Source organism: Myxine glutinosa, chromosome 5 (assembly GCF_964187855.1).
Source record: "Myxine glutinosa chromosome 5, kmMyxGlut1.1, whole genome shotgun sequence".
Lineage (NCBI taxonomy): Eukaryota > Metazoa > Chordata > Myxini > Myxiniformes > Myxinidae > Myxine > Myxine glutinosa.
Window position 1 is genome coordinate 124,686,634 of NC_136265.1, and position 70,218 is coordinate 124,756,851.

Genomic DNA, 70,218 nt, shown 5'->3' on the forward strand with positions numbered 1-70,218 from the left:
ATATAATGACTCTTATACTTCTTGGCTATAAATATAACTACTATTATACCTATTGGATGTAAATATAACCACTATTATACTTCTTGGATTTAACTATAACTACTATTATACTTCTTGCATGAAAATATAACGACTCTTATACTTATTGGATGTAAATATAACTACTCTTATACTTATTGGCTATAAATATAACTACGATTATACTTATTGGATGTAAAATATCTACTATTATATTTATTGGATGTAAATATAACTACTCTTATCCTTATTGGCTATAAATATAACTACGATTATACTTATTGGATGTAAAATAACTACTATTATACTTATTGGAATTTATTTTTTTTGTTTTTGTATACAGAATCGAGGCTCGTGGAAGAGCTAACATTTATCACACAAACAAATCAAACAGACAAACAAAATATATAAAAAGAGGGAGCGGTAGACAAGATGGGGAGAGAAGGGGAAGCACACAAACACAACATTTGAGAGCAGGGACATCAGGAGATGTGTGGGAGGGAGAGGGCTTAGGGGGTGGGGGGGGTGGGAGAAGTATAAAACACAAGGACACCAAGGACTCCCAGGAAAGAAGTTGGCATTTCAAAAAAGTGGTTTTGGGGTGAAATTAGCGGGGTAGAAAAGATCAAGGTTTTGAATGGGGGAAGATAAGAGATGGTGGTGAACAGCCGTTTTAAAGACCTGGAGGGAGGAGTGGGATTGAAGAGAGTGAGGGAGTTTGTTCCAGAGGCGGGAGAAAAGAGGAATGAAGGAGTGAAGGTGAGCAGAGAGTCTTGATTTTGGCAGTTTAACCATAAGAGGGTTGCAGGCAGATCTTGTGCGACATGTAGGAATATTTGGGGGGCAGAGCCCAGAGAGAGCTGGGGGAGCAAGGCCGGAGAGGAGTCGGTAGAAGACGGCAAGACCACCAACCTGCCTGCGGTGAGTAAGTGAAAGGCCCTCGGAGATAGCGCCATCGCGGGAGATTCCAATGATTCTGAATGCTTTGGTTTCAACAGCGTGAAGACGAGCTAGGTGTGAGGCAGGAGCACCAGCCCAGAGGGGAGAGCAGTACTCCATTGAGCTGCGGATAAAAGCCTTGTATGTGGTGAGGAGCTCAGGTGTGCCAAGGAAAGACTTCACACGACGGAGGATGCCCCGTCCGTGACTGGCTTTGGAGGCCAGCTTGGAAATGTGGTTTTCCCAGGAAAGATCATGGCAGATAGTGAGACCCAAAAGCTTGAGTGACAGAACTTCTTGGAGAGGATTATTCAGAAAGTAGATGGGAGGGTTGTCCAGTCGGTCTTTTCGGAGAGACATCGTAAGAGTGTGAGATTTGTCAGGATTGAAAGACATGTTCCACTTGTTTGCCCAGTCTGTGATTTTGTCCAGGTCTGCAGAGAGTGAGGAGGCTGCCGACTGCCGATCTGAGGGAAGAGGAATGGAGCGGCAGAGAGTGGAGTCATCAGCAAAGAGATAGAGAGGATTTTGAAGAGAGTCAGAGAGATCATTGATGAAGACCAGAAAAAGCACAGGGCCCAGAACATTGCCTTGGGGAACTCCAGCCTGAACAGGAAGAGGAGATGAGAGAAACCCATTCAGTGCCACACATTGACTACGACTAGAGAGGAAGTCCGCCAGCCATGCGTGGAGATTTCCATGGATACCAAAGGAGGAGAGTTTGGTGAGCAGAGCAGGGTGCCAGACTGTATCGAAGGCATGTGATATGTCGAGGGAGACAGCTCTAATTTCCTGTTTGGCATTGAGGACCTCCATCCATTGTTGAGACAGCAGAAGCAGCATGTCCAGAGTAGAGTGACCTGGTCTGAAACCAAATTGATGATCAGAGATCAAGCCATTGGAGAAGAGGAAAGATTTCACATCCGAAGCAATGATGGATTCCATGACTTTGCTGATGATTGGTAGAAGGCTGATTGGTCTGTAGTTGCTAGGATCTGTTTTTGCACCTTTTTGTGCAAAGCGGTGATGTTGGCTGATTTCCAAGCAGATGGCAGTTGATCTTGAGCAAAAGAGAGGGTGAAGAGAACAGAGAGAGGGAGTGAAAGAGCAGAAGAACAGGATTTTAGGACCCGTGGGCTGATGCCGTCAGGTCCAGTTGCAGAATCAGAGTCGAGGGTTGACAGAAACTTTTCCACCTTGTCAGGAGGAAAGGACATGGAGTCCAGGATTTCCATACATTGAGAAATTTATCAATGAAAAGACCAAATAATAATAGAAGATGGAGGTTATTCAGGTACATTCTGAAGCCTGAACGCTGTACAGTGTACACCATGCATTGGTGCAATCATCCTTTTTTTTTGGAAATTATTGGACTTTATTGGCTCGTGATTGGTGGAAATTCCATTGAGCATGCCCAGTAAGTCCAGGCAGTCTGTGTTCTCTGTAGAAATGGACCACAAAAAGTGGAAATATCTTTCAGAAACTAGGGGAAATCACTGTCTCAAATCTACATCCAAATCCTACTCCGAGCACAAAGCTGTGAAAGCACCACATTTTGCCTTTTATAAGATGAATACGATGCATACGACAGAAGGAGGTACAATTTAAAAGGTTATATGCTCTGTGGATTCAATGATATTCGGAAAAATGCTGGGTATATCTAAAAGGGCACTCGCACAGAATTCCTCGGGAAAGGTTCCTGTGGCAGCCATCTTGGCATGCACTTGGGATGGACGTTCAAAAAGAGTCCGTGAGTTATTGCCCGAACCTTTTGTCTCGTGAGAAGGCCGAAAGCCTCATTTCTGTGATTTATTCAAAATATTGTCCCTAACGCCTCTGTACTCACCCTTCCTAGTCATACCCAACTGCTCCTGGATTGTGTGTCTTTTGCACCTGAGATGGAGAAATTTTCTGGCAATCCTCGACTTACTCTGCAACTGGACCAGATGGCATCAGCTCACGCGTCCTAAAAATCTGCTCTGCTGGCCGTGGACTGCCTTTCTCTGGCATTTTCACCATGTCATTTATCACAGGTCATTTTTCATCTGCTTGGAAATCAGCTAACATCACAGAATTCCATAAGAAAGGTGCAAAAAGGGATCCACTCTACTACAGACCAATTGGCTAACTTCCAATTATCAGCAAGGTCTTCATCACAGTTGACATAAAATCATTCCTTTTCTCCACCAACCTCATCTCAGATGACCAATTTTGTTTCAGACCAGGTCATGCTACTTTGAACATGCTACTTCTACTCTCTCAACAATGGATGGAGGCCATCAATGACAAACAGAACATCAGGGCCGTCTCTCTGGACATATCTCAAACTTTTGATACAATCTGGCAGTCTGCCTTACTCTCCAAACGGTCTGCCAATGCAATGCAAGGCCAACTACCCTCCCAGAATACTGACTTCCTCTGCTCTCGTATCCAACGTGTGGCTCTCAACAGAACCTGGTCTTCTCTTCCTGTCAAGGCTAGAGTTCGCCAAGACAGTGTTCTAGGCCCCATCTTATTCCTAATCTTCATCAATGATCTCACTGAATCTCTGGAAAATCCTCCTTATCTATTTGCTGATAGTTTCACTCTCTGCCATGACATCCCTCATCCTTCTGACAGGCAGCAGCCTCTTCCCTCTCCTCAGACCTTGACAAAATGACAATCTGGTCAAACACTTGGAATCTGTCTTTGAATCCTGAGAAATCCCAAACACTCTCTCTCTCTCTCTCTCTCTCTCTCTCTCTCTCTCTCTCTCTCACTCTCACTCTCACTCTCACTCTCACTCTCTCTCTCTCTCTCTCTGAACAGTATGGCAAATCCTCCCATCTACTTTCTCAGCAATCCTCTCGAAGAGATTTACTCACTCAAACTATTGGGTCTCACTCTCAGCCATGATCATTCTTGGGCAAGCTACATTTCAAAGTTGGCCTCTAGGGCCCGACACCGACTGGGCATCTTCCGTTGTGCAAAGTCTTTCATTGGCACACCTGAGCTTCTGTCCACCTACAAGGCCTTCATCCACCCCTTGATGAAGTACTGCTCTCCTGTCTGGGGCTGGCTCCCCTGCCCCATAGCTTGCTCAGTTTGATGCCATGGAAACCAAGGCTTTCAAGACCATTGGAATCTCTTGCGTTGAAGCTGAGTCAATGGGCCTATCACTTCGCCATCACAGACAGGGCAGTGGTCTCTGTCGTCTTGCACCTCATCTATGGTCTTCCACTCCCCGTCCCCCCAATGTATCTGCAGGACGCAGGCGGTCCACCAGCAACCCGCTCTTCATGAAACCGCCTAAATCCAGAACCATTGCTGCAGTAACAGTATTAGCAAAGGTTTGTGCTCAGGCAGACACAAGTTCTCTGTTTGGTATCACTCGATTTTTCCATACTGTGCAAGTCCATGGTCGGACCTGCAGTAGACAAGGCGGAGCATTTTGGAGACAAAGTACTCCCAACACAGAGTTAGAAAAAAAATGGACCAAAAAAAAAACTAGGCAGTTTATAGAACACTGTACCCTGCACGTGCATCTTTAAATTATAATTCAATTGTTTCATTTATTTTTTCATTCATTTTTTTTTCGTGCATAATATTATAATTCGTGCATTTGTAATGTCACATGTCTCTACAGCAGTTCAATTTTAATAAAATAATGAGTTTTAAAGTCGTTAGAAATAAACTTTTGCGCTGCTGGAGCAGTCTTATAAATCCACTTTTTCACCACCCTCTAAAAACTTGTCCAAGTACTGCAAAACTGGAGGTTATTGGAAGTATCAACAAAGCAGTGTCCATGTGTTTTATACCTCTCCCACCCCCCCCCCCCCCCAATGCCAACTCGATGAAAAGGGTTCTATGGTAGGAGACCCGAGAACATCAGTCCCTGCGTTTGTTAGGCCCACGCCTTCTCCCCCCAAGCCCTCTCCCTCCCACAGATCTCTCGATGTCCCTGCTTTCAAATGTTCTACTTGTGTGCTTTCCTCTCTCTCCCCATCTTGTCTCCCACCCCCTTTATCTTATGTTTTATGTGTCAGTTTGTCTTTTTGTGATTAATGTTAGCTCTTACACGAGCCTCGATCTTGTAGACCAAAAAAAAAAGGCCATTTGTGTTCTACAATGTTCAAGTATATAATTAAATTTAAATAAAGGTTTAAAGAGGTTTAAAGGTGTATAAATAAATTAATTTCCGGTTTTACTGCCGTTTTACCCAGTCTCTATTACACCATCTTATCGAACACGTTGCATTAGCTGCTTGTGCCTGTTGTTTGTGTCCGTTATAACGTCCTTAAAAACAGTAAGGTTCCTGTTTGGAATGATTTTCAATTTTGATTGACTGCCAGGCAGACAGAGTAAGAATATTATCTCCCTCCCCTCTGTGGATGTGTGCGATCGGGACAAGTTCAAAGACGGTACTGTTGAACGGCAGACGTGTCTTCCTATTGATGTTCGGATTCGTGTTCATTGGATTTAAATAAGTTGTTCCTTGATCATAAAATGTCGATCATAAACTTATAAGACAGACAGACGGACACGATTCCACGACCCAATTGCTTAACCCCGCTTTTCGCTTCACGTCCATGGTGTAACTAATAATACTCATACCTTGTGGGGAAATACAGCAAAGCGCATCACTTATGATCCAGCTCTCTCCAAACCTTTGCATACTCAGTTGACTCCAGTGCCATCTTGAATTTTGAAATAATACAGGCAGAGGGGAGTAATGAAGCTTTCAGGCATGCAAAATGATGTTGCACTCCATTATTTTCAATCTTCACCTTTATGGTTTTGTATATTGCAAATTTTGCAGAGGCCAAAATAAAATTTGCAAGGAGATCTCGTGATTTGCTTTCGTCCTTTATGGGGTTTCCAAAATATAAAGTGTTGGAGAAAAATGAAGCCAGAAATGTAATCGCAGAATTTTCACCAGCAAGAAAATTGGTTGACAACGATGGCATGGCATGTATATGTGAAAGATGGTTTCCATTTCGCGACAAAAACAACATATAGCAGTAAAGTTTTATGAAATGTTGAAAACAGAGCCCCAGAACTCAGTGCTCCATGAAGCAATCTCCAACTTAGGTCACCAACCATTTTGGTGTTGGGGAGAGATAAAAAAGACTCCCACTGTGAATGGGCAGGCAAGGGTGGCGGAAGAATCTCATGCCAGAGAATGTCTAGCCGATCTGCAAGTGTAATAAAATGAAGTGAATAGACAACTTGCTGATATATATCCTTCCCTGATAGTCCACAGAAGGATACCCCAGCTACACCAGGTACCTGCTCATATTGTGTGCAGGTGGTGGCTGGGAGAGATCGTCACCTGGTGGATTGATTTTAAAAGCCATGAAAGTATCGAGGCAATCCTGTACAGTTCCGCCATCATCAGTGGCATATAGAGGAAAAATGATGCTCAGGGCGAGATGTCAAATTGCCACCCCTCGTAACTCGTATGCTGAATTAAAAACAATGCCTAATGAAATAAAAAGAAAAAGACATAAAAGGTCATAGCCCCTGTGGTTTTAGTAATTTTGCTTTGGTCAGATTACAAAACAAAATCTTCTGCATATGAATCTCTCCTGTATTTTCTTTGTGCCAAGTTTGAACCAAATCGGTCCATTCATGTCGAGAAACAATTGGGTACACATCTAAGTAACAAAATGGACACCAGTCGGCCATCTTTGATCTGATCTCGAAATCAAAAAGACGTGCATATGTGTGCCGTCATTATTTGTATGTGTGCAAAGTTTGAATAAGATCGGTAAATGTATGTCTGATTAATTGTTGAGGACGTGTTCAATATCGGGTATTTTTACAACTAAATGGCTGCCAGTCTCCCAGTCGGCCATCTTTGATCAGGTCGCAAAATAAACCGATGTGCACGTGCACACCATCATGTGCTGTGCTTGTGCCAAGTTGTAACAAAATCGGACCATGCATGTTCAAGAAATGGTTGGGGATACGTGCAACTGACAAAATGGCCGCCAGTCAGCCATCTTGGATGTGATCTCGAAAGAAAATGACATGCATATGTAAGCTATCATGTACTGTCTTTGTGCCAAGTATGAGCAAAATCGGCCCATACATCGTCGAGATATGGTTGCGGACGGACCGATGGACAAGACCAAATCCATAAGCCCTCATTTCGGAATAAGTCCAACGGGAGCTAATAACTTTATTACAAATCAAATGAAGTACAGTACATTTACAAGTAACCAGTTAGACTTTTGTTTGCTGTACACCGCTCCTTTCCTATTCTATCTCCAGGTGCTGCATGACGTCATCGCCGGGTGTCGAAGGGGCCTGGCAATGACGAGCGCTGAAAGGAAATACTCGGCTTTCATTCCAGTTGTTTGTTTGTTTGTTTGTTTGTCCGGATGATTTATTTGATTTGGCATTGCCGCTGGAGAATATATTATTTATTTATTTGGCATGGGGTGGTGTACTTTGAAAGTGTCTGTAGTTCCTTGTTTGTTTGTCCAGATGATATCTCAGCCATCCTTTGAGCTAAGAAGCTGATATTTGGAAACGACAATGACCAAGTGATTTGGCTGTCAAGGGTATTTTTGATTTATTGATGAATCAATTAATCGATTGATTATTTAATTTTCTCGATTAATTAATTAATTTTCAAAAAGTTACAGATTTGGATAAAGCAGTGGTGGTTTAGGTATGTTATTAGGAAATTAATTATATTACGATTATTATTTATGTATTTTAATTGTGCAATGAATCAGCTAGATGGTATTGTCGCATCTGTAGCTAGTTAACACCAGCCTTGGATGGATGAACCGAACGAGCATCAACTCCGAGGTGACTTCCCGATTATGGCAGTTATTGCACGCGTCAGAGGAAAAAGACATGAAGCTTTTAACTATACAAAACACACGGGTTTATTTTGAAACCCAATCGAAACGTGGCAACAAAAATGCAACAATAATGATTGATAATAAAATGAGGGGCAGACGAAAGTAACGAAAATGAAGTTGGGGTAAAATTATATGGCGATGTACCACCATTCAGACTCAACCACACACACAGGGTAAAGTAACCAAAATAAAAGCTCCCTATCCGGCACTTAGCTGTCCCCAATGGGTCCTGTTGGTGAGGTCGGCAGTGGTGGTCGCTAGCGCCTGGGAACAAGGCGAGAGGCGAGCACGAAGACGGCCCTCCTCGTTTTCTCCACCGTTTAGGAAGAGCCAGTGCGGCCTCCAGCCCACCAAAGAGCCCTACAGTCGAAGCTCCTTCACAATCGCCGCACCAATCGCTCTCCTCAGGAACACCGAAAAATCCAGGCTTCTTGTTCGGCCAGAACCAATCGCAATCTTCGCCTCACCCAACCAATCCCGAAGCTTCTTGCTGTCGCTCGCACTCTCGCTCTCCGAACCAATCACGAAGCTGCTTCTTTGAGCTTGCCTCACGCTCCGCCCAGGTCATCTGGACGTGTCTCTTGGGGAGCGTGGTCCGCTGCGCCTGTTCCCCCCGCCCACCGTACCAAAGACGATCCCTGCCGTATTTGTCCAGGGAGCATGAACCACTTGGCGGGGTCCTTCCTTGCTTGGCCGGCAGTTGTTAAATTTCTAGGGTTGGCCACAGAGGGTTTCACGTACAGGGGAAATTAACCTTAAACCCTACTCCAATTAGCACAGCACCATCCCCCTTATGATGCACATCAAAACAACCTTAAGCTATATTCCCCCTACTTACGTACATTGAAATGCTCCTACATGTCACACGGTCCATGCTATTTCTATACAATTCTATCTTTCCTACTGTATTCTCTTATCTACCCTCATAAACAAAACAGTATTCATAGAACTCCGCATGGGGAATAGGTGTTGTTAACAATTATGTCATTCGACAGGGACAACGCTTATTCTGATCAGTTTGAAATTTATTGAGCATGACCTACGCAACAATATTATATTAGTGAATATAAATCTATGATGTAATCGTTCATATTGGATCAAAGATCAGCCATATTGGATCAAAGAAAAAAAAAACCTTCAAAAACAGAAGAGATGGCTTGCACCAAGTTGACTGTGCAGGGAAAGTTTTCTATGAATACCATCTAGTTTATTTATTTATTTGGCATATGGGTGGTGTACTTTGAATGTATCTGTACTTGTCTGCCTTTGTAAATGGTCATTGGCTTACTAAGCATGTTGTTGTTGTGATTGTGGGACCTACTTTAGTGCCCTGTAGCTCACCCAACGAGGGTCTTTTTGCACAGTTCGACCCCTCTCTTTGCTTGCGCTTTCATGCGCCATGGGAAAATGGTCCTCAAAAGTGTTGATAGATTATGGATGCAACAAAACAAATTTGCCATCCCCCAAAAGTGCCGATCCGGGCGGCCGCCCCATTCGCCCCTCCAACCCCTCGCTTCACCAGTGGTCATCATCACAAGGATTCTCCAAATAAGTCAAGCAATCAAGAGGCAATGAGTTCTTTACTTCGTTGAGAATCCTAGAAAAAATTCTGATCATCCTGAGGGCTATTCTTCCTGCAAGTGCCTCAGGTGAAAGAAAGCCTCTGTTGCCGTCATTCAACAGATCTCCCACTGTGGATGGATATATATATATATATATATATATATATATATATATATATATATATATATATATATATATATATATATATATATTGTTGCGGAGATGAGGACTGTATATTTTTTGATTGTGTGCTGTACTATTATTATTATTGTTTATTCTGCGCCCCCCTACCTCCGGAGCTGTGTAAAGGTGAAAGGGCATCCCATAATTAGTCCACGAGCATACACATCAGCCAAATAATAGAATACCCCTGTTGATAGTTATCTCTTATTCTGTGTTTTAGAGTAAGGCTGTGTCTCCCATTAATTGAAGTACTCCATTGCACCAGTGAAAGAGAATAGATCCCCTTTCCTTCCCATCCCCAAAATCTCCATTTCCTTTTACATCCCCTTCCGTCATTGCCGGGCCTCGATTGCCGAATTACCTCCCCTCCAAAAACCACCATTGACCATGTGCTCGAGTCGGGAAGAAAGGCGTGTCTCCACCTCGTCATAGAGGGGAAGAGGGGCGTGCCCGCCCGTCGTCATCAAGGGCGGAGCCCGAGGGTCGCGCGACCAACCAGGGCCGAGGTGAGCACCCCGATGGGCGTGTCCAAAAGGCCGGCGGCTTAATCGCTGGAGGCGTTATAAAGGCGCGCACGCAGGAAGCAAGTGAGTCGGTTGCCAGAGAGAGTTGGTCCCCAAGAGAGAGAGTCGTGAAGAGTCAGTCAGTGGAGTCGGTGGTCAGTTGGTTGCGGTGAGGAGTCGGTGGTGGCGGTCAGTGGTTGCGTTGGTTGTGGTGAGGAGTCGGTGGTGAGGTGTGAGTGAACCAAGAAAGAGTTGAGGGTTTGGACCAGACGCGTCAGACAAGTCCTGGGAACGCAGCGGAGGCCACAGCAGCCAAAACAGCAGCGTGGGGCCTGAACGGCGGCTGCTAAACGCGCCGGTTGTGCTGCGGGACCCCCTTGGACCTCCCTCTCCCTCCAGCCATCCACCTCCTGCCTTTCCACCTCCTGCCTTTCCATCCTTCTTGTGTACGTGAGTTGTTCTGTTTGTTCTGTCCTGGGTTAATTAAGTCTGAATAAGCTAGTATTTTCCCTGTGTCACCTGCGTCTTATGTGCTTGTAAATAAACGTGACTGCTTTCTTTTTGCTTGTGTGTAAATAGTCAATAAATTCAGTAGTATTTCCAAACCTTTCTTTGCCTTCGTTTTCCTCTTTGCATTCGTCGTTTTTGTCTTTTCCCTCATTGAGCAGCTGCGGTGCGATCCGGCCAACGTTTGGGTGGAATCGGGTGAGTCGGGGATCCTGTTAGGTCGCGGTAATACACCACCGCTCGGTCAATATAACATCTGTCCGCGACCCGTAACAATATATATATATATATATATATATATATATATATATTGTTACGGACACGACTTAGATGTTGCTTGACCGAGCGGAATGGCCGCCGTGTTCGCACAAGTTACCCGATTACACTCGAACGTTGGCCGAATCGCGCTATGCTAAATCAATGAAGGAAAAGGCCACAACGGCTGGGATTAAGGCAACGACACAAGGGGTACAGTTCTCAAGACCTCCGAAGGAGGATATAATATTGGTTATGCAGAACGGTTAGATTACACGACAAGAGGTAAAGCACAGCAAGATGGACACTTAGACACAGTCTTATCTTCGCCCCGACAGACCACAGACAAACGGGACAAGACTGACTCACACAGGGATTGATGGCAAGGAAGGGCAGGCAGTCGATAGCTCAAGGTGCACCTTGGCTCAGGGGCAGAATCGACCCGGTCCGGTCTAGAGATGCGGGGAGGTATCGTCGCGCTGGAGGTGGCGTCCTTTTCTCTCCAAGCTGAGGCACATCTGACGTCACCTCCGTCTTCCTGCGCATGTCCAGCGGGGAGTGACACACCCTCGGCTCGTTAGCTCCGCCCCAGATGGAATCGGTCCACCGCTTCTTATTGGGTGCGGGGGGTTACCGGGCTCCGCCCTTGATGAGGAGCTGACAGTGAGCCCCTGCGTGGTAAGCCCGTCGGAGCACATGTTCAATGGCGGCTAACCAAGCCGGAGTGAGGACGCACACTCCCCGTGCCGCCGCCACGCCGCCGCCGCTGTTGTTGTTGTTGGTGTTGTTGTTCCATGAGGAAGAGATGCGGGGAGGTATTGGGAGGTCCTAAACTTACTAATGGTGCCATACAATCACATTCTGGTGCAACGAAGAGTCAGAATTAATGGAAACGAGTCCTTAACTGACATAGACTAAGAATAACTAGCAAGATGTCCTATAGTTGTCTACGTGAGATGCGGTGAACCTGGGCACGACATTTAATGGGGGAAAAAGGGGAAGGTCGGGGCTACAGAGTGTTGTTTACAGACAATGGGACTAGGGAATGGGGGATTGGGGATAGTTGGGGAGTATTGGGGAAATAGGGGAATATTTACAAGCGGATATGGATGGAGGCCAAATCCCATATCCGCAACATTGCACCCTTCTCTACCTTGGGGCGTACCGACCCGATAAATTTTTACCTACGTTAGTGTGGCACTCAGATGTAGTTCCCTCTACTATTAACTCAACCCTGAGTGCGACAGTTTTACAGATGTTCACAAATGAGTAAATATGTCCCCCTGCGACGTTGCACCCTTCTCCTCACAGAAACACACCCACAGGATAACCGAATCGCGGAAAGAATCCTCAAACTAAACATACAGCCGGTAGGGAGCATCATTTATACAAGACTACACTGATATTTACACTACGATCCAGGACCTGTTTTTGGAGGAACACATGCAGATGTTATGCATAGAGAGAGAGCATGCATGCCAGCATCGATACACCAACCCACGAGTGCCCTGTGGCCCTATGGCCTTTAATAATGTGCAGAGCACCCCATCCAAGCACCAAAAGCACCACCCCATCATGTACAGTCAGCACCATCCGGTGCACCAATAAAGTGTTCAACGTCACCGGTGGTGTCGCAGCCGGCCGATGTTCTGCCGCTGGTCTTGCCTTCCTGAAGTGCACTTGGCCTTCTGGCTTCTTTCAAAAATAAAGAAAGGCGCCAACCGCGTCCATTTCTGTATTATGGCCGTCAGGGGGCCAACTAAAAGTGGTTCACCTGTCTGGCATAGGTGCCACGTTGACCCATAGGTCCATCAACGGGTGGTGCTTGCCCGCAAAAGAACTGCGGTCCATGGTGGGCGGCCACAAAAATTGCGGTCCATATGGTGTATCGATCCAGGCAGCAAGCAGCGAAAGTACAGGCCCACAACTGCGGAGCCAGCACCTCTCTCTCCTCTCTCTCTGCCCCAAAGCCAGATCCTCGGAGGTGGGAGACAAAAGAAGCAGACAAGTGAGTCAGGTGGTAAGGGCGCAAAAGTGCATGCAATATAAGGTAATGCACACTGGGGGCACATGGGAACCAGGTGAGACAGGTATGTTCCTACCGTACGCCCCCCCCCCCCCCCCACCAGGTAACCTACATTGCCCCTCCCTTACCCCTTACTGTATCCACAAAACATAACACTACCCATAAACATCTACTTTACAAATCAACAAACGTCCCTACTGTCTTCCCCGTTCCTCCCATAAACCAAATTCGTCTTCTCTCCCTCCTAACCAATCAAATTTGCCATTTCCAACTCTCATCACAATTTGCCATCTCCAACTCAACAGCAAAATTTGCCATCACCAATTCATCATCAGTCCCTCCTAAGGAGGGAGAGATGGAATCACCCCAATGTCTCATCCACGTCGTGATGCGTCTCACCAATCCACACAGCAATTCTCATTTCCTGCACACAGAACAAAGGAACACAGGTGTGGAGTCATCATCATCACAGGTAAGTGGCTGCGTATGGTGCGACAGGTTCATCAATCCTAACTATTTCCTAAATGACTTTAACAACTTTACATTACCTGGGGTCTTTCCCTGCCAAACCATTGGCCCACTTACACTATGGGTTCTAAAAACCAATTCCCATTGACCAATCTGTGGTGCCTCTCAATTTGGGGTCTCACTCCCCCGATTCAACACTCGGTGCTCTCGCACAATTTCTGGGCTGTGACGTGTAGCTCTCCCAGCAGGTCTACCCACCTGCACACCTCCACCACTGCAGTTGCCTCCGAGCTTACCTGCTCCTTACCCTAACCTATCTACCTGGGGAAGGCCCTCTGGCGCTCTCCCCACTCGGTGCCCTCTCTGGCACTGGGCTACCCGGGTCCGTCCTCCGGATCCTCGGGCCCCATCCACAACTCTACCGGCTCCCAGCGCCCACCTGCGGCCTCACCTGGCCGACATCCTCACAGTGGTGGAGTGCCCAAACCAACTACACACACTAACAGGCTACACGCCCAGCCATTTCCACAACACTAATGCACCCATCCACAATACCATTCTGCAACCGCACCACAAATGCCAATATCCAACCACAATTTACCTATACCCTCTACCTAACACTTACACTACCCGCCCCGGGTACTCGTGAAAGGGGTCCACTCTTCCCCCATCCACACCTTCGCACCATGCACACCACTCCGTACCACTTACTCCAACTCTCTCCACACCACTCATTCCAATACTCCATGTATTCCACACACCTGTACGTGCACACCTGTGCTCTCACACCTGGTGCCACCTGCACCCTTCTCTCCCCAAGCGCATTCGCGCTGATCCACAACACTCACTACTCCACACACCTGTCCAGTTCTCACACAGCATCATCTCATCTAACTACTCCCCTCTGAAACTTGCGCTTCCCAGTCGTCCCTTTAAACTATTGCGCTCCCTCGTCTTTATCATCCACTCTAATCTACCTGCGTCCCCACTACAGGTATCAGTCACTAACTAATCTTAACGTCACCTAATGTCAATCTTCTAGGGCCCTACACACCATATCCTAACCCACCCGGGCTAGTTTCCACTGCCATACACCCCATAAACTATAGCGCATTTGCCCCACATGGGAAGGGTGGCAGGGATGCCACCCTTACCCACCGGGCCCATCGCTCATCAATCCCCCAGTCCTCTGGCACTAATAAGCCCCCCTTATTCAGAGGTACTGGGTCCCGCCTCGGCATCTAAAGCCGAGGCAATCCACGGGGGCGCCTGCTCGCTGGTGTAAGGCCTTATCCGGTCGGCGTGGACGATCCGAGGGAGGGCTCTTGGCCCCATTTTGATTTTTACTACCACGTCACAGACTTGCGACAGGACAACCCCCGGGCCTTGCCAGGGAGAGGTGAGTTTCGGGCACCTACCCTTCCTCCTCCGGGGATTGAAGAACCAAATCTTCATCCCCGGAGTGTACTGACTCCCCTGGCTCTGGTGGTCGTACCTGCGCTTCATCTTTTCCCCCGCCAGATGGAGTTGGCGGCGGGCGAAGGCATGGACTAGCTCCATGCCTTCCTCTAGGTGACGTGCGTACCCCTCCCTCGGCGGGTTAACCACTGTGTCTGGCACGGGACCGCATAGCAAGTCGGCGGGAGCCCGTAACTCCCGCCCATACATAAGCAACGCTGGACTGCATGCGGTGGCCCCGTGCTGGCTGGTTCGGTAGGCCATGAGCAAATAAGGGAGATGTTCGTCCCAGTCATCCTGACGGGTGGCGGTGAACAGTGCCAGTTGTTGGATTAAAGTTCGGTTGAATCTTTCCACCATCCCGTCAGATTGAGGTCTTAAAGGCGTTGTTCTGGTTTTCCGAATTGACAGGAGACTGCACACATCTTTTAGCAATTTGCTCTCAAAATTTCGTCCCTGGTCGGTGTGCAACTCCTGTGGAATCCCATGCCGGCACACAAATCCTTCCACGAAGGCCTGCGCTACCACCCCTGCTTCTTGGTTGGGGAGGGCGTAGGCCTCCGGCCACTTGGTGAAGTAGTCCATCACAACGAGGATGTACTTATTACCTAGGCGGGTGCGGGGTAGTGGGCCTAGGATATCCATGGCCACCCGCTCTAGGGGGGCCCCCACCTGGTGTAATTGAAGGGGGGCCCTCATCCTCCGTGCTGGTCCCTTTTTGGCAGTACAGGCGTCGCATCTCCGACACCAGTCCTGTATGTCGCGCCCCATATTCACCCAATAAAACCTCCGGCGTACCTGCGATGTCGTCTTTGTCCTGCCCAAATGGCCGCCGGGGCGGGTACCATGCACCTGTTGCAATATATCGGTCTTAAATTTATTTGGGACTACCACCAGCCAGGAAGTTTTATCAGAGGGAACCTCCACCCACTTGCGATACAAGATGTTATCCTTCAATTCCAGGGTTTTCCACTGAGCCCAATACGCCTTGGTCTGTGCCCCGAGGGGGGTGACCTCTTCCCCATTAGGTCTTTGCCCCAATTTGACCCAATTGAACACTGGCCCCAGGACAGGATCCTCCTGCTGGGCCGTGCTCCATGCCAAAGTTCCGAATTCCTCATCTGCGGTTAGTGGCAAAATTGGCCCTCTCACCCGGGTTGCCCGGACAACGAGGGTCGGGTCCGAATCGCCCAATTGTTCCCTCTCCTCGTGTCTTGCACAAAATTTGCAGTTTTCCCCCAGACAAGGACGCCGAGAGAGTGCGTCCGCATTACCATGGGCCTTCCCGGCCCTATGGGCCACATCAAAATCGTACTGCTGCAACTTTTCCAACCACCTTGCAATTTGGCCCTCTGGTTCCTTGAACCGAAGGAGCCATTGCAAGGAGGAATGGTCAGTTCTAACCAAAAATTTCCGCCCGTACAAGTACGGGTGGAAATGGTTCATGGCAGCCAGCATAGCCAATAACTCTTTGCGAGTGACGCAATAATTTCGCTCGGGCCTACTTAAGGCCCGACTATAATAACCAATCACTCTCTCCACGCCCTCCTGTGTCTGAGACAAAACTGCGCCCAATCCTTCCTGGCTCGCATCCGTGTCCAGGGTAAATGCCCCGTTGCTAGTGGGGTAAGCTAGAAGGGGTGCGGATGTTAGACACCCCTTCAATTTTTGGAAGGCCTCATGGCACTCCCGTGTCCAATTAAATCGCGTCCCCTTCTCCGTAAGCCGGTGGAGGGGACGGGCCAACTCCGCAAATTTCGCCACAAAGCGCCGGTAGTAGGAGCAGAGTCCCAAAAATCCCTGCACCTCTTTGATGGTACGTGGTGCGGGCCACTCCTCTACCGCTTTAATTTTGTCTGGGTCCGTTTTTACCCCCTCGCAACCGATGACGTGGCCCAAATAGGCCACCTCCTTGGCAAACAAGGTGCACTTACTCGGGTTCAGCTTCAACCCTGCCTGTCTGAGGCACCCGAACACCTGGTCCAAATTAGCTACTGCCTGGGGGAACGTTTTGGCATGTACTAGGACGTCATCCAGGTACACCAGGCATGATTGCCATGGCATGCCGCCTAGTACATGCTCCATCAATCTTTCAAAGGTGGCGGGGGCGTTACACAAACCAAACGGCATCACAGTAAACTGATACAGTCCCTTACCTGTGGAAAATGCCGTTTTCTCCTTCCCTGCCCTATCCATCTCCACCTGCCAATACCCACTCTTGAGGTCCAAAGTTGAGAACCAATTTGAGCCCGCAACGGCATCGAGGGTGTCATCAATCCTTGGCAGGGGATACAAGTCCTTGAGTGTCACGTTGTTTAGCTGGCGATAGTCCACGCAGAACCGCGTGGTCCCATCCTTCTTTTTGACCAGCACAACAGGTGACATCCAAGGACTTCCCGAGGGCTCGATCACGCCTGCGTCGAGCATTTTTTCAACCTGCTCGTCAGCTTCCGCCCTCTTGCTCCAAGGGAGCCGTCGGGCGGCCTGACGAATAGGCCGGGCCTCACCGGTGTGGATCTGATGTTTCACCAGGCCCGTACGTCCAATATCCTCGGTGGACAGGGAGAAGAGGTCCAAATGGGACCCAACCAGTTTGTGTAAGGCCTCCCTCTGGGTACCTCCCAACTCTACGCTACTACGATTTACCATCTCGCAAATGGGATCGGGCCAATTCCTACTTCTTATTGAAGGCTCCCCCCGGGGCCGGCTCGGCTGGACGTTCTCGCCCCTCACTGTCGCGACTTCCTCAACTGGGGTGCAGCCAGCTACCCTCGTGCCCCTTACTATAGTGCGTGGTTCTGTACTTATATTTATTACTCGGACGGCCACTACCGGTCCGTCCGTTTTTACAAGGGTGCGGCCCACGATTAAACCCGGTATGGACTGCGCTGCCACCGGTTCGACCAGGCCGCAGGACTCCTGCCATGTTGGGCGAGCTGCCCACCGGGCCGGCACTATCGCCTCGGCCCTTGGGGGGATGGTCACGGCCTCGGACGCCTCCAGCTCCGCTCCCCTAACGGCAGCTCTTCTACTCCCACCTGCAGGATCCCCCGGCACAAGTCGATTTTACAACCGCTGGCAGTCAACAAATCCAACCCTATTAAACATGGGTCGCACACCTCCGCCACCCAAACATCTATCTCCCTCCTTACCGACCCTAACTTGAGGGTCACAGAACCACGCCCTATGATCGGGGCCGTTACCCCGGTAGCAAGTTGCAAACTATAATTTTGCAGGCGCTGGATCTTATCCCAGCCACCTGCGCTCGAATCAAGGACCACAGGGCTGATGATCGTGGCGCTAGCTCCTGTGTCCACTACGGCGTCTACCCCCACGCCGGCAATTTTGCATCTGATTGTCAGGCTACCGGTTCCAATTTGGCCACAATAAATGACCTGTCGCGTCAATGAGGGCTCTCCTCCATCCTCTTCTGCCGAACACCGCCCTACGTGCCCGACACCTTCTAGTTTCCCAGGGTCTGGCGGGGGGGGGGTGTCTGTGGTCGGCTAACCCGCTCCCCCCTGGGCGGAGTTGAGGACCTCAACCGCCGGGGATCATCCCGGCGCGTGGCTCGACAGTGCCGCGCCAGGTGACCCAGACGGTTGCAAGTATAGCACCTCACCTGATAAGGTGCTTGTCTCCGGAATTCCAAATTCCCCCCCCTGAAGGTCCGAATTGGATTACCCGCTCGTGGTCCACCGCGGGCCACCTCGGGGGCCGCCTGCCATGGTCCAGGTCCCGCCAGGCGCTGGTCCACCAGCCTCCGGACCATGCCCGCCAGGTCAGGACTCACGTCGGGGGCGGGCCCCCTAAGGGGTCCGCCCTCCATCGGAGGTCCCACCTGGCGGACCGCCATTGCGTGACGCTCGCTCCCCCGGGCCAGGGGCCTTGCTGCTTCCCAACGGGCCGCAGCGTCAGCCGCCTGGCTCAGAGTCTGCGGGCGCCACATGGCGAGCTGTTGCCGGAGCTCAATATCCGGGAGGGCCTGGATAAAATGGTCCAGCGCCAGGCTTTCCCGGGAATCCGCTGCCATGCTAGCATGTGCGATCCCCACTGCGTGGCGAATGTCGTGGGCAAGTTCCCCGATGGCTTCCTGGGGCTTGCGTTTTCGCAGCGCGAGCTGAGCTTTAACAAGCTCGCTCTGCTGTTCAATGCCGAATCGATTAATTAGGGCGTCGCGGAGGGCTGGCAGGGTGAGAGCACCCGCTGGTAATGCCGTCAGCACCTCCGCCGCCGCACCGCGCAATGCGGCCACTAGGTGTACTCCACCTTCGTCCTCACCCCAACCGTTGCCCTTACACACACAGTCAAACTGCGCCAGGTACGCGCGTAGATCACTCTTGCCGTCATACGGCGCGAGTGGGACCTTGTGGGACCACCTCGTATGTGAGTCGTTGCCCGCCTGCCGGACCCCGTGCGTCGCCCCTTGCGGGGTCAGCGCGGGGCCGAACCGGCCGGGCCCCCACAGTACATTACCCCCAAGGGGCTCTCGTGCCTCCCCTGTCCCTCTAACAACTACCCCTGTTGGTGTCGATGCATGGGTCACACTTCCGCAACCCGCTACCCATTCCATACCACCACAACCTTGCTCACCCACACCTCGCACCTCTCGTTCCATACCCTCCGGACCAGCCATACACCTCACTCTTGGCCTCTCACGAACATCCGGGTCTATCTCGACCCCCAAGCTTATTAAGTCACCTGGCGCATCATACGCACGACCATATTGGTCACCACTTACACCGGGTCCTCTTTCTCTTCGCTTCTCCTCCATCACCTGTGAATCCCTCATCCGGTTAATGAGCACATCATCACGATCCGAACACAGACTTTGGACCAATTCTTTTACTTCCTCCTTTATCTCTTTCTTATCCTCTCTCCGTCGCTTCTTAATTTCGCTCACCCCTTCTTCCACTTCTTCTAATTTCTGCTTCACCTCCTTCATCTCCTCGTGCGCCCCCTTAAGTTCTTCCTCTAACTCCACTTTATTTTTTTCTATGTGCTCCCGCACCTCCCGCTCTTTAACCTCCATCACCTCTACCACCTTGTCCATTTTCCTCGTCAGGTCCTCATGTACCGTCTGACACTCTTTTTTAATTACCCCTACGTCCTTTTTCATCTCCTTCTGTGTCGATTTTAAACCCTCTATTACCGCTGTGTTCTTCTTTACCTGGTCCCCCAACTCCTTTTGTCCCACTGTCAGTTGTTCTACTCCCAGCGTCAACTCCTCTATACCACCTTGCAATTTTACCATCCCCTTTCTCACCTCCTTCTCCATGCGCTCCTTACAGTGCCTCACCTCCTCGCGCACTCCTCCGACCTCCTCACTCACACCTCTTCTGATCTCCTCTCCCATCACTTGCATCTCCTGCCCAGATGCCACCCTCATCTGCTCCATTTCCTCCCTGTGAGCATCCAGTTTAGTTTCTACCCCCATTCTGACCCCCTCTATCTGCTGCCCCATTTGTTTAACTTCCCTTTCCGCTTGGTCCCTCATGTCCCTCAATTTGCCTTCCATACTGTTTTCTAACCCCTCTAACCCCTTTTTCATCCCTTCCATTTGATTCTCCTGAACGGCCATTCTGTTTTCTACCCCCATTAACCCCTCCTGTATTTCCCCTAATCTATTGTCTAATCCCTCTATTCTACTCCCTAACCCTCCGATCTGGGCCCCCATCCTTTGTTCTAACCGTTGGCTATTGGCCCCCATGTCCTCCCTCAATTTCTCGCTATTGGACCCCATGTCCTCCCTCAATTTCTCGCTATTGGACCCCATGTCCTCCCTCAATTTCTCGCTATTGGACCCCATTACCCCCATTTGGCCCTCCAATCGCTCACCCTGAGCATCCATCCGGTTCCCCATTACCCCCAATTGCTCACTCTGCAGTTTGAGGGACGCCTGCATTTGCACCATAAATTGCTCCATGAGGGCCTGCATTTGGGCCATCCCTCCCACTTGTGCAGCGGGTACGGCCGCCGTAGCTATGTGCGAGGCGCCACTTTGCGCGCCCGCAACCTCGTGCGCGAGGCCGCCATTTTGCGACCCTGCCACCCTCACTGCTTCGCTCTCCTCATGTCCCTCCATTTGGTCCTGGATCGACCCTGCCTCACTCTCCTCTACCGGAACCCAGCCGTCTTGATCTGCCATAGCGCGACTTTCAAAATTCGGGTTTTTATTTTTGTAAAACACAATCAAATTTCGCCGTTATAATTTCGAGCGTGTGAAACGCGCTCCGGGTCCAATCCCACTTCCCGACACCAATTGTTACGGACACGACTTAGATGTTGCTTGACCGAGCGGAATGGCCGCCGTGTTCGCACAAGTTACCCGATTACACTCGAACGTTGGCCGAATCGCGCTATGCTAAATCAATGAAGGAAAAGGACACAACGGCTGGGATTAAGGCAACGACACAAGGGGTACAGTTCTCAAGACCTCCGGAGGAGGCTATAATATTGGTTATGCAGAACGGTTAGATTACACGACAAGAGGTAAAGCACAGCAAGATGGACACTTAGACACAGTCTTATCTTAGCCCCGACAGACCACAGACAAACGGGACAAGACTGACTCACACAGGGATTGATGGCAAGGAAGGGCAGGCAGTCGATAGCTCAAGGTGCACCTTGGCTCAGGGGCAGAATCGACCCGGTCCGGTCTAGAGATGCGGGGAGGTATCGTCGCGCTGGAGGTGGCGTCCTTTTCTCTCCAAGCTGAGGCGCATCTGACGTCACCTCCGTCTTCCTGCGCATGTCCAGCGGGGAGTGACACACCCTCGGCTCGTTAGCTCCGCCCCAGATGGAATCGGTCCGCCGCTTCTTATTGGGTGCGGGGGGTTACCGGGCTCCGCCCTTGACGAGGAGCTGACAGTGAGCCCCTGCGTGGTAACCCCGTCGGAGCACATGTTCAATGGCGGCTAACCAAGCCGGAGTGAGGACGCACACTCCCCGCGCCGCCGCCGCGCCGCCGCCGCTGTTGTTGTTGTTGGTGTTGTTCCATGAGGAAGAGATGCGGGGAGGTATTGGGAGGTCCTAAACTTACTAATGGTGCCATACAATCACATTCTGGTGCAACGAAGAGTCAGAATTAATGGAAACGAGTCCTTAACTGACATAGACTAAGAATAACTAGCAAGATGTCCTATAGTTGTCTACGTGAGATGCGGTGAACCTGGGCACGACATTTAATGGGGGAAAAAGGGGAAGGTCGGGGCTACAGAGTGTTGTTTACAGACAATGGGACTAGGGAATGGGGGATTGGGGATAGTTGGGGAGTATTGGGGAAATAGGGGAATATTTACAAGCGGATATGGATGGAGGCCAAATCCCATATCTGCAACAATATATAATACATATATATATATATATATATATATATATATATATATATATATATATATATATATATATATATATGTGTGTGTGTGTGTGTGTGTGTGTGTGTGTGTGTGTGTGTGTGTGTATGTGTGTGTGGTGGTCCAGAAACCCTGGGCACGTTTTAAAGAACGAGACCTGCTACAAACTAAGTTTATTATTGTTTTTTGGTGCTAAAAAAAACATGATTACTCGTAAATGGATGTGACCGCTTCAACACGCACAGGCATCACGTCATACGCAACAGGGTGAGGTACATCACGTGATATGGATAGGGGTGAGCTTTGCTCAATGTGCTGCACGCGTTTGTCTTTGCATTAGTTCAGTTTATTGTGACTTAGATGCCCTAATATGATGGAGGATAACGTGAGACAGAAAATTTGCGCTGTTCACTTGTATTCTGTATCTGGAAATTCGGCTGAAGTTCACAGACAACTGTTCAAAGAATGATGTGCTGACGTAATTGACAGAAGAACCATCGGCAGAAAAAGCAAGCAGTTTGATGAAGCCGGCAGCATTCTTCCAAAACAGTCACCAGGTAGGCCTCGTACTGTTCGAACTGAGGAAAGCAGAGCGGTCATTCAACAACAACTCGACAGTAACACACCATTTTCAACTCATCGTTTATCAAACGTCACCAACATAAGCCAATCATCGATTCGAAGAATACTAAAAGACCTTAATGCGAAACCATACATACCCAGATTAATTCACCAACTATCTGAGGATGATTTGACAGGTACGTTGAGCCATGTGAGACATTGCTTGGGTTAATGGATATGGACAATGATTTGCAGAACAGGATCTTGTGGTCAGATGAAGCCAAGTTTACCCTATCTGGTTCTGTGAATCGTCATAACAGCATGATATGGGCAGTAGACAACCCACGATTTACTGTTGGGCACAACGTCCATTATCAAGCTAGTGTGTCCGTCTGGGCAGGCATTTCATCTGGAGGAATTGTTGGACCAATATGTTTCAAAGAAAGTGTGAATGCTGCAAATTACCTTCTAATGTTGGAGTAGCATGTATTTCCACTCAATGATGGCCAAATGTGATTCATGCATGATGGTGCGCCTGCTCATTATGCTGCTATTGTACGACAGGCCCTTGATTTGAACTTTACAGACAAATGGATTGGCCGTTGTGGTCCGGTTGAATGGCCGACGCGGTCTTGTGATTTAACAACACTCTATGATTTCTTCCTTTGGGGTTTCCTCAAACACAAAGTGCATGCGAGGAATCCTACGACTAGAGACTTGAAACAATTCATCCGTAATGAGACTGCTGCCTTAAGGGTGTAATACTGGTGAAAAATTGAGAAAACTACATAGGTACCTTTGAGAGGCCTTTACACAAAAACAAAGTCAAGTTAATATCTAATTTTCAGTTTTTCTTGAAAGATATAATCTTGGCTTTAACTCAGACCAGTTTCAACGCTTCTTTGTCATATTACATGCATATAATTTGCATACATTAGACCGTCAATAAAAAACAAGGAAAAACAAAGAACACATTTCTACTTCTATCTTCTATGTCACCTATCATTCTTTTCACACAAAACTTGGTACATGTATTATACATGTGTTACTCTACTACCTGATGAGAGGATTTTGTGAAATTATGTCAAATGTTCACTAATTAGCTAATTATGCCAATTACCAGATAAAACTTGGTTGTCCTTCAATAAATCCACAATGGCTACTCCTATAAACAAAAGCCTTCATCATTTTAAAGGAAGTGATATTCTGAATATCCTGTCCAAATTTCAGCCCAAAAGAATGATGCAAATTTAAAGTTATAACAAATTTCATGCAAAAATTATATTTCTTGTAAATTGCGTGTAAAGATAACAATAATTAGGGGTACTTCTATGACCTCTAATAGCATGGTTCTTGTTTATAAGACTATAAGGAAACTGTTCAGCTAAAAAAAAAATCAAAAAAAATCACCTGTTCACCAGTACTACACCCTTAATGACGAAAACATGCAGAACTGTGTGTCAGTGTTTCGTCATAGCTACAGCTGTGCATAGGCAATGAAGGAAAGCAGTTTGAACATTTTAACTGATCTGTTTCAAGTATATTAGACTGATGAGTGATGAGACTGTTTAACGAGTAATCATGTTTTGTTTTGCACCAAAGAACAATAATAAACTTAGTTGTTTGTTGCAGGTATCATTCTTCAAAATGTGCCCAGGGTTTCTGGACCACGCTGTATGTGTGTGTGTGTGTGTGTGTGTGTGTGTGTGTGTGTGTGTGTGTGTGTGTGTGTGTGTGTGTGTGTGTGTATGTATATATATATATATATATATGTGTGTGTCACGCTACCAGATTCTTGTACCAGATGCTCAAATTATGGATTTAGAGTTATACCTGCAGCATTAAAGTACCAACCCTGTACCTCCATAAAATAGCAGGGTTGGTCAAATTGGGCAATTACAAATGCATGAAAACAAAAATTTAAATATACATGTGTTCCCCAAAATGTCAGGTTTTTCAACTTTTCATGCCAGGAAATGTAGAAAATTTCACAAAAAATACCAACCAGTAATTTACAATCAGAATCAATTTCTAGGGTTCTAAAGGTTTTTTCAAGCATGATGTTGGACAAGTAAAGTAAATAAAAGTACCATAAGAGTTATTGGCCGAGTGCCAATTTTTTTTGGCACCTTGCCAATATTCTGTATTTTTCACTTTTTCCTCGCAAATAAGTTGTGACCAGCACTGATTTTAATTGGAATTTATGGGAAACAAACACGCTCATGTTTCTTCTACTACTGCTGTATTTATTATGTGCAGCATAATCTGCATTGAATCTTCAAGCATAATCTGCATTGAATCTTCAAGCATAATCTGCATTGCAACTGTGCACAAATACTGGAAATCCTCACCCCCCCCCCCCCCCCCCCCATCTGTACGCTAGCCCAAGCTGTCATGCCAAAATATCAAGGCAAAATGACGAGTAGGCCTACATGTATAGAATTTTCACACACATGTTTGGTGAAGCACCATTTACAAGAAGTATGTACACAAGGCTTGACTTATCCATGGACAATAAATGCATGTGGCATCATACTACTTACACTTGAAAACCCCACGGGATATTAAGTTGGCCGCCAGAAGTGTGATTCAAAGGTCAAGTCATTGTCTTGTGAGCCTAATTCACAAAGTACATACAAGTACAGCATTGTTCAGTAAACGATATTCTTTGTCTAGTATACGAATAAAATATCATGCACACTGGATGCACAGCACTGAGCAGCATGCACAAGTCTTATCAATTGCACAAACTATAATGACTGTCTCAATCATTTTCAGTCATGAGTCAACAAAATTAATCAGATTGTCATATAAGTAGTGGACAGGTCACAACACCCCTGTTGCTTCTGCGATGGCCAGCCGGCTTACAGTGAGAGCAGGTTGGCCTGGCACGCTTGCCACCAGCAGCAACAGAGTCACCAGATGGCCCTGGTTGTTGTGCAGCAGCAGCAGGCTTTGGCTCCGTTGGCAGGGGACAGACGAGGGCAGCGGTCTCCCGAGGGCAGTATGGCCGCACTTTTTCATAGAGGTACCACTGCCGATCAAGCGGGATCCCTTTGTTGATGGTCGACTCGGGCAGCTCACCCTCCAGGAACCTGGTGTCCGGCTGGCGCAGCATCTGGAAAGATACCTCATCTTGATCAGCCAGCTCCCGAAGATACACGACCCCAGGCTCCTGGGCGCTGAACCGGAAGTGGTGGTACCAGGTGATGTTGGGGATCGTGCAGAAGACTGGGGCAAAGAACTTGCCTGTTGCCGCGGAATCGCAGAAAATGACCGTCGAGTCCGAAGCAAAATTCAGGCTTCAACGGTCATAACAGGTAATGCCACTGTCATAGAACGAAAGATCGTATATTTTTCCGTCGGTGGGTGAAATATAAGACGAAACTGTGTCCAATAAAGGTATATTTCCGGCGGTTTATTGCTGATAAACGATCAATCCGGAAGAGAAAACGGTGAAACACGCGGTGCCGCCTTTCAACGGCGTTTATACGCAGTAGACGTTTAGCGCATCTGGTACAAGAATCTGGTAGCGTGACATGTATATATATATATATATATATATATTTTTTTTTTTTTTGTATACAAGATCGAGGCTCGTGAAAGAGCGAAAATTAATTTACCTTTAGACGTGAGTTTTTACCTCCACCACCTAAGGTGATGTTACGGATTTGTCACTTCTGCCTTTGTTGTTATTATGTACTTGTAGGATTTTTAGTTTCAGGTAATATTGTTTTAAAATTTCTGTGAAATGGATATGACTTTAGTAAAAGGGAAAAATAAATGTTTGTGAAGGAAAAAGGAAAACACGGCAAAAAACAGGAAGAGGGAGAGGAGGAGATCTGCAAGGAGAGGAGGAGTCAGCTGTGAGTTGCATCGAGGCTGGGAGTGGCCTTTTTTATATTGGCCGCAAATGAGTTGAGGCCTCCCGGGAAAGGGATTGCCCGCGACATCGTCACATATTGCGATTGCAATTAAATCTGCATCTCAGGTTTTATCACCAAGTGTGAGCTATTGTTGGAGGGAAAGCAAGAGCTTCCATTACAGGCTGATCCGCCATTTTCCCTCGAGGAGACCGTCCGCCTGGTGCTTCATGTTTGTCGATGGGATTTCCATGTCGACCTCATCGTGTTGATTGCCGTTGGTTTCCATATCGACTCGATTCCCATATCAACCTCTCCCCTTGTAACTCTTCATCCACAGCCGCACCAATACCTGCCTATTGATTTGCTGTCCTAAACCACAAACCACTTGGTCTAAGTCATGGGGGGGGGGGGAGGAAGAAGAAAAGAAAGGTCACAGACCGTAACACTTTGCACCTCTATATCTCCAAAACCGCTCCACAGAAAATATTCAGACATATCTCATTGTAAAATACTCTCCATGCAGAATAACGTATGTGAATGATGATGTCACAGGTGCCTCCAATATGACGTCATAATCCGACAAGTACAAACTTCATCATTAAATTTATTGAGGATCATCTCGATATGAATCGAGGCAGAATTTTTTTTATAATGACGTCGCAGGTCACATGATTCGGCCACCATATTGTTTTAAATGAAATGCCCAAAAAACCACAAAAAAAACCATTTTCTCCGTAAAGGTTGAACAGATTGAGCCCGAATTTTGCAGGCATTACCGCTTGCTCAAGACGAACAAAAGTGGCCTGGGTCATTTTTCCGCACGTCGCATCGTTTCGGAGTTATGACGTTTGAAGCATAAACCTTTAAAACCTAGCTCCTCCCTCATTTTTGATCGTATTGAATGGAAACTTCACAGTTATATTCGCCATGTCAGCATGCTAAAATTCCCTTTTGGAATTTGCGATAGCTCACATGGAATGGCAGCGATTCACATTGAATGGCAGCGATTCACATGGAATGGCAGCGATTCACATGGAATGGCAGCGATTCACATGGAATGGCAGTGATGAAGCCACCGATAAATATTTGAACGAAAATATTGAAAAAACCATATCTCTTGATACGCTTCATTCATCGACGTGAAACTTTTTGATAAAGTAGAAGTACTGAAGTGGAACAGTCATGAAGAAAAATAATCATTTAAGGGACTTTGGAGTGCTCAGTTGTTGAAGCGCCTTAAAAAAATATCATCCAACTCCAAACATTTGTCCTGGTGTTAAGAATAATTGAATGGGTCACAATGTCAAAGGGGTCGTTAAACTCGGTTTCCACACCTGGTAGTATACGCTGCGTACACTACGGAAATGGTCTCCGAAGGTCATTGTTATTCATACATGAACTTACATCGAGGTCCTAATATCCTTGTAATTCACGTATCGATGTACATCGAGGTCGGCCAATACATCTTCGTCCTGCACATGATTTATGTGCAAGTTCCTCCATGAGCCACTCACTCATAACACCGCCTCAGCACAGATGTCACGTCGCGATAACAGCTTTTGAATAAACAACCCTGGCAGGAAATAAAGGCAACCTGCACGCTTTGAAGGGGGTTTAATCGCAGAGTTTCTATTTTTCCATTGCAAACTTCAGCGTAAATTCCCTTCGTCCTCCCAAGGCGGTCTCCCCGGATGATGCAACCCACGAATGGACCGGGGGAGTGGGGGTGGCTTTGTAGATACAGTAGAACAAGGTATGATTTAACACGGAAAATTGGATGAAAACACAAACAGCAACACGTGGACAAAATACAACAAAGACACGATGACAATCCGGTCTGGAAAACTTTGTTTTGATTCAGTAGGAGGAGAAGCTCCCGGTCGAACCTACACGTGAACCGACCCCGAACCAGATCTGGAAATAGGTGTTTTTAGCCGCGTCGCAGACGCTGCTAATAGAGTGCCCTCTGCTGTTGTTGTTGTTCTTCTTGTTCTTGTTCTTGCAGAGAAGACAAAACCTCAAAGCTCCACCCATTCTGGGAACCATAGCTCCACCCATTCTGGGAACCATAGCTCCACCCATTGTGGGAGAGGCTTCATATAAACAAATATCCAACATTTTATTAACTCGCATAGCTTTGAGGCCTGTTTTGTAGGCCCGTGGTGTCTTCCTCTCTCACACAGTTTTATTTCAAATCAAATTCGATATATCATTTCATTTTTCACAGTCGCTAACATAGTTTTAGACTCGGTTGAAAAAAAACGGGAAGAAAATCCGATGAAAGTTGCCCTTTATAGAACGAAATGAATTCTCAAAGGCCTGTAACTTCAAGTCCATTGAGATTTTTTTTTTTTTTATCGCGGCATGGTCAGTCATACACCGCCCGAAATAACAGACGGGAAAATGCCGAGATATATATATTTTGTTTAAATCGCGGCATGGTCAGTCATACACCGCCCGAAATAACAGACGGGAAAATGCCGAGATATATTAAAAATTCGTCCATTTGATGACAATCGTCACGATGAAATATTTAATTTATACGTCGTCACAATAATGTGGAGAGAGGAGCATAGCTTCGTTCACGTGTCGCCACACACGGGAAATTGCCGAGATATTTTTTTTTTTAAATCGCGGCATGGTCAGTCATACACCGCCTGAAATAACAGACGGGAAAATGCCGAGATATATTAAAAATTCGTCCATTTGATGACAATCGTCACGATGAAATATTTAATTTATACGTCGTCACAATAATGTGGAGAGAGGAGCATAGCTTCGTTCACGTGTCGCCACACACGGGAAATTGCCGAGATATATTTTCACTTTGCACAAAAATAAGATCAAGTAATCGAATCAATAGGATTGTCCTGTGCCTATAACATCGACGTTATAGGCACAGCTGCATCTAGGCATTGTGTAACATCGACGCGGCTTTTGTTTTAATTAAAACTTTTTGTACTTGTTTTTACATATTTTGCAACAATTAATAATCATAAGAGGGGTTGGGGGTCTGCATCCCGCCATCCGAGCGGTCACAGCGCAATCTGCAGCCTTGGTCTCGGTGTCGCAATTCTGGATGGGAAGACAAGTGGAAACTCCTTGTGCACTTCCCGCGATGCAAGCACAACAGTATAAGATGGATGAATATCTTCCCACCCATTTTTCAACTCCACCCATTCTCCTTGAACCTCAATTCCCCACTTCCGTTTTCCAGTCTCCGACCCCTCGGTGTCGGTGCATCTCTCCGAAAGAACTTGTTAACACCGAAAATGGCGAGCACGATGGCTGAAAAGGGGGTGCTTGCAACTTCTTTTTTTAAGGAAAAATCCTCCGAGCAATTCCCCTTCCTCCCAAACCCCCACACCCCTCACGTACACAGGTAGCCATTCCTTCCCTCGGCCGAGCTATTTCCCTCGCCGACCACCGAGACCCCTGGAGACCCCGCGCGCGCGAAGCCTCGAGTGAAGCAAACCTTATGATGAGATGCTCACTCGGCCCGCTGTCCTTCATCTTTACGACATGTCCGACTGTGTCCGAAGTCTTTTCTTGTGATGTCCGAACCTTGCCGTGACCATTAACTTTCAAACACCGATTGCTTTGTTTGCAAAGGCGCGCGACCCTTTTGCGCGGCGATGCTCTTGTCCACGTTCGTTACCGTGGTTACGTTGGCTTTTCGGGCCGGGAATACTTTGTTCGAAGTGGATAATGAAGCCTCGGGCGCTGAATGTCATTGGGAAATGACGTCACGATGAAGCCACCGAGCGACAGACGCGGACGATCCGAGGTTATCAAGTATCATGGCGGGATGTCATCACAATCCGAATGCGCGGAGGAAGGCGTGTGGGTTGGAGTGGGTGGTTGGGGATGTGCTGGTGTGGTGGGAGTGACACGAGTCGGGAAAATATGCCATTGGCGTCGAAAGGAACCGGTTAACGAGATGGGTGAAAGAAAGTGCATCTGGCTGTATGAGAACAAGACGAGTCGATCTCGGTGGGCGTATGCTATTGGGGACTGTCCCGCAATGGCCGACGCGGTGGGGGTAGATCTGGGCAGTGAGGGCGAACTGACATTGTCACGTCTCACGCGACACGATTCAATTTACATTTCGCAAAAGCAAACATGTCAGGAAATGGCGTCTTGAACAACAAACAGTTTAAAGCCCCCACCCCAAACTCCTCAACCGGTGCATCCATCCCCCATGTATGCCGCACTCGTCCAGATCCTCGATCCTTCTCTCTGGAAATTCGACATCGATCGTTGTCCGTTCGTTGGAAAACTGCAGAGCTGCTTGAAGCGACATGTGGGTGATTTCCTCAAGGTCGGCCGCGATTGCGCGCCTTTTATAAGGCTCTGCCGGGCATAGCGCGCCTCGAATCGCAGATGCGTCCAAGCCAATTGGTACCGTGGAGCGGTGATGGCGGAGCTGTTGGGGCCGATGAACCGCCGGTGGGAATTAGGACTTCTGGAACCAATTTTTGCAACCAGCGACCAAAAAGCTCCATGTGGTGTCCATTTATCCCTTTTATATTATAAAAAGAAGCAATCTGGGGAAGGTCCTAACCTCGAATAAGCGTGCGCTGTCCTTGCGATTCTTGTGCCGTGGACGCCTCTACTTGTTCCACCATTGTGGCTTACACTAGATCTATCGTGCAGTGACCTCTACTTGGTGTATTGTGATGGTCGCCAATACATGTTGGATCGAGGCGAATTCCCCTTTGTGTATTGCAGTGGCTTCAACTTGGTGTATCACGTGGTGGCTTCAACATGTATATATTGTGGTGGCCTCAACTTATATATATTGTGGTGGCCTCAACTTGCATTTATATTGTGGTGGTTTCAACATGTATATATTATGGTGGCTTCAACTTGTATATATTGTGGTGGCTTCAACTTGGTGTATCACGTGGTGGCTTCAACATGATATATTGTGATGGCCTCAACTTGTATTTATATTGTGGTGGCTTCAACATGTATATATTATGGTGGCTTCAACTTGTATATATTGTGGTGGCCTCAACTTGTATTTATATTGTGGTGGCTTCAACATGTATATATTATGGTGGCTTAAACTTGTATATATTGTGGTGGCCTCAACTTGTATATATTGTGGTGGCTTCAACTTGGTGTATCACGTGGTGGCTTCAACATGTATATATTGTGGTGGCCTCAACTTGAATATATTGTGGTGGCTTCAACTTGGTGTATCGCGTGGTGGCATCAACTTGTATTTATATCGTGGTGGCTTCAACATGTATATATTGTGGTGGTCTCAACTTGTATATATTGTGGTGGCCTCAACTTGCATTTATATTGTGGTGGCTTCAACATGTATATATTGTGGTGACCTCAAGTTGTATATATTATGGTGGCTTCAACTTGGTGTATCACGTGGTGGCTTCAACATGATATATTGTGATGGCCTCAACTTGTATTTATATTGTGGTGGCTTCAACATGTATATATTATGGTGGCTTAAACTTGTATATATTGTGGTGGCCTCAACTTGTATATATTGTGGTAGCTTCAACTTGGTGTATCACGTGGTGGCTTCAACATGTATATATTGTGGTGGCCACAACTTGAATATATTGTGGTGGCTTCAACTTCGTGTATCACGTGGTGGCTTCAACTTGTATATATTGTGGTGGCCTCAACTTGTATTTATATTGTGGTGGCTTCAACACGTATATATTATGGTGGCTTCAACATATATATATTGTGGTGGCCACAACTTGTATATATTGTGGTGGCCTCAACTTGTATTTATATTGTAGTGGCCTCAACTTGTTTATATTGTGGTGGCTTCCACTTGAATATATCCTGGTAGCCTTAACTTGGTGTATCATGGTGTCCTCCACTCGGTGTATCATGCTGTCCTCCACTCGGTTTATCATGTGTCCTCCACTTGGTGTATCATGATGTCCTCCACTCGATGTATCATGGTTTCCTTTACTTGGTATGTCATGGTGGCCTCCACTCAGTGTATCATGGTGTCCCCCACTCGGTGTATCATGGTGTCCTCCACTCGGTGTATCATGGTGTCCTCCACTCGGTGTGTCATGCTGTCCTCCACTCGGTGTATCATGGTGTCCTCCACTTGGTGTATCATGGTGTCCTCCACTCGATGTCTCATGGTGTCCTCCACTCGGTGTGTCATGATGCCCTCCTCTCGGTGTGTCATGGTGTCCTCCACTCAGTTTATCATGGTGTCCTCCACTCGGTGTATCATGGTGTCCTCCACTCGGGGTGTCATGGTGGCCTCCACTCAGTGTACCATGGTGTCCTCCACTCGTTGTATCATGATTTTCCTACAATTAGTGTATCATGATGCCCTCCACTCGGTGTATCATGATGTCCTCCACTCAGTGTACCATGGTGTCCCCCACTCGGTGTGTCATGGTGTCCTCCACTCAGTTTATCATGGTGTCCTCCACTCAGTTTATCATGGTGTCCTCCACTCGGTGTGTCATGGTGTCCTCCACTCAGTTTATCATGGTGTCCTCCACTCGGTGTATCATGGTGTCCCCCACTTGGTGTGACATGGTGTCCTCCACTCGGGGTGTCATGATGTCCTCCACTGGGTGTATCATGGTGTCCTCCACTCGGTGTATCATGGTGTCCTCCACTCGGTGTATCATCGTGTCTTCCACTCGGTGTATCATCGTGTCCTCCACTCGGTGTATCATCGTGTCCTCCACTCGGTGTATCATGGTGTCCTCCACTCGGTGTATCATGATGTCCTCCACTCGATGTCTCATGGTGTCCTCCACTCGGTGTATCATGGTGTCCTCCACTCGGTGTATCATGATGTCCTCCACTCGATGTCTCATCGTGTCCTCCACTCGGTGTATCATGATGCACTCCACTCAGTGTGTCATGGTGTCCTCCACTCAGTTTATCATGATGCCCTCCAATCAGTTTATCATGGTGTCCTCCACTCGGTGTATCATGGTGTCCTCCACTCGGGGTGTCATGATGTCCTCCACTGGGTGTATCATGGTGTCCTCCACTCGGTGTATCATGGTGTCCTCCACTCGGTGTATCATCGTGTCCTCCACTCGGTGTATCATGGTGTCCTCCACTCGGTGTATCATGATGTCCTCCACTCGATGTCTCATGGTGTCCTCCACTCGGTGTATCATGATGTCCTCCACTCGATGTCTCATGGTGTCCTCCACTCGGTGTATCATGATGCACTCCACTCAGTGTGTCATGGTGTCCTCCACTCAGTTTATCATGATGCCCTCCAATCAGTTTATCATGGTGTCCTCCACTCGGTGTATCATGGTGTCCTCCACTCAGTGTATCATGGTGTCCTCCACTCGGTGTATCATGGTGTCCTCCACTCAGTGTACCATGGTGTCCCCCACTCGGTGTGTCATGGTGTCCTCCACTCAGTTTATCATGGTGTCCTCCACTCAGTTTATCATGGTGTCCTTCACTCGGTGTGCTATGGTGTCCTCCACTCAGTTTGTCATGGTGTCCTCCACTCGGTGTATCATGGTGTCCCCCACTTGGTGTGTCATGGTGTCCTGCACTCGGTGTATCATGGTGTCCTCCACTCAGTGTACCATGGTGTCCCCCACTCGGTGTGTCATGGTGTCCTCCACTTAGTTTATCATGGTGTCCTCCACTCAGTTTATCATGGTGTCCTCCACTCGGTGTGCCATGGTGTCCTCCACTCAGTTTATCATGGTGCCCTCCACTCGGTGTATCATGGTGTCCCCCACTCGGTGTGTCATCGTGTCCTCCATTCAGTGTGTCATGGTGTCCTCCACTCGGTGTATCATTGTGTCCTCCACTCGGTGTATCATGGTGTCCTCCACTCGGTGTATCATGATGTCCTCCACTCGATGTCTCATGGTGTCCCCACTCGGTGTATCATGATGCCCTCCACTCGGTGTATCATGGTGTCCTCCACTCAGTTTATCATGGTGTCCTCCACTCGGTGTATCATGGTGTGATCCACTCGAAGTATCATGATGTCCTCCACTCGACGTCTCATGGTTTCCTCTACTCGGTGTATCATGGTGGCCCCACTCGGTGTACCATGGTGTCCTCCACTCGTTGTATCATGATTTTCCTCCAATTAGTGTATCATGATGCCCTCCACTCGGTGTATCATGATGTCCTCCACTCAGTGTACCATGGTGTCCCCCACTCGGTGTGTCATGGTGTCCTCCACTCAGTTTATCATGGTGTCCTCCACTCAGTTTATCATGGTGTCCTCCACTCGGTGTGTTATGGTGTCCTCCACTCGGTGTGTTATGGTGTCCTCCACTCAGTTTATCATGGTGTCCTCCACTCGGTGTATCATGGTTTCCCCCACTCGTTGTGTCACGGTGTCCTCCACTCGGTATATCATGGTGTCCTCCACTCGGTGTATCATGGTGTCCCCCACTCGGTGTATCATGATGTCCTCCACTCAGTGTACCATGGTGTCCCCCACTCGGTGTGTCATCGTGTCCTCCATTCAGTGTGTCATGGTGTCCTCCACTCGTTGTGTCACGGTGTCCTCCACTCGGTATATCATGGTGTCCTCCACTCAGTTTATCATGGTGTCCTCCACGCAGTTTATCATGGTGTCCTCCACTCAGTGTGTTATGGTGTCCTCCACTCAGTTTATCATGGTGGCCTCCACTTGGTGTATCATGGTTTCCCCCACTCGGTGTATCATGGTTTCCCCCACGCGGTGTGTCATGGTGTCCTCCACTCGGTATATCATGGTGTCCTCCACTCAGTGTACCATGGTGTCCCCCACTCGGTGTGTCATGGTGTCCTCCACTCAGTTTATCATGGTGTCCTCCACTCAGTTTATCATGGTGTCCTCCACTCGCTGTGTCATGGTGTCCTTCACTCGGTGTGTCATGGTGTCCTCCACTCGCTGTGTCATGGTGTCCTCCACTCGGTGTGTCATGGTGTCCTCCATTTGGTGTATCAAGGTGTCCCCCACTCGGTGTATCATGGTGTCCTTCACTCGGTGTATCATGGTGTCCTCCACTCGGTGTATCATGGTGTCCTCCACTCGTTGTGTTATGGTGTCCTCCACTCAGTTTATCATGGTGTCCTCCACTCGCTGTGTCATGGTGTCCTCCACTCGGTGTGTCATGGTGTCCTCCACTCGGTGTGTCATGGTGTCCTCCACTTGGTGTGTCATGGTGTCCTCCACTCGGTGTATCATGGTGTCCTCCACTCGGTGTATCATGGTGTCCTCCACTCGGTGTATCATGGTGTCCTCCACTCGGTGTATCATGGTGTCCTCCACTCGGTGTGTCATGGTGTCCTCCACTCGGTGTGTCATGGTGTCCTCCACTCGGTGTATCATGGTATCCTTCGCTCGGTGTGTCATGATGTCCTCCACTCGGTGTATCATGGTGTCCCCCACTCAGTTTATCATTGTGTCCTCCACTCAGTTTATCATGGTGTCCTCCACTCGGTGTGTTATGGTGTCCTCCACTCAGTTTATCATGGTGTCCTCCACTCGGTGTATCATGGTGTCCTCCACTCGGTGTGTCATGGTGTCCTCCACTCGGTGTATCATGGTGTCGTCCACTCGGTGTATCATGATGTCCCCCACTCGGTGTATCACTATTGAATTGTCTATTCCTAAACACTGAATGCCTCCCTCCAGGAACCACAATTAATATATGTCCTGCAAATTGATTCAGGCTATATAATGTAAATACAAAATTTACATATTTCATTGTATATAGTATTATATTAATATAATATCTATACTCCACCATAATGCCCCAAAGGAACCCGATAACAATTTCACATTTTAATGTATATTCACAGTCGTACAGCAGAGAACGCAAGTTACAAAATGAAAGACACAAATGTCGCACACATCAAACCACCTCTCCCACGTCACACTGACATTACCATACATACACAGGGATGTGCGGTCGGCGGCTTAAAATGCCAATTTTTGAACCATTGTGTCCGCCCGATGTAAGAAATCCGGCGCCATGGTGCATTTCCCGGCCCGTGGTTCTTACTCCATGCACCGCATCACGTCGGATAATTCGGCGATCCATCGCCCGGTCCCGTCAATCCAATCGCTGGAGCCTGCGACCCAATTATAAGACTTGTTGAGATTTGCCTGCGATGGCGTACGGGTGATGATGATGCTACTCGTGCTTATGATATCATGGCCTCCAGCACGCTGACTCAATGATACAACACACCACGTCGCAGCTTATTGCATGCCAAAGTGACTGCGAAGGTTGCATTGCCGCAAATGCAATCACAAATAAGCAATTTGGCCCGAAACGGGTCCACCGTGGGAGATGAGCTCCCAATTTAACTCCCCTGCTCAAATTGGTCCCCAAAGCACCTAGAATGGTGAGCATCAATTATATCATCCTATGATATTAACATTGTTATTGTGTATCATTTCCGATAGATTACACAACCCGTGCAACGTTGTTCGACCATTCGATCACACCCTGGTCCACTCCCGTGACTTACTTGTACGACTTCGGCTGGTGACTTCGCCTGCACTGACTTGTTGCCTGAATTGACAGTTCGAGGTTTCAAACAAATAACTGACCAAATACAGCACTGGAGTATCAGGAGGAACGCAAAAGGACAACGATGGAGTCATCAGGAGGAACCTGGATAGGATTTGGGTTTCAACTGCGACTATTCTACCCTCAAACTCATCCATGCGCAGTCAGGTGAACCCGACAAAAACTATTTGTAAGATTCACCCCTTCATAGACAAAAACGAGAAGGAAAGAAAGGAGAGGGAGGACAAATAAACAAATAAATCATGCATAAAACACACACACACCTAAACAAAACCACACCTCAGCAAACTTAACTTCACCTACCCTACCGTATCCTAACCTAACCACAGAATGTACAAATCAATCCACAGGCCCTCTATTCATTATAAAATTCCCCTTCCTGTAAACACAAATGACCCACTTCCGGTTTAATTAATTAATTACAAAAATAAAGTAAACTAGAACAATGCGACTGTGTCACCAATATGCCTCTGCATAGTCCCACAACGGGTAGATGCCATCACTCTACATATGTATGGGTAAGGCATCACGTTTGTGAAGTTTCGTATTGATCGGATAAGATTCTTTTTCTGTCCAAGATGGCTGCCAAACCACGTGACCTATGACATCATCATTTTCAAACTATATGCAACAGTGCTGTTAGATGATATTTGTAAAATTTCGCATCGATAGGGTTAGCGGTGTCAGAGATATAATTATTAAATATTTTCCTTCAATCCAAAATGGCTGCCAAACCATGTGACCTTTAATGTCATAAATTTAATATTTCAATACAAATGGGTCATAGATCATGTGCATGCAATTTCTGATTTTTAGGATAAAGAATTCAATTAAAACATTTTTGGCTGGCATACCACTTCACCTATGATGTCATCATTATCATGTTTTTGCTCCCCATTGGGAGTACTTGACAATGTGCAAAGTTTCAAATTTTTCCATTCAGTGGTTTCTGAGAATTTTTTTAATTATTTGCTTTTAATCCAATATGGCTGCCATAACATGTGACCTATGACGTCACAACTATCATAAAAACATTCTGCATGGGTGTCTGTCTCAATCGGACATATGGTTGCTGAGAAAAACGAGGTTTAGCCCGTACGTTCGGACAGAAGGACGGACGGATGGACGGACGACCCGAAAACATAATGCCTCCGGCGACTTTGTCGGCTGAGGCATAAAAAGCTAAAGAAAGATGAAGAAGAGAAAGAAACACAGATGAAAGACAAAGACAAAACAAAACTAGACCAGCAATTACTCCACAAATCTCAAACGCTGCAACAGGTAAAAGCTACCGGTAGCCGGTCAGCGGGTAAGCATAGTCCACACAGAATCGGGAAATGGCACAAACATAATCAAATAATTGACCAAATACAGCACTGGGGTATCAGGAGGAACGCAAAAGGACAAAGATGGAGTCATCAGGAGGAACCTGGATAGGATTTGGGTTTCAACTGTTACTCTCCCCTCAAAGCCATCTAGGTGCACTCAGGTGAACCCTACAAAAACTATTTGCAAGATTCGCTGCTCCATAGACAAAAAAACGTGAAGAAAAGAAAGGAGAGGTGGAGGACAAATAAACAAATAAATCATGCATAACACACACCCACTCCCAAACCACTCTTAACCAGTAACCACACCTAAATTCAGAAAGTATTCACACCGCTAGATTTTTTACATTTTCTTATGTTCCAGCCTAAATTCAGAAAGTATTCACACCGCTAGATTTTTTACATTTTCTTATGTTCCAGCCTAAATTCAGAAAGTATTCACACCGCTAGATTTTTTACATTTTCTTATGCTCCAGCCTAAATTCAGAAAGTATTCACCCCGCTAGATTTTTTCCATTTTCTTATGCTCCAGCCTAAATTCAGAAAGTATTCACACCGCTAGATTTTTTACATTTTCTTATGTTCCAGCCTAAATTCAGAAAGTATTCACACCGCTAGATTTTTTACATTTTCTTATGTTCCAGCCTAAATTCAGAAAGTATTCACACCGCTAGATTTTTTACATTTTCTTATGCTCCAGCCTAAATTCAGAAAGTATTCACCCCGCTAGATTTTTTACATTTTCTTATGCTCCAGCCTAAATTCAGAAAGTATTCACCCCGCTAGATTTTTTACATTTTCTTATGCTCCAGCCTAAATTCAGAAAGTATTAACACCGCTAGATTTTATCACATTTTCTTATGTTCCAGCCTAAATTCAGAAAGTATTAACACCGCTAGATTTTATCACATTTTCTTATGCTCCAGCCTAAATTCAGAAAGTACTCACGCCGCTAGATTTTTTCAAATTTTCTTATGTTCCAGCCTAAATTCAGAAAGTATTCACACCGCTAGATTTTTTACATTTTCTTATGCTCCAGCCTAAATTCAGAAAGTATTAACACCGCTAGATTTTATCACATTTTCTTATGTTCCAGCCTAAATTCAGAAAGTATTCACACCGCTAGATTTTTTACATTTTCTTATGTTCCAGCCTAAATTCAGAAAGTATTCACACCGCTAGATTTTTTCACATTTTCTTATGTTCCAGCCTAAATTCAGAAAGTATTCACCCCGCTAGATTTTTTACATTTTCTTATGCTCCAGCCTAAATTCAGAAAGTATTCACCCCGCTAGATTTTTTACATTTTCTTATGCTCCAGCCTAAATTCAGAAAGTATTAACACCGCTAGATTTTATCACATTTTCTTATGTTCCAGCCTAAATTCAGAAAGTATTAACACCGCTACATTTAATCACATTTTCTTATGTTCCAGCCTAAATTCAGAAAGTATTCACACCGCTAGATTTTTTACATTTTCTTATGTTCCAGCCTAAATTCAGAAAGTATTCACACCGCTAGATTTTTTTACATTTTCTTATGTTCCAGCCTAAATTCAGAAAGTATTCACACCACAAGATTTTTTTACATTTTCTTATGTTCCAGCCTAAATTCAGAAAGTATTAACACCGCTAGATTTTATCACATTTTCTTATGTTCCAGCCTAAATTCAGAAAGTATTTACACCGCTAGATTTTATCACATTTTCTTATGTTCCAGCCTAAATTCAGAAAGTATTCACACCGCTAGATTTTTTACATTTTCTTATGTTCCAGCCTAAATTCAGAAAGTATTCACACCGCTAGATTTTTTACATTTTCTTATGCTCCAGCCTAAATTCAGAAAGTATTCACCCCGCTAGATTTTTTACATTTTCTTATGCTCCAGCCTAAATTCAGAAAGTATTCACACCGCTAGATTTTTTACATTTTCTTATGTTCCAGCCTAAATTCAGAAAGTATTCACACCGCTAGATTTTTTACATTTTCTTATGTTCCAGCCTAAATTCAGAAAGTATTCACACCGCTAGATTTTTTACATTTTCTTATGCTCCAGCCTAAATTCAGAAAGTATTCACCCCGCTAGATTTTTTACATTTTCTTATGCTCCAGCCTAAATTCAGAAAGTATTCACCCCGCTAGATTTTTTACATTTTCTTATGCTCCAGCCTAAATTCAGAAAGTATTAACACCGCTAGATTTTATCACATTTTCTTATGTTCCAGCCTAAATTCAGAAAGTATTAACACCGCTAGATTTTATCACATTTTCTTATGCTCCAGCCTAAATTCAGAAAGTATTCACGCCGCTAGATTTTTTCACATTTTCTTATGTTCCAGCCTAAATTCAGAAAGTATTCACCCCGCTAGATTTTTTACATTTTCTTATGCTCCAGCCTAAATTCAGAAAGTATTAACACCGCTAGATTTTATCACATTTTCTTATGTTCCAGCCTAAATTCAGAAAGTATTCACACCGCTAGATTTTTTACATTTTCTTATGTTCCAGCCTAAATTCAGAAAGTATTCACACCGCTAGATTTTTTCACATTTTCTTATGTTCCAGCCTAAATTCAGAAAGTATTCACCCCGCTAGATTTTCTACATTTTCTTATGCTCCAGCCTAAATTCAGAAAGTATTCACCCTGCTAGATTTTTTACATTTTCTTATGCTCCAGCCTAAATTCAGAAAGTATTAACACCGCTAGATTTTATCACATTTTCTTATGTTCCAGCCTAAATTCAGAAAGTATTAACACCGCTACATTTAATCACATTTTCTTATGTTCCAGCCTAAATTCAGAAAGTATTCACACCGCTAGATTTTTTACATTTTCTTATGTTCCAGCCTAAATTCAGAAAGTATTCACACCCCTAGATTTTTTTACATTTTCTTATGTTCCAGCCTAAATTCAGAAAGTATTCACAACGCGAGATTTTTTACATTTTCTTATGTTCCAGCCTAAATTCAGAAAGTATTAACACCGCTAGATTTTATCACATTTTCTTATGTTCCAGCCTAAATTCAGAAAGTATTCACACCGCTAGATTTTTAACATTTTCTTATGTTCCAGCCTAAATTCAGAAAGTATTCACACCGCTAGATTTTTTCACATTTTCTTATGTTCCAGCCTAAATTCAGAAAGTATTCACCCCGCTAGATTTTTTACATTTTCTTATGCCCCAGCCTAAATTCAGAAAGTATTCACCCCGCTAGATTTTTTACATTTTCTTATGCTCCAGCCTAAATTCAGAAAGTATTAACACCGCTAGATTTTATCACATTTTCTTATGTTCCAGCCTAAATTCAGAAAGTATTAACACCGCTACATTTAATCACATTTTCTTATGTTCCAGCCTAAATTCAGAAAGTATTCACACCGCTAGATTTTTTACATTTTCTTATGTTCCAGCCTAAATTCAGAAAGTATTCACACCCCTAGATTTTTTTACATTTTCTTATGTTCCAGCCTAAATTCAGAAAGTATTCACAACGCGAGATTTTTTACATTTTCTTATGTTCCAGCCTAAATTCAGAAAGTATTAACACCGCTAGATTTTATCACATTTTCTTATGTTCCAGCCTAAATTCAGAAAGTATTCACACTGCTAGATTTTTTACATTTTCTTATGTTCCAGCCTAAATTCAGAAAGTATTCACACCGCTAGATTTTTTCACATTTTCTTATGTTCCAGCCTAAATTCAGAAAGTATTCACCCCGCTAGATTTTTTACATTTTCTTATGCTCCAGCCTAAATTCAGAAAGTATTCACCCCGCTAGATTTTTTACATTTTCTTATGCTCCAGCCTAAATTCAGAAAGTATTAACACCGCTAGATTTTATCACATTTTCTTATGTTCCAGCCTAAATTCAGAAAGTATTAACACCGCTACATTTAATCACATTTTCTTATGTTCCAGCCTAAATTCAGAAAGTATTCACACCGCTAGATTTTTTACATTTTCTTATGTTCCAGCCTAAATTCAGAAAGTATTCACACCGCTAGATTTTTTTACATTTTCTTATGTTCCAGCTTAAATTCAGAAAGTATTCACACCACAAGATTTTTTTACATTTTCTTATGTTCCAGCCTAAATTCAGAAAGTATTAACACCGCTAGATTTTATCACATTTTCTTATGTTCCAGCCTAAATTCAGAAAGTATTTACACCGCTAGATTTTATCACATTTTCTTATGTTCCAGCCTAAATTCAGAAAGTATTCACACCGCTAGATTTTTTACATTTTCTTATGTTCCAGCCTAAATTCAGAAAGTATTCACACCGCTAGATTTTTTACATTTTCTTATGCTCCAGCCTAAATTCAGAAAGTATTCACCCCGCTAGATTTTTTACATTTTCTTATGCTCCAGCCTAAATTCAGAAAGTATTCACACCGCTAGATTTTTTACATTTTCTTATGTTCCAGCCTAAATTCAGAAAGTATTCACACCGCTAGATTTTTTACATTTTCTTATGTTCCAGCCTAAATTCAGAAAGTATTCACACCGCTAGATTTTTTACATTTTCTTATGCTCCAGCCTAAATTCAGAAAGTATTCACCCCGCTAGATTTTTTCCATTTTCTTATGCTCCAGCCTAAATTCAGAAAGTATTCACCCCGCTAGATTTTTTACATTTTCTTATGCTCCAGCCTAAATTCAGAAAGTATTAACACCGCTAGATTTTATCACATTTTCTTATGTTCCAGCCTAAATTCAGAAAGTATTAGCACCGCTAGATTTTATCACATTTTCTTATGCTCCAGCCTAAATTCAGAAAGTATTCACGCCGCTAGATTTTTTCACATTTTCTTATGTTCCAGCCTAAATTCAGAAAGTATTCACCCCGCTAGATTTTTTACATTTTCTTATGCTCCAGCCTAAATTCAGAAAGTATTAACACCGCTAGATTTTATCACATTTTCTTATGTTCCAGCCTAAATTCAGAAAGTATTCACACCGCTAGATTTTTTACATTTTCTTATGTTCTAGCCTAAATTCAGAAAGTATTCACACCGCTAGATTTTTTCACATTTTCTTATGTTCCAGCCTAAATTCAGAAAGTATTCACCCCGCTAGATTTTTTACATTTTCTTATGCTCCAGCCTAAGTTCAGAAAGTATTCACCCCGCTAGATTTTTTACATTTTCTTATGTTCCAGCCTAAATTCAGAAAGTATTAACACCGCTAGATTTTATCACATTTTCTTATGTTCCAGCCTAAATTCAGAAAGTATTAACACCGCTACATTTAATCACATTTTCTTATGTTCCAGCCTAAATTCAGAAAGTATTCACACCGCTAGATTTTTTACATTTTCTTATGTTCCAGCCTAAATTCAGAAAGTATTCACACCCCTAGATTTTTTTACATTTTCTTATGTTCCAGCCTAAATTCAGAAAGTATTCACAACGCGAGATTTTTTACATTTTCTTATGTTCCAGCCTAAATTCAGAAAGTATTAACACCGCTAGATTTTATCACATTTTCTTATGTTCCAGCCTAAATTCAGAAAGTATTCACACTGCTAGATTTTTTACATTTTCTTATGTTCCAGCCTAAATTCAGAAAGTATTCACACCGCTAGATTTTTTCACATTTTCTTATGTTCCAGCCTAAATTCAGAAAGTATTCACCCCGCTAGATTTTTTACATTTTCTTATGCTCCAGCCTAAATTCAGAAAGTATTCACCCCGCTAGATTTTTTACATTTTCTTATGCTCCAGCCTAAATTCAGAAAGTATTAACACCGCTAGATTTTATCACATTTTCTTATGTTCCAGCCTAAATTCAGAAAGTATTAACACCGCTACATTTAATCACATTTTCTTATGTTCCAGCCTAAATTCAGAAAGTATTCACACCGCTAGATTTTTTACATTTTCTTATGTTCCAGCCTAAATTCAGAAAGTATTCACACCGCTAGATTTTTTTACATTTTCTTATGTTCCAGCTTAAATTCAGAAAGTATTCACACCACAAGATTTTTTTACATTTTCTTATGTTCCAGCCTAAATTCAGAAAGTATTAACACCGCTAGATTTTATCACATTTTCTTATGTTCCAGCCTAAATTCAGAAAGTATTTACACCGCTAGATTTTATCACATTTTCTTATGTTCCAGCCTAAATTCAGAAAGTATTCACACCGCTAGATTTTTTACATTTTCTTATGTTCCAGCCTAAATTCAGAAAGTATTCACACCGCTAGATTTTTTACATTTTCTTATGCTCCAGCCTAAATTCAGAAAGTATTCACCCCGCTAGATTTTTTACATTTTCTTATGCTCCAGCCTAAATTCAGAAAGTATTCACACCGCTAGATTTTTTACATTTTCTTATGTTCCAGCCTAAATTCAGAAAGTATTCACACCGCTAGATTTTTTACATTTTCTTATGTTCCAGCCTAAATTCAGAAAGTATTCACACCGCTAGATTTTTTACATTTTCTTATGCTCCAGCCTAAATTCAGAAAGTATTCACCCCGCTAGATTTTTTCCATTTTCTTATGCTCCAGCCTAAATTCAGAAAGTATTCACCCCGCTAGATTTTTTACATTTTCTTATGCTCCAGCCTAAATTCAGAAAGTATTAACACCGCTAGATTTTATCACATTTTCTTATGTTCCAACCTAAATTCAGAAAGTATTAGCACCGCTAGATTTTATCACATTTTCTTATGCTCCAGCCTAAATTCAGAAAGTATTCACGCCGCTAGATTTTTTCACATTTTCTTATGTTCCAGCCTAAATTCAGAAAGTATTCACCCCGCTAGATTTTTTACATTTTCTTATGCTCCAGCCTAAATTCAGAAAGTATTAACACCGCTAGATTTTATCACATTTTCTTATGTTCCAGCCTAAATTCAGAAAGTATTCACACCGCTAGATTTTTTACATTTTCTTATGTTCTAGCCTAAATTCAGAAAGTATTCACACCGCTAGATTTTTTCACATTTTCTTATGTTCCAGCCTAAATTCAGAAAGTATTCACCCCGCTAGATTTTTTACATTTTCTTATGCTCCAGCCTAAATTCAGAAAGTATTCACCCCGCTAGATTTTTTACATTTTCTTATGTTCCAGCCTAAATTCAGAAAGTATTAACACCGCTAGATTTTATCACATTTTCTTATGTTCCAGCCTAAATTCAGAAAGTATTAACACCGCTACATTTAATCACATTTTCTTATGTTCCAGCCTAAATTCAGAAAGTATTCACACCGCTAGATTTTTTACATTTTCTTATGTTCCAGCCTAAATTCAGAAAGTATTCACACCGCTAGATTTTTTACATTTTCTTATGTTCCAGCCTAAATTCAGAAAGTATTCACACCCCTACATTTTTTTACATTTTCTTATGTTCCAGCCTAAATTCAGAAAGTATTCACAACGCGAGATTTTTTACATTTTCTTATGTTCCAGCCTAAATTCAGAAAGTATTAACACCGCTAGATTTTATCACATTTTCTTATGTTCCAGCCTAAATACAGAAAGTATTCACACCGCTAGATTTTTTACATTTTCTTATGTTCCAGCCTAAATTCAGAAAGTATTCACACCGCTAGATTTTTTCACATTTTCTTATGTTCCAGCCTAAATTCAGAAAGTATTCACCCCGCTAGATTTTTTACATTTTCTTATGCTCCAGCCTAAATTCAGAAAGTATTCACCCCGCTAGATTTTTTACATTTTCTTATGCTCCAGCCTAAATTCAGAAAGTATTAACACCGCTAGATTTTATCACATTTTCTTATGTTCCAGCCTAAATTCAGAAAGTATTAACACCGCTACATTTTATCACATTTTCTTATGTTCCAGCCTAAATTCAGAAAGTATTCACACCGCTAGATTTTTTACATTTTCTTATGTTCCAGCCTAAATTCAGAAAGTATTCACACCGCTAGATTTTTTACATTTTCTTATGTTCCAGCCTAAATTCAGAAAGTATTCACACCCCTAGATTTTTTTACATTTTCTGATTTTCCAGCCTAAATTCAGAAAGTATTCACACCACAAGATTTTTTTACATTTTCTTATGTTCCAGCCTAAATTCAGAAAGTATTAACACCGCTAGATTTTATCACATTTTCTTATGTTCCAGCCTAAATTCAGAAAGTATTTACACCGCTAGATTTTATCACATTTTCTTATGTTTCAGCCTAAATTCAGAAAGTATTCACAATGCTATATTTTTTACATTTTCTTATGTTCCAGCCTAAATTCAGAAAGTATTAACACCGCTAGATTTTTTACATTTTCTGATGTTCCAGCCTAAATTCAGAAAGTATTCACACCCCTAGATTTTTTTACATTTTCTTATGCTCCAGCCTAAATTCAGAAAGTATTCACCCCGCTAGATTTTTTACATTTTCTTATGTTCCAGCCTAAATTCAGAAAGTATTCACACCGCTAGATTTTTTACATTTTCTTATGTTCCAGCCTAAATTCAGAAAGTATTCACACCGCTAGATTTTTTACATTTTCTTATGTTCCAGCCTAAATTCAGAAAGTATTCACACCCCTAGATTTTTTTACATTTTCTTATGTTCCAGCCTAAATTCAGAAAGTATTCACACCACAAGATTTTTTTACATTTTCTTATGTCCCAGCCTAAATTCAGAAAGTATTAACACCGCTAGATTTTATCACATTTTCTTATGTTCCAGCCTAAATTCAGAAAGTATTTACACCGCTAGATTTTATCACATTTTCTTATGTTTCAGCCTAAATTCAGAAAGTATTCACACCCCTAGATTTTTTTACATTTTCTTATGTTCCAGCCTAAATTCAGAAAGTATTCACACCGCTAGATTTTTTCACATTTTGTTATGTTTCAGCCTAAATTCAGAAAGTATTCACCCTGCTAGATTTTTTCACATTTTCTTATGTTTCAGCCTAAATTCAGAAAGTATTCACAGGCTAGATTTTTTCACATTTTCTTATGTTTCAGCCTAAATTCAGAAAGTATTCACACCGCTAGATTTTTTACATTTTCTTATGTTCCAGCCTAAATTCAGAAAGTATTCACCCCGCTAGATTTTTTTTCAAATGTTCTTATGTTCCAGCCTAAATTCAGAAAGTATTCACACCACCATATTTTTTCACATTTTCTGATGTTACAGCCTATATTTAGAATGGATTAAACAGACATTTTTTTAGTCACTAATGTGCACATAATAAACCATAATTTCAATGTGGAATTTCTTTTTAGAATTTTTAAAATAAAATAATTACAATTCAGGCTGTGATACAACCAAATGTGAAAAAGTCAAGGGGTGTGAATACTTTCTGAAGGCCCTGTAATCAATTGGTTAATGAATCAACCAGAAATACTTCATGAGTGTTTAGCAGAACTCGAACTTCACCACAAACAGTGAATTGGTTTGTGTGCTGGTGAACTCCTGTGTACATTCTGTGGTGGTAAGTCGAGAGAAACACCATGGTATTTCTGGATAATGAAAGGTATGTTCATGGTTGTTATCTCCATATGCGGGTTTCAGAAGGTGGAACGGAGTCCTCCCAGGTCTCAAATTATCCGTATCCACATCCGTGTGTGCCTGTGTTTTCTGTTTGTGTGCGTGTTTTTTCCTTCTCCATCTCTCTTTCCTTTTTCCTTGTCTATGGTGGGGTGAATCTTGCATATCGTTTTTGTAAGGTTCACCTGCTGGTGCCTGGATGGGTTTGAGGATAGACGAGGAGCCGACACCCGAATACTATCCAGCTTTGTCATGATGACTCCATCTTAGTCCATTTGGGTTCTTCCTGATACTCCAATGCCACATATGGTCAGTTATTTGAATATAAAGTTGACATTTAATATGTCTGCACATAGGATGCACCCAAGTAGGTGCTTGCAGTGTGTAAGCATGCACCACTGGTATATATATATATATATATATATATATATTTTTTTATATATATATATATATATATATATATATATATATATATATATATATATATATATATATATATATTGTTGCGGAGATGAGGACTGTATATTTTTTGATTGTGTGCTGTACTATTATTATTATTGTTTATTCTGCGCCCCCCTACCTCCGGAGCTGTGTAAAGGTGAAAGGGGCATCCCATAATTAGTCCACAAGCATACACATCAGCCAAATAATAGAATACCCCTGTTGATAGTTATCTCTTATTCTGTGTTTTAGAGTAAGGCTGTGTCTCCCATTAATTGAAGTACTCCATTGCACCAGTGAAAGAGAATAGATCCCCTTTCATTCCCATCCCCAAAATCCCCATTTCCTTCACATCCCCTTTCGTCATTGCCGAGCCTCGATTGCCCATATTACATCCCCTCCAAAACCACCATTGACCATGTGCTCGAGTCGGGGAAGAAAGGCGTGTCTCCACCTCGTCATAGAGGGGAAGAGGGGCGTGCCCGCCCGTCGTCATCAAGGGCGGAGCCAGAGGGTCGCGCGACCAACCAGGGCCGAGGTGAGCACCCCGATGGGCGTGTCCAAAAGGCCGGCGGCTTAATCGCCGGAGGCGTTATAAAGGCGCGCACGCAGGAAGCAAGTGAGTTGGTCACCAAGAGAGAGAGTCGTGAAGAGTCAGTCAGTGGAGTCGGTGGTCAGTTGGTTGCAGTGAGGAGTCGGTGGTGGCAGTCAGTGGTTGCGTTGGTTGCGGTGAGGAGTCGGTGGTGAGGAGTGAGTGAACCAAGAAAGAGTTGAGGGTTTGGACCAGACGCGTCAGACAAGTCCTGGGAAAGCAGCGGAGGCCACAGCAGCAACAACACCCCACAGCCACTTGGGGCCTGGACGGCGGTTTGGAGCAGGACCGTAAAGGAACGGCGGCTGCTAAACGCGCCGGTTGAGCTGCAGGACCCCTTTGGACCTCCCTCTCCCTCCAGCCATCCACCTCCTGCCTTTCCATCCTTCTTGTGTACGTGAGTTTGTTCTGTTTGTTCTGTCCTGGGTTAATTAAGCTGGTATAAGTTAATATTTGCACTGTGTCACCTGCGTCTTATGTGTTGTAAATAAACCTTGATTGCTCCTTTTTGCTTGTGTAAATAATAAATCCCATTACACGTCTGTACGTCTTCTCGTTTTATTCCTTCTTCTTCTTCACATCCGTGTCGCCTTTGTCTTTTCCCTATTGACTAGCTGCGGTGCGATCCGGCCAACGTTTGGGTGAAATCGGGTTCTAAGCGGGGAGTAACTGTTCGGACGCGGTAATACCAAACCGCTCGGTAAAATAACATCTAAAACCGCGTCTGCAACAATTGGTGTCTGGGAGTGAGATTCGGGGCCCGAACCAAATTTTTAAAACATCTAGAAAAAATTTGGTCAAAATTTGGAGCGGCCGAAATTTGTTTTGTTTCATAAAACCCGAATTTTGAAATCGCGCCATGGCTGGTCAAGGCGATCGAATGCCGGTGGGTGAGCTAGAAGAGGGGTTAGGAGTAACCCAGGATCAAATGGAGGGGAGCAATGAGGAGGCGGTTGAGGGGGTATCAGGCGCACATAATGGCGCCCTCGCGCACGAGGTTACGGGCGCGCAAAATGGCGCCTCGCACATGGCCACGACGCCCGCGACCGTAGCAGCGCCGCTGGTGGATTCGAACCTTTTTTTCCTGCAAATGAGGGCCCTTATGGGACAAATGGGAGACCAAATTGGAGGTTTGAAAAACAGTATAGAGGCTCAGGGTGAGCGATTGGAGGGCCAAATGGGGGTAATGAGGGCTGATGGTGAGCGATTGGGTGAGCGATTGGAGGGCCAAATGGGGGTAATGAGGGACGAAGTGAGGGGTACCGGTGAGGTGTTAGACAACGGGATAAAAGAGGTAAAGAATGGGTTAATGGGGCTAGAAAATAGGATGGAAGACAAATTGCGGGAGATAGGGGAGCAATCCGCCCGAGAAATTAAACAAATGGGAGAGCAGATAGAGGAGGTAAAAATCGGGGTAGAAACCAAACTGGATGCTCAGAGGGATGAATTGGGACAGATGAGGGCGGCATCTACAAAAGAAAGGGAGGAGATGAGGGAGGAGGTTTCGGGGCTACGCGAGGAGGTAAAGCGAGGTGAGAAGCGTATGGAGAAAGAAGTGAGGAATAATACGGCAAAGTTACAAGGGGGAATAGAAGATCTGATGGAGGAGGTGGAACAGCTGACGGAGGGACAAAAAGAACTAGTGGAGCAGGTTCAAAAGAACACTGCGGTACTAGGAGGGTTAAAGGCGACACAAAAAGAAATTAAAAACGAATTAATAGCGACGCAGAGGCAATGTCAGATGGTACGTGAGGAACTGACAATGAGGGTGGACGCGGTGACAGAGATAATGGAGACGAAGGACCGAGAGGTGAGGACGCACATAGAAACGGTCAAGGTAGCCTTAGAGGACGAACTTGAGGAGACGCACCGGGAAATAAAAGAGGTGAAGCAAAAGTTAAAGAAGGTGGAAGAGGGGGTGAGTGAAATTAAGAAGAGACGGACAGAAACTAAGAGAGAAATACAGGAGGAGGTGATGGAATATGTTCAAGGTCGGTGCTCAAATCGTGATGTTGTGCTCACTAACCAAATAAAGAGTTTGCAGGTGGTGAAGGAGGTGCGGAGACGAGGTGCCAAGGTGAGTGGCGATATACGAGGAAATGCATATGATGTGAGGAAAGCTTCAGTCGGCTTGGGGATTGGTTTGGATCCGGGTGTTCGTGAGAGGCCGTTGGTGAAGTGTGCGACAGGTCTGGTGTGCGAAAAAAGAGGTGTGCGAGAATGTCCGACCATGGGGTGTGTGAGGAAAAAGTGCACGCCGAGGAGTGAGTGTGCCGTCAAGAGTGAGTTGGTCGAAGCGCGTGTGCGAGGGGGTACATGGAAGCGCGGTGTGGTAAGTGTTACGGAGGAAGTAACGAAAGAGTGTGCGCAAGAGGATGCGCGAGAAAGGTGTGTAACGGACAGGTGCATGAGGAAAGAGTGCGCTGTCGGGAGTAAGGGTGAGTGCGTTGTCAAGAGTGGTGGTGAGAGTAGTGAGAGTGACAAGGAGCGTGAGTTGGTTGTGACAGGTGAGCGAGGATGTACACCTGGAATGGAAGGATGCACACCTGGAATGGTAGAGCGTGAGTGGGAATGCACGCTGGAATTGGTAGTGAGGCACGTGGTTGGGTGTGCGAGTGAGAGCACACCTGTGATTGTCACAGAGGAGGTGACCGAGGAGGGGGCGCGAAGAGGTGTGTTGGTGAGGTGTGCGAGCGACGAATGTGTGACCAAGTCTGTGAGCGGAATGAGTGTACCGAGGTGTGCAAGGAAAGGTACGAGGAGCATGGGAACAGCTGGAGGTATGAGCAAGAAAGGGGTAGCGTATGCGTGTAAGCATCCAGGTGAGGCATCGACGGTAACCGGGTTAGAGGTTAGAACGACTTATAGCCGAATCGGGCCCTCGGTGCGTGCCGGGCTTCGCGTGCCGCGAGAACCAGCGGGGATCCGAGCCACGGCGGGTTCGAAAGGACCGCCGTGCGCGATCCACGCTGGGCCTCGCGTGGAACGACCGAAACCGGGATCCACTAGGCGGAGCGGGCAGCCCGATAGGAAGGGTCGTCATGGCGACCACTTTCTATTGAGACGTGCCGGCAGGTCGAGATCGGGACATTGGATGGCTCCACGCCGAGGTGGTGCGTGGGATCTCGGCCCGGGTAAGCCCCCGTCCCTGCCACGAATGCGGGACGTATCCAGCCGCTGGCACAAAACAACCCGTATTCATTGCTCGGCTGTACGAAGCCGGGCTGTCGACGTGAATTGGCGCACCGAGAGGATGTAATAAGTAGACGGGTGATGAGGATAGTGTTTTGGACCCAAAAGTTAGAAAAAGGCGAAATTTGATGATTGGTACGGTGATTGGCAGAATTTTTGATTGGTTGGATTTAGGTGTGCGAAATTGATAGTGAGAGACCCCCGATGTGGTGGGATGGCAAATCCACCATCCCTCACAGACGTGGGGCAAAGGAGCTATAGTTTATGGGGTGTATGGCAGTGAAAACTAGCTCGGGTGGGTTAGGTTATATTGATAGGGATCTAGAGAGATGACATTAGGTAACGTTAAGGTTAGTTAGTGACTGATACCTGTAGTGGGGACGCAGGTAGATTAGTGTGGATTATAATGACGAGGGAGCGCAATAGTTAAAGGGACGACTGGGAAGCGCAAGTTTCAGAGGGGAGTAGTTAGCGGAGATGATGCCGTGTGGTTGAGGATTGAACAGGTGTGATTGCACAGGTGTGCAACTGAACAGGTGTGTGGAGCAGTGTATGAGTGAGTGGTGGTGATTGCGTGTTGTGTTGACCAACTGGTCCAAGAAGAGGAGGAGGGTGCAGGTGGCACCAGGTGTGATTGCACAGGTGTGCAACAACAGGTGAATGAAGGACAGGTGTATGGAATAAATGGTATGGAGTATTGGGATGGATGGTCGTGGAGTGAGTATGGTGGAAACTATGGAGTGGAGTGGATGGTGCGAAGGTGTGAATGGGGGAAGAGTGGACCCCCATCACGGATACCCGGGGCGGGTAGTGTAAGTGTTAGGTAGAGGGTACAGGTAAATTGTGGTTGGATATTGGCATCTGTGGTGCGGGTGAAAGAATGGACTTTGGATGGGTGCATTAGTGTGTGGAAATGGCTGGGCGTGTAGCCTGTTAGTGTGTGTAGTTGGTTTGGGCACTCCACCACTGTGAGGATGTCGGCCAGGTGAGGCCGCAGGTGGGCTCTGGGAGCCGGTAGTTGTGGATGGGGCCCGAGGATCCGGAGGACGGACCCGGGTAGCCCAGTGCCAGAGGGCACCAGGGGGTGACAGAGCCAGGAGAGGGCCTTCCCCAGTTAGTTAGGTTAGGGTGAGGAGCTAGGTAAGCTCGGGTGGCAACTGCAGTGGTGGAGGTGTGCAGGTGGGTAGACCTGCTGGGAGAGCTACACGTCGCAGCCCAGAAATTGTGCGAGGCACCGGGAGATGAATCGGGGGAGTGAGACCCCAAATTGAGAAGCACCACAGTTTGGTCAATGGGAATTGGTTTTTAGAACCCATAGTGTAAGTGGCCAATGGATTGGCAGGAAAAGACCCCGGGTAGTGTAAAGTGTGTTAATGTCATTTAGAAAGTAGTTAGGATGAAGTCTCCTCGCACCATCTGCATCCACTCACCTGAGGTGACAGGTACTCCGCACCATGCCATGTTTAATTATTTTTACTGTGCAAATGTTTGGATTGTGAGACGCATCATGACGTGGGTGTGAAATTGTGCGTAATTCCATTTCTCCCTCCTTATGAGGATTGATGACGAATTGGGTGATGGCAAATTTTGAAGTAGAGGGATTGTGGCGACGAATTTGGTATAGAGGAAATGTGGGGAAGACGTGACAGTAGTGACGAATTTGTAAATGTGTAGATTTTTGTACATTTGGGGTAAGGGCAAGGGTAGGGTAGGTGACAGGGGGGTGACGTACGGTAGGGACGAGCTTTCTCACTTCGCCCTCCGTACGCATTTCGCCTTGCATTGCCTTATTGATGTGTACCCTTGTGACCTTACCCCTCGCTCAATTGTCTTTCCCCTTTTGTCTCCCACATGACCTGTGCGCCATTGGGTGCCGAGGGGAGCGTGCGTGGGTCGGCCATTGTGCGCCCGAAATTCCCAGAACCAGCTGTCTGTATCGATGCACCACATTATGGACCACATGTCTGTGGCCGAGCACCACTTATGGACCCCATGGGTTGGGGCATGGCCCCTCTGCTGGAACCGGCCATGAGGGCCCGAAATCTTGCTGGCGGACCTTGGCCACAGGGCACCGATGCCCCACAGGTGAACCACACTAGTCGGCCCTGTGGGCTATAAATAAAATCAAATAAAAAGGACACATTGGGTGCATTTTTCAGTTCAAATAGGCCGCCAGTAAGAAAATGAAAGAATGACAACATGTAGAAGAACAAATAATAATCACCAGCAGAGGGAGCCGAAGAGCAAGAGACACCTGCAGGGTTTGGGTTTGTTGGTTTTATTTTATTGATGAACAGTGGTGACTGCACTGATTGGTGCTTGAGAATGTATTGGTGCGTTTTTGGGTGCTTTAATGGTGCATTGATGCAGAGCAGACTGTCTCCCCCCCAGAAAGAACAATCACAGGTCCTGGGTTAGTTTTGTAAATAAAAATAGCGTCATTGTAAATAATGCTTCCCACCGTCAGTGTATAGTTTGAAGACCATTCCGCAATTCGGTTAACTGTGGGCGTAAGTCTGTTAGGCAGGGTGCAATGGAGCAGCGGGACACATTTATTTATGTTTTAAAAAAAAGCTGTCGCACTCAGGGTCAGGTTAAAAGTAGAGGGAACTACACCTACGTGTCACACTAAAAATAAAAGTTGTAGGCCCGGGACGTGCCTAAGAGGAGGAGGGTGCAGTGTTGCGGAGATGAGGACTGTATATTTTTTGATTGTGTGCTGTACTATTATTATTATTGTTTATTCTGCGCCCCCCTACCTCCGGAGCTGTGTAAAGGTGAAAGGGGCATCCCATAATTAGTCCACAAGCATACACATCAGCCAAATAATAGAATACCCCTGTTGATAGTTATCTCTTATTCTGTGTTTTAGAGTAAGGCTGTGTCTCCCATTAATTGAAGTACTCCATTGCACCAGTGAAAGAGAATAGATCCCCTTTCATTCCCATCCCCAAAATCCCCATTTCCTTCACATCCCCTTTCGTCATTGCCGAGCCTCGATTGCCCATATTACATCCCCTCCAAAACCACCATTGACCATGTGCTCGAGTCGGGGAAGAAAGGCGTGTCTCCACCTCGTCTTAGAGGGGAAGAGGGGGCGTGCCCGCCCGTCCTCATCAAGGGCGGAGCCAGAGGGTCACGCGACCAACCAGGGCCGAGGTGAGCACCCCGATGGGCGTGTCCAAAAGGCCGGCGGCTTAATCGCCGGAGGCGTTATAAAGGCGCGCACGCAGGAAGCAAGTGAGTTGGTCACCAAGAGAGAGAGTCGTGAAGAGTCAGTCAGTGGAGTCGGTGGTCAGTTGGTTGCGGTGAGGAGTCGGTGGTGGCGGTCAGTGGTTGCGTTGGTTGCGGTGAAGAGTCGGTGGTGAGGAGTGAGTGAACCAAGAAAGAGTTGAGGGTTTGGACCAGACGCGTCAGACAAGTCCTGGGAAAGCAGCGGAGGCCACAGCAGCAACAACACCCCACAGCCACTTGGGGCCTGGACGGCGGTTTGGAGCAGGACCGTAAAGGAACGGCGGCTGCTAAACGCGCCGGTTGAGCTGCAGGACCCCTTTGGACCTCCCTCTCCCTCCAGCCATCCACCTCCTGCCTTTCCATCCTTCTTGTGTACGTGAGTTTGTTCTGTTTGTTCTGTCCTGGGTTAATTAAGCTGGTATAAGTTAATATTTGCACTGTGTCACCTGCATCTTATGTGTTGTAAATAAACCTTGATTGCTCCTTTTTGCTTGTGTAAATAATAAATCCCATTACTCGTCTGTACGTCTTCTCGTTTTATTCCTTCTTCTTCTTCACATCCGTGTCGCCTTTGTCTTTTCCCTATTGACTAGCTGCGGTGCGATCCGGCCAACGTTTGGGTGAAATCGGGTTCTAAGCGGGGAGTAACTGTTCGGACGCGGTAATACCAAACCGCTCGATAAAATAACATCTAAAACCGCGTCTGCAACAATATATACATATATATATATATATATATATATATATATATATATATATATATATATATATATATATATATATATATATATATATATATATATATACAGACTTGGCATTTAATATGGAATTATTTTTTTTGGGGGGGGTGAACTTACTTTTCAAGATGTCTTAGAACCAAAAGTTCATTGGAATTATGTTGAAATGATTCTAGATTTTGTTAATGTGACCTTTAAAAGAAACAAAAACCACACTTGACATTTCGAAGCAAATAAATTGATCCTTGAAAGTGATGTAAACTGATATCGAACTCAATTCATGGACAGTACTATGTTAAACTTCTGTACGTTTTCCAGAAGTATGTCTTTATTTTGCACATTAGCCAAAAATTTTTTTAACAAAAACAAAAGTTAAATTACGACTGGGATTACGGACAGTAAAATTAGAGTTCAGTACTTCGTGTAACCCACGCGAGCATTCATGAGAGCACGTACACGTTGAGGCATGCTGTTCACGAGATTTGCCAAGGTTTGGACAGGAATCGCTTGCCATGCAGTGACAATAGCCTAGTGCAATTCACGCACAGAGGTCGGCTGCTGGTCCAAGTGGTCGATTTGACGCGTTCATTCTGCCCACGAGTTCTCTATCGGATTCATATCCAGGGACATGGCAGACCACTCCATATGCTCTACACCACGGTCAGCAAGAAAGTGTTGGATCATGCGAGCACGTTGAGGCCGTGCATTGTCACCTTGGAAGACAAAGCTTCCTCGAAAGGCTGCACGAGCAAATGGAAGCAATGTTTCTTCCAGAATGGCGCTGTACTTGAACTGGTTCAGGTTTCCATTCAGAACAACCAGCTCAGTTTTGCCCCCTGCATGAAAAGCAGCCCAAACGGTCACCCCACCACCTCCAGCTTGGACTCTTGGCACTATACAATCTTTGTTGTAGGCTTCATGCACTTGTCTGCGCACTCGGACATGGCCATCTTGACGACAGACCAGAAATCTAGACTAGTCACTGAAGCTCACGTGATTCCAGTGGCCTGGCTGCCATTGACGGTGCTCTCTGGCCCACTGCACTCGGCGCTGGTGGTGTTGTCTGGTCAGGCGTGGCTTTCTCAGGGGACGCTTGGCACGATAGCCTGCTTGAACCAGTCGTTGGTTGACTAGCCTTCTGGATACAGGCACATTTGTCAGTTGCTGCCACTCAGCCCTAAGCCGATTTGCTGACTTGGTATGGCCATTACGGACTAACCGGTGCAGCTGGCGATCATCCCTCCTTGTGGTTCTGCGGGGACGTCCTGGCCTCAGTATTGGAGTAGGGACACCCCTCTGAGCATTTCGTTTCAGGATCTTTGACACCTGACCTTGAGTGATGCCATACTGCCGAGCAATAGCATGCTGTTTCATGCCGTAATTTCGTAAAGCCACCACTCCATGACAAACAGCATTGTCGAGTTGACGGACCATCTCCAGAGGAAGCGGCAATAACTTTTGGAGACGTGCAGCCGTTGTTTTCCACTAATACAGAACGCAACAGCCCTTGTATACCCGACTGTGAAGCCAATCATCAAATGCACCTGTCCGTACATTTTGCCACGCCACCTGTGATATAATCCTGTTGTTGACTTCTTGCTGCGACAGACAATCAGTGACATGGTTGTTTTAACAAATAAATCACCAAAGTGTAAAAGAAACTCACCAGATTGATATACTGAGTTAAGAAAGTAAGCACAAGTCAAGAAAAAAAAAAATTCCATATTAAATGCCAAGTCTGTATATATCTATCTATAATTCCAGTAATCTCTGTGTGTGTGTGTGTGTATGTGTGTGTGTATGTGTGTGTGTATGTGTGTGTGTATGTGTGTGTGTCTGTGTGTTTGTCTGTGACCGCTGTTTCTCGACAACCACGGGTCCGATATACTTGAAACTTGCCAGGTATATTGCTGGGGACCCGAGGATGTGCCTTTTCAAGGTTTCATATTAATCGGAGAAGTAGTTACCGAGCTATGGCGATTTCTTTACCAAACTCCGCAAGCCGTTCGCTTTGGACCAAACCATTTCATGTAAATAGAGGGGGGGGATTGTCACCGTACTCGCAAGCCGTTCGCTTTGGCTTTGCGAATGGACCAAACCATTTCATGTAAATAGAGGGGGGGGGATTGTCACCGTACTCGCAAGCTGTTCGCTTTGGCTTTGCGAATGGACCAAACCATTTCATGTAAATAGAGGGGGGGGATATAATTTTAGATATATATATAGTACGGGCATGCCCTAGTACATATAAATACATATATATATATATATATATATATATATATATATATATATATATATACATATATATATACACTATATATATATATATATATATATATATATTGTTGCGGATCCGCCGCCGGCCTTCTCCCCTTACCAAAGGGGGATTAGTCCCCTTGTCTTTGACTGGCCTGGTGGGACCCGGGACCTATGACGTCCCTTCCGGACAGCGCGAAATAGGGTATTAGGACCAAATTCGTTATTACCTAAATACTCGCGCTGCCCTGGAAGCGAGGAAATAAGCCCTGCACGAACCACGTGTGTTGGTGAAACGCTGAGCGGTTGCGTACACGTGATTCGCGCTATTATGATGGTGGAACCCGATTCAAGCGATTTTCATTCGTACCACGCTTAGTCAATGGCGAAATCACAAAGGTGATCGAATTGGGAAGAAAGGAAGAACAGATTTATTTACACTATACACAATGATTCAAGAAAAAGGGGACACAGATCAGCCTTATACAGTCTTACTTAATACCCAGGACAAATGGGCCCGTCTCACACACACACACTCACACGGGGCTTGCTGATGAGCAGGTTGATGCTCACCGCGTCCAGGGATGGCTTCCGTGCAGCTCTCTCCGGTCCCCGGCACGTTCCGTGTAGATGGAAGGAGGAGAAGGCAGGAGCTCTCCGCATGTCGTCTTGTACGGAGCGAGTTATCACGGAGCGAACGGTAGGGGGGCCGGCTCTGGTGCGGCTGGCGGTTAATCACTCGCAGGTTTATCCGCGTCTACTCGCGTGGCTGAAGTAGGCGCTATTCGCCACCGGCGCGTCTGGCTGCAGCCGTGTACTCGTATCGCCAACGCCTCTCCTTCTTCCCCTCTGGCGCGTATGTAATATGGCGAGTTACAGTTCAAAGCCTCAAAGCGAGCGAGTCCTCAAATCCTTCAAAGTCCTGCTTATACAACGAAGACCTCCCAAGGCCTTCTCCCTCAAAAGTCCTCTTGAGGGCTTTGCGCACCGACTTATATAGGCACGCCCCGCGAACCTTCCCGAACTTACCAGACGCGCCTCACCACGCCCTCTCACGCCATGCCGCTAGAGCCCTGATTGGCTGGTGGCTCTTACCGTCATCGCCTCTGACGCTCTGCCTCGACTCCGCCCCGACCTCAACGCCGGCCCCACCCTTTTTAGGCCTACCTCGTGTTACTCGACTAGTGGACAGCCAATGCTTAACAAACTGAGCGGGCAGCCAATGCTTAACAAACTGGATCGAGGCTAGGGTGGCTGGGAAATCGGTGGCAAGTAAAGCCTATTTTCTGTCCTTACACAACGCAGGCACTAAGAGGGGAAATGGCCTATTCTTACACATACTAAGACATAACTATACTACAAATGGGCCTATGTGCCAATCTCAAAACCGTGGCAATATATATATATATATATATATATATATATATATATATATATATATATATATATATATATATATATATATATATATATATATACACATGTGGCGGACACAAAAGCCCACTGGCGTGGTGACATCATTCCACGCACCAAGTGGGCGGTGGCCACGCCCGAGGGGTAGGCGTGGCCTCATGATATACACCGGGCGACCAGCCCGGAGGAGTTCAGTGTTACAGTGTAGTCTTACAATAAAGACGTTTATATGTTACCGCTTGTCGGCTTCCTCCTTGCTCACAAGCAGCGCGCGTAACGCCGCGCTTTACTGGTGACCCTCGACGTTGGATCTGCCGGAGTGATCCTTCCACACGCGACGCCATCGCCATGGCCGCCTTCGTCAAACTTCCGGAATTTTGGGAGGCTCAGGCCGAAGTCTGGTTCGTCCAGGCCGAAGCCCAATTTCAGCTTCGGCACCTCACCGGCGATGACACGCGCTACTGCCACGTCGTCGCCTCCCTCGGGCCCGGCACGGCCGCTCGAGTTGTGTCCGTCCTTCGCCACCCACCGGACGGCCACAAGTACGAGGCACTCAAGCGGCTACTCCTAGCCACGTTCAGCCTCACGGACGACGCACGGGCCGACCGCCTCCTGGATCTCCCCGAGCTCGGTGAGACGCGCCCGTCGGTCCGAATGGACCATATGCTGTCACTGTTGGGCGACGAAGCCCCCGGTTCGCTATTCCGGGCGCTTTTCCGTCGCCAACTTCCAGCGCAGGTTCGCCTCGCGTTGGCCGGGACCGGGCTAACGGAACCCCGAGCATTGGCGGCCGAGGCGGACAAGTACTTCGCCGCTTCGGACACGCGGGCGAGCGTTGGCGTGGCCGTCACGGCCTACGACGCTGATGTTCCACAGCATCATCTTCTACAGCACGCTGAAGTTCAGCAGCATGCTGATACGCACCTCGTGAACGCCGCCACGCCCCGCCCACCGCCGCGGCGAAAACCGCCACCGCGGGGAAACCCGTCGACTCCACCGGCCTGGCGGAGCCAGCCGCGCTCCTCCAGCTCCACCACCTGGTGCTGGTTCCACGCCAAGTTCGGCCACGAAGCTCGGCGGTGTCATCCGCCGTGCTCCTTCAACGGGTCGGGAAATGCCCGGGCCGGCGCTCAATTATGGCGATGAGCGCCGGCCGTTCGAGCAGCCTGCTGTTCATAACGGACACCTTCTCCGGGCGCCGTTACCTGTGCGACACGGGAGCGCAGGTGAGTGTCATTCCCGCCGGCACGTCAGACAAGCACGCCGCGGGTGGGGGCCCCGCGCTGCTTGCCGCGAACGGGACGCCCATCCGTACGTACGGAAAACGCTGCCTCTCTCTGCGGTTTGGAGGGCAGGTTTTCCGATGGACGTTCGTCACCGCCGACGTGCCCATGGCACTGCTTGTCGCGGACTTCCTGTGCGCTAATGGGCTCCTGGTCGACGTCAAGCGCAGACGGCTTGTCCAGGCCGAGATGTTCAGCTCGCTCGCGTGTGCGTTGCCCAGCTCAACGAGCGGCTTGCCAAGCGGCTTGCCGAACGATTCGGTTCCGGCCACGTTGGTCTGTACGCTTCCGGCAGCGGACGCATTCACCCGCCTCCTCGCCGGCTTCCCGGCCCTCACGCGGCCCACCTTCTCGGCGGGGGCCGTCAAGCATGGGGTGGCCCATCACATGCCCACCGTCGGGCCACCGGTCTACGCCCGGGCACGCCACCTCGAGCCGACGAAGCTGGCGGTGGCAAAAGCGGAGTTCGCTACCCTGGAGCGACTCGGCATCGTTCGGCGCTCAGAGAGCGCTTGGGCGTCGCCGCTGCACATCGTGCCGAAGCCCGGCGGGGGATGGCGACCGTGCGGGGACTATCGCCGTCTCAATGACGCCACGACTCCCGACCGCTACCCCGTCCCCCACATTCAGGACTTTTCCGCCCGTTTGGTGGGCAGGTCCTTCTTCTCGAAGGTGGACCTCATACGCGGCTACCATCAGGTCCCCGTCAGGCCGGAGGACGTCCCGAAGACGGCGGTCATCACGCCATTCGGACTCTTCGAGTTCCTGCGCATGCCCTTCGGTCTGAAGAATGCGGCTCAGGCGTTCCAGCGACTGATGGACAGCGTCCTGCGCGACTTGGATTTTGTCTACGTCTACCTGGACGATATCCTCGTCGCCAGCGCGTCCCGCGAAGAGCACCTACGCCACCTCCGCACGCTCTTCGAACGCCTGGGCCAGCATGGCCTGATTGTGAACGCCGCAAAGTGCCGGTTCGGCGCCGCCACAATCGATTTTCTGGGGCACCGTGTCACCAGGCACGGCGCCGTCCCCCTGCCGGCCAAGGTGGAGGCGGTGAAGGGGTTTCCGCGCCCCCGCACGATCAGAGGGCTGCAGGAGTTCCTGGGCATGGTGAACTTTTACCATCGGTTCCTGCCCCGTATCGCCCAGCTCCTGCGCCCCCTGCACGAAGCTCTCCGAGGTAAGCCGGGCAAAGGCGACGTTACCTGGACCGAGCAGATGGACACGGCGTTCACGGGCGCGAAGCTCGCCTTGGCTAACGCCACCATGCTCGCGCACCCGGCGCCCGATGCACCGATCGCCCTCACCACCGATGCCTCGGACTACGCGGTGGGCGCGGTGCACGAGCAATGGGTGCGTGGAGCTTGGCAACCGCTGGCGTTCTTTAGCCGGCAGCTTCGCCCGCCCGAACGCCGTTACAGTACCTTCGACCGCGAGTTGCTCGGACTTCACTTGGCGGTCAGGCACTTCCGCCATCTGCTCGAGGGCCGGGCGTTCACTGCCTTCGTCGACCACAAGCCGCTGATCTTCGCGATGGGCAAGGTCACCGAGCCGTGGTCGGCCCGGCAGCAGCGTCACCTCTCGGCCGTGTCCGAGTACACGACGGGCATCCAGCACGTCGCGGGGAAGGACAACCCGGTGGCGGATTGCCTTTCCCGGGCCGTCGCCCACGCAGTCCACCTCGGCATCGACTATGCCCGGATGGCAGCGGACCAGGCCGCTGACCCCGACGTCCAGGCCTTGCGGACCGCCGTCACGGGCCTCCGCGTCACCGAGGTGCCGTTCGACGGCGCGGGCGCGGCCCTCTTGTGCGACGTCTCCCTCGGGCGTCCTCGCCCCATTGTGCCCGCGGGCTGGCAGCGCCAGGTGTTTGACGCCATCCACGGCCTGTCCCACCCGGGCGCGAGGGCCTCCCAAAGGCTGATCGCCGACAAGTTCGTCTGGCATGGCCTCCGGAAGGCCGTCCGCGGCTGGGCCAGGACGTGCCTCGCGTGCCAGCGCGCCAAGGTGCACCGGCACACCCAGGCCCCGTTGGCCCCGTTCACGGTGCCGGAACGCCGGTTTGACCACGTCCACGTGGACCTGGTGGGACCTCTGCCCCCCTCGCGGGGTTTCACCTACGTCCTCACCATGGTGGACCGCACCACCCGGTGGCCGGAGGCCGTGCCCTTGGCGTCGACAACGGCGGCCGATGTCGCGCAGGCTTTCATCGCCACCTGGGTCGCCCGGTTCGGCGCCCCCTCAGACATCTCATCCGACCGCGGCCCCCAGTTCACCTCGGAGCTCTGGGGGGCGGTTGCGCAGGGGCTCGGGGTCCGGCTGCACCGAACCACGGCCTACCACCCCCAGGCTAACGGCCTGTGTGAGCGATTTCACCGCTCATTGAAGGCCGCGCTCCGGGCCACCCTCCGCGACGGCGGCTGGGTCGACAGGCTCCCCTGGGTCCTGCTGGGCCTCCGGACGGCGCCCAAGGAGGACCTGCGCGCATCCGCGGCGGAGTTGGTCTTCGGGCAACCGCTGCGGGTGCCGGGCGAGTTCCTCCCCGACTCCACGGCACCATGGTCCGCGGCACAGCAGCGCTCCGCTCTGCAAGAGACCGCCCAGAGGTTCGCCCCGGTGCCAACGGCATGCCACGGGCACCCACCGACGCACGTCGCCCCGGAGCTTCGCATGGCGGAGTACGTCTTCGTCCGCCACGATGCCCATCGGACACCACTGCGGCCCCCGTACGACGGGCCTTTCCGCGTGCTGGAGACCGGGGCGAAGCACTTCACCCTGGACATCGGCGGTACTCCTGACCGCGTTTCGGTAGACCGCTTCAAGCCGGCCCACCTCGATGTGGACCATCCACCGCCAGTGGCCCGACCCCCACGTCGGGGCCGCCCTCCTGCGGGCGGACCCCCGGCACCGCCCAGCCCCGCCGCCACGGCGCCCCCCGGTCCTGCACCCATCCCAGGGGCAGCCAGGGGCATCCCACCTGGTATCCCTGCACCCCGGACGCCGCCGATCGCCAGGGGGCGCTTCGGCCGGGTCATTCGTCTGCCCCGCAAACTGGCCCTCCAGGTGCGCGGGAATTCTGGGGGGGCGCGTGTGGCGGACACAAAAGCCCACTGGCGTGGTGACATCATTCCACGCACCAAGTGGGCGGTGGCCACGCCCGAGGGGTAGGCGTGGCCTCATGATATACACCGGGCGACCAGTCCGGAGGAGTTCAGTGTTACAGTGTAGTCTTACAATAAAGACGTTTATATGTTACCGCTTGTCCGCTTCCTCCTTGCTCACAAGCAGCGCGCGTAACGCCGCGCTTTACACACACATATATATATATATATATATATATATATATATATATATATATATATATATATATATATATATATATATATATATATATATATATACTGTATATATATATATATACTGTATATATACTGTATATATAATACATGAAGTCTGGAAGCATTTGACGACATCCTCGTGAGCCTGCATTCTGAGAAACGGAGATGTTGAAATCGCGGAGGGTAGTGTGATTACTATAAATGCACGAATTACCAAAACGTATCACAATATTGTAAGCAGCACAGCTGGAGTGCCTCTGGGAAATTCGGTGCGAAACTTCGTGCGGATTGCAATTAAATGCCGTACGTACAAATCTCACATACGCGCTTTCTACACAGTGAGATGTAATAGATACTATGTTATTACTAAGATGTGGTGAATCTAGAGAGACCCCCTCAAATAGTCCGTCAGCAGGATTGTGTAGAGGTATATCAGAATTACCTGGGTCCGATGCCCGACCAGACAATATACTGGCGGATTGGTGTTTCACAGGCAGGGTGTTGCACAGCTGACCTCTCTGACTCACAATTGGCCGGCACCTCAGCCGGTGGGTTGGACGAACACTTTCAAACATTTCACCCGATCTTCCAAGGCATCCTGGCCGAAAAGTGACGACGTGGATGGTATTGCTGCCGAAACTTGCGCTCACGGTCTTACGAGTGCTGGATTGACAGATTACAAAGGGGGAAATATCAAATCAAAGGTCAAAAGGGATGATAATTTTTGAAAAACATGAAAAGGATTTTTTTTTTGTTTGTTTGTTTTACAAGATCGAGGCTCGTGTAAAAGCGAACATTGATCACAAAAAGACAAACTGAAACATAAAACATATGATAAAGGGAGCGGGAGACAAGATGGGGAGAGAGAGGGAAGTACACAAATACAACATTTGAGAGCAGGGACATCGGGAGATCTGTGGGTGGGAGAGGTAAAAAAAAAAAAAAACACATGGACACTACAAAGACTTCCAGGAAAGAAGTTGGTATTTCGAAAAAGGGAATCTGGGGTGAATTTACGGGGGTAGAAAAGATTAAGGCTTTGGATGGGGAAAGATAAGAGATGGTGGTGAACAGCTCTTTTAAAGACCTGGAAGGAGGAGTGGGATTGAATAGAGTGAGGGAGTTTGTTCCAGAAGCGGGAGAAAAGAGGAATGAAAGAGTGAAGGTGAGCAGAGAGTCTTGATTTTGGCAGTTTAACCATAAGAGGGTTACAGGCAGATCTTGTGTGACCTGTAGGAATATTTGGGGGACAGAGCACAGACAGAGCTGTGGGAGCAAGACCGGTGAGGAGACGGTAGAAGACAGAAAGACCACCAACCTGCCTGTGATGAGTTAGTGAATGGCCCTCGGCGTTAGCTTCATCGCGGGAGATTCCAACGATTCTGAAAGCTTTGGTTTCAACTACATGAAGCCGAGCTAGGTGTGAGGCAGGAGCACCAGCCCAGAGGGGAGAGCAGTATTCCATTGAGCTGCGGATGAAAGCCATGTATGTGGTGAGGAGCTCAGGTGTGCCAAGGAAGGACTTCGCACGATGGAGGATGCCCAGTACGCGACTGGCTTTAGAGGCCAGCTTGGAAATGTGGTTTTCCCAGGAAAGATCATAGCAGATTGTGAGACCCAAGAGTGTGAATGATAGAACTTCTTGGAGACGATTGTTGAGAAAGGAGATGGGAGGGTTGTCCAGAGGGTCTTTTCGGATAGACATAGTAAGAGTGTGAGATTTGTCAGGATTGAAAGACATGTTCCACTTGTTTGACCAGTCTGTGATTTTGTCCAGGTCTGCAGAGAGTGAGGAGGCTGCAGACCGCCGACCTGAGGGATGAGGTATGGAGCGGCAGAGAGTGGAGTCATCAGCAAAGACACAGAGCGGATTTTCCAGAAAGTCGGAGAGATTATTGATGAAGACCAGAAATATGCACAGGGCTTAGAACACTACCTTGGGGAATTCCAGCCTGAACAGGAAGGGGAGATGAGAGAAAACCATTCATGGCCACAGGTTGACTACGACCAGATATGTCAAGGGAGAATGCTCTGATTTCCTGTTTTGCATTAAGGACCTCCATCCATTGTTGAGACAGCAGAAGCAGCATGTCCAGAGTAGAATGACCTGGACAGAATCCAAATTGATGATCCGAGATCAAGCCATTGGAGAAGAGGAAGGATTTGATGTCAGAAGCGACGATTGATTCCATGACCTTTCTGATTATTGGGAGTAGGCTGATTGGTCTGTAGTTTCAAGGATCTGTTTTTGCACCTTTTTGTGTACAGCAGTAATGTTGGCTGATTTCCAAGCCGATGGCAGATGGCCTTGAGCAAAAGAGAGGGTGAAAAGAACAGAGAGAGGGTGAGACAGAGCGGCAGAGCAGGATTTTAGGACCCGTGGGCTGATGCCGTCTGCTCCAGTTGCAGAATCAGAGTCGAGGTTTGACAAAAACTTCTCCACCTTATCAGGAGAGGACACAGAGTCCAGGAGCAGCTGAGTTCAACTGGGAAAGGTGGGTACAGAGAGAGATGGGTTAGGGATACAAGATTTTGAGGCAAACACAGAGTTGAGGCATTCGGCTTTTTCACATGCGGTGTCAACTGTGTGGCCATTTGAGGTAAGGGAGGGGATGGAGGGGGAACAAACACCAGAAACAGATTTGACCAGATGCCACCAGGATTTGGAGGAGGGAGACAGGTTTGAGAGTTCAGTCTTGAGAGTGGAGAGATATTGTTTCCTGGCTCTCCTGAGGGTAGATACGCACTTGTTCCGAGATTTGTGAAAGGAACTGATATTACCTTCAGTTGGATTAGCCTTCCATTAGGTGAAGGCAAGTTGCTTCATGGCAGCTGCCTCACCACAAGCTTCAGTGTACCATGGATGGGAGGAAGGGTATGACAACTGAAGACGAGATGGGATATATCTGTGCATGAGAGAGAGCAGTTTGCTTTGGAAGAATTCCCAGGAAGAATTGATGTCAGAGGCAGTAGAGATGGGAGACCAGTCCAGATGATTGATGGCTGCTTGCAGCCCGTGCCAGTCGGCCTGAGTGAAATGCCAGACTCGTCGACCGAGGAGGCTCTCTGAGAATGGCCAGAGAGAGGTGTCCACTTTAACAAGCACATGATCAGAAGAACCGATTGAAGCAGAAGAAGAGCAGCAGACATTTGCAGGGAAGTTAGTCATAACCAAGTCCAGAAGAGAAGTTGATGTCTAGAAGAGAAGTCCATTGACTGAGATTCGTGTCGGGAAATTGACAGATTGTGTCAATCCCAGTGAGTCGCAGAAGTCCTTTGCTGAGGTGCCATGGCTGGTGTGAGAGGTTCCCACACCCAGCTAGCTGGCATGATGACAGTTGAAGTCGCCACATATGAGGAAGAGAGAGCTTGGATAGTTGGTCCATGTTGTCAGACAGGGAGATGTAAATGGAGTCATCACTGTTTGGAGGACGGTACAACACACATATGAACAAAAGGTGAGAGCGGAGAGGAAGCCGTAGCCAGAGGTACTCCTGGGGGGTGGGGTGGAGAGAGGGCAGTGCAGGCAGAGTGAGAAAGAGAGTTTTTGATAAAGATAGCAACCCCACCACCAGGACCAGGCTCAGGTCTATCATACCGGAGGAGGGAGTAACCCAGGAAGAGATATTAAGGAATCAAAATGGATGGATGTTGTCTAACTATACATAAATGGGGTGCATATCTATAAATTAAAATGTGGTGCATAAAATGTGGTGCATGTAATTACTTCATGCTTATACTAAACAGTCACTTTAAGTAAATAACTGTTATATTAAGCATATTTAACCCTTAGAAATCACTTCCACAACAATATGATGGTGTCACCTGCATGATGTCTATATATTAAAGGTGAAGCTTTTTTGTTTATTTGTTTACTTTTTTTATTTCATCAATGCCTTTACATGCTTCTACTTCCCCCATTTTGGGAAAACTGTGCTGTATGCAATTGTGCTGCTCCGGCGGCTTTATCGGACTGCTGGGATCAGGCGTCACGTGGTCATGCTCGTTCGCCAATGCCAGTTCGCTGCAGAGTTTATTAACCTATCAATAACGAATGTATTCGAGATAATCGAGAGTGCGGTTGGCTATGTCAGAGCAAGTCGAGTCAATATGTGACCCCGAACAATGTTGCATCCGTGGCGCCGAGACCCGGTTTCTTCCCCATGTATTCTGAGCACGGGAGACGAGCTCAAAGCTGGACAAAGATGCCTGAGATGAAATCCAATTAATGGGAACTGTGCAAGCTGAATTTGTGACCCCCAGGCATCAGGATCACCCACGGAACCAGGACTTGACGTAATGAGTGGAGATTCTCTTCATTTCGAGCCCGCAAAAAAAGGTCGTCTGTGTTTCTGTTATTTCAAGGTGGTGGTGGTCCAGGGTCTCTACTTAAATTGGTATTCCTCTTTCCTGGCATCCTCCATCCATACCCACGTCCCAATTCATCCCTCTCCAGTGGTTCATCTATTACTCAATATGCTAATCAAATGCAGCGATTGTAAAATATGTCAATTCATCTTTGTTGGCATTTTTCTTCTCTTTCTTGTGTGTCTTTTTTTTGTACACCGCACCTTTGCTATGCCATCTCCAGGCGCTGCATGACGTCATTGCCGGGCACCGAAGAGGGCTCGGAAATGACGCACGCTGAAAGGGAGTACTCAGTTTTTACTCCGGTTGTTTGTTTGTTGTACACCGCACCTTTCCTATGCCATCTCCAGGCATTGCAAATCGTCATTGCTGGGCACCGAAGGGGGCTCGGCAGTGACGCACGCTGAAAGAGAGTACTCAGTTTTCACTCTCGTTGTTGTACACCGCACCTTTCCTATGCCATCTCCAGGCATTGCAAATCGTCATTGCTGGGCACCGAAGGGGGCTCGGCAGTGACGCATGCTGAAAGAGAGTACTCAGTTTTCACTCTCGTTGTTTGTTTTCTTGGTTGTCCGGGCGATATCTCAGCCATCCTTTGAGCTAGGAAGCTGAAATTTCGGCACAATAGTGAGCAAGTCCTTTGTCAAAAACGGTATTTTTTTTTTTGATTAATCAATAGAGGAGTTATTTAATTATTAGTGATTAATTAAGTACTTATTTAATTAATTAAATTTCCTTTCTCTTCTGACCATTAACTCAGGCACCTTTTGAGTGAGGAAGCTGATATTTGGACATGCCAATGAAAGGGGGATTTGGCTGCAAAGGCTATTTTTGATTTATTAATTAATCAATTAATCGATTAATTATTTAATTATTCGATTAATGACTTCTTTTTTTTTTTTTTTAGTTACAGATTCGGATGCAATGGTGGTGGTTTATGTGTTCTATGACCAAATTGATTAATAATTAAAAACTTTTATGATTATTATTTATTTATTTTCATTATTAATCATTTATTTATTTTCTTTCTCATTTGGCCAATATCTCAGGCACCTTTTGAGCTGGGAAGCTAATATTTGGACATGACAGTGACCAAGTGATGTGGCTATCAAGGATATTTTTTGATTTATTGATTAATCATTTAATCGATTAATTATTTATTGATTAATTGATTAATTATTGATTAATCAATTAATTATTTAATTTTTTATTAATCACTTATTTAATTACATTTCTAAAAGATACATCTTCGGATGAAGCACTAGTGGTTTAGTTATACTATTAGCCAATTGATTAAGAAAATATTTTGTGATAAACTTTTATTTATTTAAATTATACAATTAATCAATCAATTAGCATACACCTCTCCCTCCCAATGCAGCCTCAATGAGCTGCACTGCGGTATTGCCGGGTGCCGGAGGCGCCCCGGCAATGCCACGCTGTAGGATATTTAATTATTTGG

The 70,218-nt window shown here is 46.8% G+C and overlaps 1 long non-coding RNA gene across 1 annotated transcript; it reads left to right on the forward strand.

Annotated features, from left to right (window-relative positions):
• Positions 1-9,716: 9,716 nt before the first annotated feature.
• On the forward strand, positions 9,717-55,879 carry LOC144892057 (uncharacterized). The gene is made up of 2 exons (XR_013623370.1): positions 9,717-10,271; positions 55,481-55,879. It is a non-coding gene; the product is annotated as an uncharacterized LOC144892057 (long non-coding RNA).
• Positions 55,880-70,218: the final 14,339 nt, after the last annotated feature.